Raw genomic sequence first — 72,089 nt, 5'->3', positions numbered from 1 at the left:
CAGTACAGTTTATGAGCAGTGATGCATGTGAAGTGGTGCTGGTGTCTAATATCTCGGTTGAGAGGTCGGTGATTATATGTACGCTTTATGACAGATTTTGCCGAGCTGCATTGGAATTTGAAGAGCCACCAATTGGCTTGTTGTCCGCAAGGTGATGAAGAAAGTATATTCGGTGCCGCAAAATTCAACTGACATAAAGGAAGCAGCTCCTTCAAGGCGGTTCTGCGCGCTAGGAGAGTGACTGTGCTTTGGCGTAATGTTGTTAATACTATACGCACTTTCCTGTTGGATATTTTCGATGACATCTTTGAACGATATATTTAGCAATACCAAACATGGGTATGTTTTGTATTGCACTGAAACATGACATCGGCAGCTCGGTATAAAAAGAGGTGAGCTCTAGCGCAAAAAAGACAGCGTTACGATCTGTAATAACTCAAGTCTAAAAAAAATTCGAGGACGCTTAAGGTTCGCCCTTAAGAGTGCAACGCTGCAGCGTATTGCAGCGCTGCCAAGAAGTACACGGGACGCCATCATCTTGCCTGTTGGACAAACCGCTCGGAGTCTTTAGGGGGCCTCTGGAAACAACATAGACTCTGCTCCACACTAGCACTCGTAGACGGCTGTGGTTCCATCACACCTGTTTACAAGCGAACGACGCTACTATACTAGCGGGTAGCTTTTTGTGGCTATGCAGTCGAAGCTACGAGGGAGAGGCGCAAGGCTTTCACAAGCATGTTCTTATCATGCTCTCACGAGGGAGGGAGGGGGCGTTTAAGCTGGCAGCGTGCGCCCGTAGCTTCAGCAGCATAGCCACAAAAAGCTGTCCGCGAGTATACGACGCAGAAGGTCGCCTACCTTCGCGCCATCTGCCGGGCCCGCATCGTGCATGGCGAAGGGAGGTTGCAGTGGCTGCAACACGGTGGCGCTATGAATGCACGCCATGCACGGGTGGAAATCTCTCTGATACACATGTTACTCGCTTAATTTCGACATCTGTAAATTACATGCTCATAATTACTCATGTACGCCTCAGCTCAGATCTCGAAGATACGTTTCTACGAAACCCGCGCATTCACTAGACACACCTGACATTCAAACGTCGAGCGACCGTGGCCCAGTGCTCGACGTTTGAACATGAATGAGCATTCGAAATGAGCCGTCGTGGTGGAGTGACGTTCAGTAGTGCCTGTGACAAAGTTCGGCATGATTTGTTGTTTGCGGTCTTAGATCATGCAAATATTGTAGATGGTTTGCTTAGAGGCATAAGACTGCTATAAAGGAGTCCTATGGAAAGCTAATTGTTAACGAAGAGCTAACAAAAACTATTCCATTGAAATTATCTGTTCACCAAGGCTGTCCATTATCGGAATTATCGCCTTGTTTGCCCTATATCTTGAAGCCTTTTGCCTCAGTATTATTAACTGCTCACCTATTCGTGGCTTTTCTCTGGCGCAATGTGATATTATGACTTTAGCCTTTGCAGATGATGCCGCCCTTTTTTGTTCTGACAAACTAGTGTGCTTGAGCCATTCAATTTGACTGAACAGTTTTGTGCGCTATCAGGTGCGGCTCTTAATCTTGATAAATCAAAGGATTTTCGGTTAGGCCATTGGGGTACAACGCCAAGTCATTATGATGGCATAAGCGGGGACTGTGGGACCCTTCAGTACCTAGGGGTTCCCCTTCACCAATTTCGCAACAGTGCAGCCTACTGGAATTCACAGATAGTCTCCATGAGGCGACAAAGCCAGGCTTGGATGGGTAGGGAACTGTCAGTGTTTGCTTGGGCTCAAGTCTGCAACATTTTTTATTTGCAAAACTTGCCTATGTGCTGCAGGTTCTCCACTGCGCGAGGACTAAAGTGCAGGTGATGTACAGAATATTTGCTACATTCATATGACGTTCCCAAAGGAAACTCACTCGTCGCGATAACCTATTTCTTTCTCTAGAGTCTGGTAGAATTGGCCCTCGTCACTAAATCGTGCATCAGCTTCTTTCACGTTTTTTTTCTCTTTCAAATCGTCAAACCACCATTTTTTAGTAGGTGCACTTATTAGGCATGTCAGTGCTCATTTGCCTTTCCTATTCGCACCGACTGGACACACTCGTGAGGGGCCTTTATGGAAATTCCTTAAGAAAGTTGCTGATACCTTCAATTTGCTCAATGTGCGCTTTTCTTTAGACTACCTGTATAGCCTCTCGAGAAGGCAGCTGACTCTGGCACTAAAGTAGCATTTGTTCCCTGTGCCATTGTATCGGCAACCTTTTGTGGAGTTCCTTGACATATGTGTTTTAAAACATGTTAGGCGAATGTGCATTTCTTCTGCTTCAAAAAACATTCTTCTTTAAACTGCACACATCTACGTTGCCTGTGAAGGCTGGCTAAGGAGATGCTTGCGCCATGGTCGGTGAACTGGCGCCTGTGCAGCACACCATAGACAATCAATAATTGTTATATTCTGTGCATTGATGCTGTGTTCTTCTGCGATATATTACAACGAACAACTAAGAAGGACTTATACATCACATCCTACAGTATCCGTTTTTTCCTGTGGAGGAAAGCCCTGTTGTGCCATATGATCTATTTATGCTGCTGGGACTATTTAGTTTCTGGAAGAGCCGCATGATGGACGGCCAGACCGAATCACCACGGACGTCTAAACCTTTGTTTCGTGAACAATGCTCTTTCGTGCGGGGAGTACATTCTGCCCTGCAAGAGCCGCCTAGCTGGCTCTCCTATCTGGATTCACGTGTGTGCCTCCCAGACTTTTGATGTTTTGGAAGGAGGGGTCATGCTGGGGTAAGGTGGCCTGGTGTTTTGTGGCGTAAGCATGTTTAGACTTCTTTTCGACACTATTTCCATGCAATAAAGAAAAAAAAAGGGCCGTCGTGGCGGAGTGGAAGAGCCCGCGTCTCAAATTCGAAAGGCCCTTGTTAGATTCCTGGCTCAAAGACCAGTTTTTTTTTCATTAATTACATGTGCGTGTCCTCTGATTTTTACGCTCCACCTGAATATTTCCGACACGCGGTGCCGACAACAATTACTACAACGCCTACGGTTTTTCGACTGAACGACCTGTGTACGCTGTCGCGTAGAACTTTTACACCAACCCCAAAGTAATTATAAACTGTTGCAGAATGTTCTGCGGCCAAACGTTTTGTTACATGTCTGCATAGTTTGAGCGTTCTTGCAAATATTTTAAAACAGGTTGTGCATATTTGACTGGCAATAGAGTGGAAGCTAACAGGAGGAGATAATTGGGGTGCGGCCGCTTATCGGATGGTGAGGTTGAAATATTCTTTATATTGAACCGAAGTGCAACCATACAATGTACCAAATACACCAAACCGTACGATCGAAAGTACGAAAGTTAGAGAGAAACCCTCGATTGTTTGGCTTCACCGCTGCCACTTCCAATCTAATCATCACCATAGTAGACACCATTCGGAGGGGAGAACAGGTCTGTACAGATGTTTAAAAAGTACACGGAACGATCATAAAACGTGATGCTAGGTTGATGTGTTACCAGTAGGATTTACTGTTGATGATTGTACCTCACCTAAGGTCAAAAGCGTATATGTAGCAAATTTCTTCATTTTTATATTTTGTGCGAATTAACTGGTTTTTAGGGGAATTGTTTTTAGCACTGCATCTCTAAAATAAAATATTACGTTGCAAGATATGTAATTTTGTAGATAGACATGAACTTTTTATTTTTGTATAATTGCAAGTGAACATGTCACTCCTCACATGTCACACCCCATCACTATAAGGGCCTCACGGCCAACAGTATTTGCACATGATAACAATAATAATAAAATCTTCAACTCCTTTACCTGAACGAATGCTTTAAATTGGTGGGTGAAGGTGGGATGCGGTGTTGCTTCAAGCAATTAAGCCTTGTTTACGGTTGAAATAGGTGGGCGGCTGTTGGTGGCGATGCTGGAAGGCGAATTTGGGTGCGTGGGTGGCACTTCTGCAGGATGGAAGCTTCACCCACTGCTGCTTCACAGGGACAGCGTCGGCATTGCCACCAAGTGATACTGTCACTAATATCTAACTAAAAGTGGCCGCAGGAGGTCCAGAAATTGACAGTAGAAGAAAGGTAAATCGACAGTACTTATGATGCATTTGAAAAACAAAGAATCGCTTGATATTAGTCACAAATCACGTGCAGTCCATCCGAATAGATTAGCAGCGTATAAGATTTAAAATCAAACTAATTATCATACCTTTGCCGAGGTGCAGCTATAAATCAAGTTGCTCGTTTGGACCAGGCTTATGGTGGCTGTTTTCTTTAATGTTCGCTGCTTTTTGCGGCCGTAATTTCTTTATGATTTTTCGTATAGCAGTCTAAAGATCCCTTTGCATCCATATAGTATAGTGGAACCTTCATAATTTGGAATCGAACAGTACCAAAGATTTCCATGAATTAGGCAGTTTTCGCAACAGGCCGAGACCTATCAGGCGCTTATAAGTGCTGGAGTCGTTGGCGGATTGAAATCTTCAGTTAAAATAAGCCGGAAGGTAGATTTAGGCGCAAGGTCATTGCATAACCTTTTTTGCAGACGACTTCAGTGTAACGGTTTTTCTAGTTGCTGCTGTATTTGCACAGCATTTCAGCATTGGTTTCAAAATTAGATCTCTGTAACATAAACGCGATTCCGAGTGTGCATCATTGTGGAAAGTTCTTCTAATGTATTAGATGACGCCCACAGGATTTGTCGTCATAAGTACGTGAAAGATGAAAAAGATGTGTAACCACGTAAACAGCACCCTGTTCTCTTACATACATTCGCGCTTGCACAAGGTGCGCAATTAGTAGCGATTCATTTCTTTTTCATTTCATTTGGTCATAGGCTATTGATTGCCGCTTCAAGTGTCTTAGGCTGTGGGCGTTAATGTAATGGTCGTCATGGAAGCAACATGACGGTAACGCCGTCAAAATGCGTAACTCGCCCCGCACCTGTGCTACATTGGAGGAGCGGCACCGGCTGACGAATGACTAAACACGGTAAAGCTTATGGCATGACCGACGCGTTTGCCGGTGCTAATTGCCTCTCGGCTAAGAATCTGCGCGCTGGCTGTGCGAACAAACGGTAGAACAAAGCGCCTGTGACATCCTAGCGAAACAACTTGCGATGAGGAAGCCCATGTTAGTAAGTCTGGATTAACGACCCGACCAGCTGATGTGAATGGAAAGTGAATCGCTTAGAAAATACGGACCCTAATGCCTCATTGAAATCTGTTTACCTGATCCTGTTTTCATGCCTATACTGTTGCGAATGAGATAGGGGTGCCGCAATAACACGTGAGGTCCAGCTATTGTGGCAGTTTGGTCGCTTTGCAATAACGGCGAAAAGCATGACTCTAGTCTCACATGAGAGTTGCGTACTCATAACTTGTTTGTAAGTGCTCGTGGTTAGAAACATTTGGAAAGGAGTGCACGTGAGGAGTATTTACCGAGAAAAAATAGCACACCGTTCGTATAACAGTGAATGCAATAATGACCTGTTTTTCACTCTTTCATCATTGCGAGTTCGTTGGCCCGTGCATATCGGCTGGTATTTTTAAGCCGACAAGGAATACTCTGGCATTGTGTTGATAAAGCCCCATGCACGCATACTACACTGACTATGTTGACGTGTTTGTGACTAAAGTAGAACTGGTCCCGCTGCATATGAGCGCAATGGATATATAATCGATTGCTAAAACTGCTCAAAGGGATGAGCTCACCCAGTCGTGCCAATTAAGCTGGCTCCAGTATAACAAACAAATAAGAGAACTAAACACTGCAGATAAAAGCACTTCCGTTTTGTTGTTTAATATCCGTATGTGAAAATAACATTCAGCGCACAAATATTTTTCACTGTGTTCGGTGACGTTGTGGGCACTCCGAGGAAGGAATGAGGAAATTACTTTCCTGATCTGAAAGCAACAACTTGCCTATGATTATTTTGAGACTGCCATCGCCCAATCGAGTCCTGGGTTGGACCTAGGACACTAGTGAAATCATTGCTCTCGATTGTTTCCTTCACATCTTTCCTACACACGTCAACATAACATTTTCGAACGTGCAGATATCTTTGAGCAGAAACGACACAATTTCTAAGCAAAGCTCTTGTGTAGAGCGAGTAGAAAAGTATGTTCTTGCAAGTGGGTTCAATCTGGGCCTGATCCATGTAGGCCATTGCGGCTGATTTTTCTGGCTTATCTCGGCCCGAATTGGGAGTTTCTAGATGGTTGCTTCATCGGCGCTATGCCGAGCTATGCAGGGACCCTATTCGGATGCGATCAACATATTTCCGCCTCGGGAGAATGTTGTGAGTTCAGAAGGGGCAAGCGAAATTTTGGTTTCCCTACACGCTACCAAAACGCATCGGGCGCTGGTAGTAGAGAGGCTGTCTGAGACGGGCGCCCTACATTATGCGTAACAATACGACTGAGCCAATGTAGAAAGCTCATCCTCTCTCGGGGCATCAATTTTCACGTTCTGCTCGCACTCATCATTGTGAGGTGATATAGGGGGGGGGGGGGGGGGGGGGGGCTATTTCTCCTTTCCATATGCTGTTGTGTTGGCGCCCTTTCTTCGGTTTAAGCGTGCAAATTTCTCGCAATAGCGCATGCAATCATGCACTAGAAACGCTCTGCACATCTGTGCCCTTTGAGGTCCGTCATTGCTAAGGTATGAAAATTTCACTCAACTCTGTATAGAACTCACTGCGATCCCCTGAAGCGAAAAATGCGTGGCACGTCCAACGCCATCGCACTGGCGATGTACGTTCTATTTTATTACGAGCCATCCCAAATAATTCTATCTCAAGTACATTCCGGAAACAATCCCACATCATGGGAGCATTTAAACATCGCAATCTTATCATTCGTTACTTTAATCACGTCTACTATACTCCGAAGAACGCGCACAGAAAAAAAAAAGTGCTTGATCTGTGCTTCCTGGTTAAGCGCATTATTCAGCGAAAGCTGATTGGCGCTAGCGACCTAGAGGTCTTTAGTGACAGGCCTATTTATACGTTTCACATATGAGTCCGCCCGGATGGTCTTCCGTTTCTTCGCGTTCCCGACGCATTTCACGGACTCCAGGGCCTGCATGCTCGATGCAAGTCGCCCAATTCTCAGTGTCGTCTTATTCGCAGTGCAAATTCTCAATTCATTTCGAGGAAAGGAAAGGCGAAAAACTGGCTTCCTGGGTTGATGGACACGTCAATCTCACTGCGAGGTAGGTGACGGCGTGTACACCTAAAAGAATGCCTTAGGCATAACGCTTAACATGCTACAGGGCGGCGAATCTACTTCAATCATTGCTTCTAAAAAAATGAAATGTGCAAAGCTATTCCAGCATTTGCAACAACAAAGATGTTACCTAAACTCTCGCCGTGGCGGCTACGTGTTCACAGCACTCGGCTAGTGAGGTGGATTAGCTGAGTTTGGAGCCCGACCACGGCGGCCCCGTTTAGATGAAGGCGAAAAGGAACAGGCGCCCGTGTTCTGTACGATATCAGTGTCCATAAGAGATCCCCAACTGTTTGAAATTATTACGAAGCCCTCCACTCAGACACCGCTCTCTCTTTCCTCTTTCGCTGCTGGCTTCCACCTTCCTTTACGGCGCGGTTGTGATGTCCAACGAGATACGTGAGACAGGTACTGCGCCTTTCCCTTTCTGATAACCGATCATAATTTTATGGTTCCGTAGATAATAAAGATTATTCAGTTTTTTTCGTAACTATTCGACTTCTTTTCAGTGGTTTTGAACGGTATACACTTTGTATTGAATTAATAAAATCAAGAGCCCTAAAAAGTAGGAGTGGCACAAGCATAAACAAAATTCAATTCGGAATGCGCAGACATTGAATTTTGCTCAAAAACAAACGTGTGATCCGCAAATAAATTTCCGCGAGCATTGGATACACACGTTAGACATGCTTTCAAATAGATTCTAGTGTAATATTGGACACTATTGTCGTGTGCCTTGGGGCGCTTCGTTCTACACAAGATACACGCCTCAGCTTTCAGGGACATTTTTCCATGGTGCAAGTAAGTTCCAACCCAGTACCACATAATATGGCACTTCACATCACACAACATAGAACCTCACATAACAAATCCAAATAGAGATCAGTGGGAGGCACTGCCGGCAAGCTCAAACCTAGATGACCAGATTCTCCTCGTCAGAAGAGCAAACAGGCTTGCAGAAGCTAGCGCAGACCTGAAATATGTCCCCGTTCTTCGAAAAGCCTCCGATGAGGCTAGCTCAATTACTAAAAATTAAATAAAGTTTATCCGCTCACTAACTCACTCGTTTTCTCAAATCTTTAACTGCACGTTGATAAATATCCAAAAGTCTACAGCTATCCTTTATCTTATATTACTCCCAATTAGAGCGGGAAAAACACTGGGGCGAGAATATCCCCTCTCATATGTGGCTTTGGCTATTGCAAGATAATGGAACACAGTTGCCACTGGAACGGAATTTATGTAATGAGTGCTCATAGGACAAAAATAGCACCATTTTCCTGACCGGTTATGTAGTATTTTTGCGAAGCAATGCGGATAATTATCTGTCAAAAAGTGCAAGCCCCCCCCCCTACCCCCGCCCCTCCCCCCTCCCTCCAAGAGAGAGCGGCCACGTCCGAACGAATAGGACTCAAAAGGGCACAAGAATTAGACTTGACAGGATGCACAGTTCAGGTATATACAAGGCAAAAGAGGGTCCTGGTGGATTCGGGAGAGCAAAAATGTCTGGGAAGTAGTCCGGGTCGAAGATCCGGGTGGGCCAGACGGCGGCACAATCATGTCTCTGGCGGGTGACCACGGCAGAAGTGCGGAAGTCGAGCAATTTCCACGAGGCAGTAGGGTTGAGATCTGAGAAGTCTGATGTGAGAAAATGCAGAGCCGAAAGGTACACTGCTCGCACAGAAAGCGTCACTTTCGGAGGTGGCCCTGGAAAAAAACTACTGCTTGATGGCGAAGGGTGTGGGTGGCAGAGGAGGTTGGCAGAATCGCTGTAGATCGTTGTCCTGTGTGAGAGGCCACGGCGAAATGGGCTAGACTGAGCGGGTCTGAGGGGTTTGAGAAGACGGGACACACTGTCGAAGTGTGTGGACTTGCAACCGACTGGAGTGCGGCAAACTGCGCGACTACGGCCTCTGGAGGCTCGCTGGCTTCTAAGAGGCGCGGATGAGTTGGCTCATATACTGGCGCAGGAGTGGTCGCGACAGGAAGCGGCACTGCGGAACAAGTGCCTGCAGGGGGACACAGGACCTCTGCTCGCAAGGTGCTGCGAGAGGTCAGGGCAGCAGGTGGGGTAGGGTCGATGGTTGCCGGAGGTCTGTCGATGGATGGTGTGCTGGTGGCCGTTGGGCCACTCAGGGAAGTCGAATAAAGTTCAGCTTTGTGAGTGGTGTAGGAAGAAGCCTCATAAGGGTCGAAAAGGGCTTTCGAGGGCGGCACATCGTAGTAACGGAGGACCGCTTCTCACAGCTGGTCGTACGGGCATTCGCCTGGTGTTGCACTGCGAAGCCGGTCCAGGCAGCCAGGTGGCGGCAGTATCGCTTTTAAGAGAGCGTAGCGTTGGCCCTGGGAGGAATGTTGTTGATGAAGAAACGAGCCTCGACTTGTGTGTCGCCTTAGGAGCTGTACGCTTTGTTATAGCCACGTTCCGCTTTATGTTCTTGGATGTTTTCTATATCTCTTTTAGCCTTCTATTAATTGCTTCATTTTTCACACCCTAGTTGTACGCATGTCTCTAAGTTCGCATTTAATTCAATTAACTCTCATGCGTCATCTACCGGCCGCCGTATCCAAGCCAATTTTATTGTCTTAAGCAGAAGCACAGGGGTTTGTGCCACTTGATCTGAATGCAGGTTAAATAGGGCAGAAGCTGTAAATAAACAGGGACGCAGAGAGGGTACACACGAGAGAAGACGAGCGCTGCATTTTCAATTAAAATTTTAGTGTAAAAACTAGATCTCAAGCAGTGTCTGATGAGTGCCACGTGGATATTAATCCCTGTTTTTCAGTGATGCCATTTCATTGCATTACAGAAGAAGTTACAGTGTGCTGAACCCATTTAGGGTGTACTTCGTGATATAAAACGCAGAGATAATCTTTCCTTAGATCTGTCTTTTCCGCGCCCCAAAAGATCGATTTCCAAATGATGGTTTGCATTTGCACTCTCGGTAATAAACGGCAAAACTTCTGCCTTCCGAAAATTAGCACTCTAGAAGCATATTTATGCTGCAAGACACAGAAGCCAAACTTACTTTTTAAAGTTATAACGCCAGAAAAGAGGAGCTGGCTGCATGTAGTAATACCCCTGTCACACGGCATTCCTCTAAAGCCTTTCCAGCAAAGGCACCTTTTTCCACCAAAGGAGTGAAAGCTTAAAGGAGCAGCGTCGCTGCTACACGGTGCAGCCCAAAGGTGAAACAGTCATTGAGGCTTAGCACCCGCTGCTGTGCTCGAGCCGACTGGAGTGAGTGTTTTAAAATTAAAGTGGGGAATTCTGTTCATTCATTGAGTTCATACAATTTTTTTTATCCTAATTGCTTCCATAAAAGAGCTGCGACAGCTGCTCTCATCAGCAGCAGCAGGTTTTGTGTATTGCCTTGGCCACCAGGGGCACTTGATGTTGCTGCAACACTCTACAGTCTTAAAATCTGGGCATAAAATATTGATTCGAGGAAGTGGCCTCCCGCGTGAGAGGACGAACGAAGAAGAAGAAGAGGCTCCTTGTTGGTGTTGGTGCTCCCTGCTGGGAACTCTTTATTCTAACCCCAAAACTTGTAAATAAATGCAAATAGCATTTCCCCGTAACATCCTTGGTGGAGGTGCGGGGTTAGTCGGAACTACGTAGCGGACGATAGCTACCACGGCCGACAATGACGGAAGTATTTCCCCAAGATTCGGCAGCATCGGTGTCCTCCGTCATTATCACTCACCGTCGTGATCCTAGACTCTTCTCTGGCGACGATGACGCCGACGTCTAGACTTGGCTACGCAGGAATGAACGGTGCAGCGCTAACAACCGCTGGGACAAAACTTTCATGCTGGCGAACATAGATTTCTATGGGCAAGGCGTTCAAGTGGTATAATGCCAACGAAGAGACACTGACCAGTTGGGCTGACTGCAAGCAGAAGCTTATCGACTTTTTCGGCAAGCCACTAGGCCGGCAGCTTTCCGCTAAAAGAGATCTTGCCAGTCGCGCCCAGTCATCTACGGAGTCCTACGTCTCATATATTCAAGATGTGTTGTCTCTGTGCTACACAGTGGATACAAAGATGAGCGAGGCGGACAAAGTCGGACATGTGCTCAAGGGCATCGCAGACGATGCCTTCAATCTGCTCATCTAGAAAAACTGCGACAAGGTTGCCGACATCATAAAAGAATGCCGCCGCTTCGAGGACGCCAAAAGCCGACGGATCACCCAGTATATTGCACGCCAGTCCAACACGGCTGCGTATGTTACGACGAAGTGGTAGTGGAAGAGGAAAAGGCCTCTCGCGTGAGAGGACGAACGAATCAGAAGAAGAAGAGGCTCCTTGTTCGTGTTGGTGTTCCCTGCTAGGAACTCTTTATTCTAACCCCCCAACTCTTGTAAATAAATGTAAATAGTTTTTTCCCCGTAACAATATAAATACCCGTACAAAAAGCAAAGCCAGACACACCTTTCGTATTTTAAAAGATGTTTTCAAACATTGTTGGCTGCATTTATTTTTTTTATTTCTCTTACTTTTTGACGTTGGTTGAGATTCTCGAAGGCCGCGCCATTGGGCTGCAAAGGTCTCTGACGGGCGCCTTCGCTACCAACGCCCTTAGTGGCAAAGGCGCAATATTTGCGCCGTGTAGCTGCACTCCTTACGCGTTTGAATATAGAGACCCGATTCTGAAAGGCCTTTGCGGTGCCCGTGTGACAGGGATATAAGAGGCAGTCCCAAAGCTGTCGCGAGCCTCTTCCTTCCTTTCTATCTTTCTTCCTTTCTTTCTTTGTTTCTTTCTTTCCATCTTTTTCTATTTCTTTCGTTCTTTCTTTCCTTCTTTCTTTCTCTCCCTCTTTCCTTCTTTCTTTCTATCTTTATTCCTTCCTTCCTTTCTTCCTTCTTTTATTTCCTTTCTTTTCTTCCTCTCTCGCCTCCTTTCCTTCTTTCTTTGTTTGTTTCTTTGTTTCTTCCTTCGTTCCTTCTTTCCTTTATTTCCTTCTTCCTTCCTTCCTTCCTCCCTTCCTTTCTTTCTTTCCTTCTTTTTCTCTTTCTTTTTCTCTTTCGGTCTTTCTTTCCTTCTTTCTTTTTTCCTTCTTTTCTGCCTTCCTTGCGTTCTTTCTTTCTTCCTTTCTTTCCTTCTTTTCTTTCTTTCTTACTTTCTTCATTGATTGTCATTACAAATAATGGAGTAGGCCGAGATAAAAGCTGCTAGTAGGCAGCTTGAGAGGGCCTCGACCCCCTTTACTCGTAGCAGCAGGGAAAACAGCATATGCAGAATACTATGACACTTTCACAAGCAAGTTCCTCGTCCAAATATTGATGAGTTGAATATGCAAACAATAAACATGACATCTAAACAGGCTGCCTTTCCAAATGCAAAATAAAAATGCAAACGTATACAAGCGATAATGACGAGAAAGAATGAATAAATTTATACAGTCATTCTTAAGCATAGAAACGTAGGAAAGCCTTAAATCCTGAAGGGTTCATATTGCAATTACCAATGCCTGTTTAAATTATGGACTATAATAACCTCGGCAAATTGTTCTGAAGCATTTGAAGACTTAAGACTCATTCCTCGTTCGAAGCTAGCTTCACATTGTAGATGAGCATAAAAAAGGACTCGGCACGAGTACCTCTGCCACTTTCACAACCTATATTGGCGTAGATATTAGTACTACTCCATAACCAAACAAAGAATAGTTTAAAGCTTTTACCCTTGGTCATTGAAAAGACGGAATAAGTGCATTTTCAACACTGTTCGAGCGAGAGCCACAACAGTTCTTTCGCCCTTTCAGAGTTTCATCTTCAATCAGCAGTCATCGACTTCAACACTATAACACAAAATTGTTGGAAATTTTCACAGGGCCTTTTGATACGCAAGTTCTTTCGCACATTTTAATTCTTGCGTTGACAACATTCCGCTGAGATGCTAAGGCCCTGAGCAGCCTATTTAGAGTTACCTTGATGACCACTTAGTGGTAACGGAGTGGTGGCATGTTTCGTTATCTGACGAGGCAGTTGCTAATATCGTTGCATCATGCAATGCAGTTGCGAAAGCCAGGAATTTTACCTATGAACTTCCTTGTTGAAACATCTAAAGATTGCATTATATAAAATTTATATTTTTTGCGAGTGCTAATCTGTTGGACGTTCAGTCTGAGATAGAGAAAAACCTTTCTACCTTATTGTAATGCCCACTCAAAGACAATCAAAAGACGAATTGTTATAGATTGATTAATGCCACCTTTTAAAATCGTCTCCACAACAGCTGTAATGAAGTATTAACAAGCGAACCGAGAAGTTACGCATGTCTGCTTGTAAGCGGTTATATCAGAGATTGCAGACAGCGGGCTGAAAAAGAAAAAGTGTAGAATAAATCCAGAAAGCATGATCAATGGAAGGCAATCAAATGAAACCAGCAACTCTCTAAGAGTTTTCCACTGCCTACAAGCCATCAGAAATTTGTCCGATGATGCTAGAAAAATAAAAAAAGTTATGTATACTATCAAAATTACCTCTACTTTGCACAGTGCTCTAATGTATACAGCATTTAGCTTCCTTTCTATAATATGTACCTTGGAGAAACAGGTAAGTAGGTAATTGAAATAGCTAAGGAGCACTTCATTGTCTTAAAAAAGAAGTGAAATACGGGAATCTTTACGTTCACTGTTCCGAATGCAAGTGCAAACCCATCAATCGTAAAGCATTTTTTTCTGGGCTCAAAAAAGACCCGATGGAGAGAAATTATCCATGTGTTTTACAAAAAAAACATATCAGGAAGACAATATGTCGGCGCACAGTCACCTTTATAGCATGCCAATGAAATGGCATTCATGAGAAACTGCAATCAATTTGCACGTGGCTATCACATGATTGTACTTAAGCATGGGGATTTCCAATGGAATTTCAGTTGGATGGGCAACACTGCCCCTGTCCCACTTGTACCCATTTTGCCTGACAGTTTATTACGCACTGCGAACTTTGGCATCCTGTTTCTAATCTTATCCGCTCACCTGACTCTCTTCTGCCCATTGTTACATTGCATTTTCTGGAAACCCGCTTCGTTATCTTCTTTAAACGATCATACCTTGTCAGTTGTATGCGACAGTGGGAATATCGCCTATTGACAAGTATCCTTTAAGATAATGAGCCTGTCCTCTTGAATGAATGAAGCCCAAGGCTCTCCTGATTCTCTCTGATCCTTACCGTTTCAGCTAACAGATAGTAACAAGTACGGCAAGTTTGTCAAGAAAATGTTATTACTGATGCAAAATATGTAGACAAATCAAATGTAAGTTTCTAGGGTTTACGAGAGTTTTACGTCCCAAAGCGACTCAGGTTACGAGGCACGCCATAGTGAAGGGCTCCAGAAATTTCGACCACCTGGGGTTCTTTAACGTGCACTGACATCGCACAGTACACGGGACTTTAGATTTCCCCTCCATCGAAATTCGACCGCCGCGGCCGGGGTCAACCCCGTGTCATTCGGGTCAGCAGCCGAGCGTCTTAACCACTGAGCCACGGCGAAGGCATTGACGCCTCCTCGCCCCTCTTTGTCCCTCTTTGCCTAAATTAATCAAGCTACATCATTGCCCATATTGAGTTTTCAAACTTGGTGCCACGCTTCGCTTTCAAATATGGCGCCACGCTTCGCTCCGTACACACTTCCAGTTTTCCAAATTTGGCGCCACGCTTTAGCTCCGGCCCCGCCAACTTTTTTGGACATTTTTGGTTCTACTTATTTATCTAATTATTCCACCTTAAATTTTGTCACTTGCACATCCTCTTTTGGTGCTCTATCCAACGATACTATTCTTGTTCCGGTATACCATCTAGTTCCTCCGTGATAGAACCGAGATTATCTAGTCCACGCCGAAACCGCCGACATAGCCATACAGTGTTTACGCACAAAAATAATAACCAGATTATCTAGTCCACGCCGAAACCGCCGACATAGCCATACAGTGCTTACGCACAAAAATAATATCCAGTAACGCCGCTGACACATGATCAGACTAACTGGCATAGCCCTATTGAATGCACTGCCCCCGACAAGTGACTGACACTTTGTGGCTGTTGCCCTGCTAGAGTGTGAGCAGGTGCCAAGGTGCGCTTATACAAACCAGAGGATTGCGGTGAGTTCAAGTTCTAAGGATGGCTAATTAGAGAAAGTGCCTTAGCTGGCGGCCTCCAACTCTTCCCACTCCTTGCAAAGGGCTGGGGAAGGCCAACGAGCGGGTACTCCTGCGCCTGCTCACTAACACGATGCTGTGCCCGGCAACTCTAAAGCATTTCAATCCTCAATTCGACGGGCGGTGCTCTCACTGTGGGGAGGTGTCGGACACCTACCACATGGTGTGGGCCTGCCAGCAGAAACCATCCCTACCCCCTATCCCAAACCCCACCCGACAGGACTGGGAGGCGACCCTGTCCGGCTGCTGCACCCTCCAGGCCCAATGGGCCTTAACGCAGCGTGCCCGGGCTGCGGCAACCGCCAATGGGGTGCCTGACTAGGCATCCCCAGCTAGTGGTTGTAAGGGCGTGACCCTTCAGGTCACGGACCCCAACACCTCTCTCTATAATTAATAAATGTTTTTACCACCACCACAAGTTTGGAGCTTCGTTTCTCAAAAACTTTACAGCCGTCGAAGAGAAACAGCACTCCAAACAAAGGCTCTACCGCTGTTGCGTTAGAAAACACGAAGGTGTTTCGCCCACCGGAGTGAAAGAAGCGAAAGTGACGGCCACGCTGCGTCTCATTCCCCCTCAATAATGGGAGCCAACCTAATGCCCATTTGTATTACACGACAACAGGTGGTACTATTGCGAAATAACCCATTCACTGGCGCAGTTTTCGCTTCGCTCACTCCCACTTGGCAGCATTGGCTTTAATGAAGAGACGAAGGCGGCACTCTCCGGGAACAACACATTGCGACGCTGACGGGAACCACGCTTCTTTGGCGAACGTCTGTATGCGGCTATCACTGTAAAAGCTGTAATACTTATGGCCAAAATCAAAGAAAATTTCAAGCCGTATGGTTTTCTCAAGTTCTACGTCAAGAAAGGATCCTCAGACAAGAGATGACAATCGCAATACAAGTGATTGCGTTACGATTCGCTAGCAAAAAATTGCTCTTTTCGTAACAGAAATTCAAGAAAAGCAGGTAATTGCCAAGTGCTAAAAATGTACCACAACCTAAAAACTAGGAATCGCTCGGCCCCGTATTGATGCCGTTTCGACGGCTCGCTGCTGGCTGTAATAATAATAATAATAATAATAATAATAATAATAATAATGATAATAATAATAATAATAATAATAATAATAATAATAATAATAATAATAATAATAATAATAATAATAATAATAATAATAATAATAATAATAATAGGTTTTTGGGGAAAGGAAATGGCGCAGTATCTGTCTCATATATCTTTGGACACCTGAACCGCGCCGTAAGGGAAGGGATAAAGGAGGGAGTTTATGGGTTTGGGTTTATGGGGGTTTAACGTCCCAAAGCGACTCAGGCTATGAGGGACGCCGTAGTGAAGGGCTCCGGAAATTTCGACCACATGGGGTTCTTTAACGTGCCCTGACATCGCACAGGACACGGGCCTCTAGAATTTCGCCTCCATCGAAATTCGACCGCCGCGGCCGGGATCGAACCCGCGTCTTTCGGGCCAGCAGTCGAGCGCCATAACCACTCAGCCACCGATAAAGAAGGGAGTGAAAGAAGAAAGGAAGAATAGGTGCCGTAGTGGAGGGCTCCGGAATAATTTTGACCACCTGGGCATCTTTAACGTGCACTGACATCGCACAGCACACGGGCGCCTTAGCGTTTTTCCTCCATAAAAACGCAGCCGCCGCGGTCGGGTTCGAACCCGGGAACTCCGGATCAGTAGTCGAGCGCCCTAACCACTGAGCCACCGCGGCGGGGCGCTGCTGGCTGTACAATCCGTATTGAGTGGGCGTGCGTGTACTGTGAGTGACACGAACGCGATTGCATGAATTTGCAGCACTGTGAAAGAACGTCCGCGTGCACTCCCAATTTTTAAGGGTGTACGCTCTTACTAGTTACGTTTGCCAAGAACGCGTCTGTCTGCAATGAAGGTCAAATTGACCCAAAACAGTAACCACGTGACCACACTATATCACATAGCAACGGTGGGCGTGTAGAGCCTCAAATGATGCATGCACTTTCTATCACTTTGGATCAGTTATATATGCGCCAGTATAGCCGCCAACGAACTGGGACCAGCCGGGACCGCCATTTGCATAAAATTTTGGGCCACGCGTTTGACGCAGAATGTTCGAAGTGGTGTCAAATGACTTGACATGTTCCTGAGGATAAAATTACTATTTAATATGAAGCCCAAAATATGTGTGGGATTCGCAACGACGACCTCTCCGTCCAAACAGTACATCCCGAGGACCTTCAGACGGCCATTATGGCCGAACTGTTAGTCGCATAGGGTTCCCGATGGTGTAAAACGTTTCATCGTGTTGTGATGCACACGTGTATAGATTTATTCGCTGATACAACGATTAAATATACCGGATATAGTGAAGGTTGCTGTAAATCGCAATAGTAGTACAAAATCAATAAGGTAGATGGCACTGCTTGTGTCTTAGAAGGGATGCTTCCGGAAAGGAAACATCCGCGGATATTTGGATTTGGTCTTCTTTACACTTGCTGAGCACACCGATGAAAACACTTGAAGCTCCCATGGCTAACGCTCCTAAGTCGAACACTGAGACAGTGTTGGCGAAAGATTTTTTGCCTTTTCCTCTGCTTTCGAACTGTGTCAGCTAAGACAGATGGCGCTGCTAGTTCAACGTTGCGAAAGCACTGGATTCTGGCCAAAATCTCCACAAATGATTCAGGCTTTCGATGCAATCAGATAGAACAAGGACAACACATAATACCGTACTCGCACAACTTATCTGTTTGTCGTATTTCGTAAACGCGTGCGACCTGCGCATTCCTGCTGTTTACAGATTCACAGCGTTTTGGCTTGGCAGTCGCACATGAATTTTGAAAAGACTTTAAAACAATGCGCAGCCGGCTACTGTCCAGCCGCATTTTAGCCTGCAGCCAACCGCTCCACATGGTCCATAATCCGTGGACTCCAAACAGTGCGGTTTGAGGGGATCCCAATCTACTTCGTATCGGTAATTCGCCTAACAGCGATGTGCCGTTGAGTGCATTTGGCTCCTGCTGCAAAGCTTACAAATTGTTCTATCAAAAGCGCTAGTTTTGTAACAAACGCGGAATTTTGTCACGAATAGTGTCATGAGAAAAAAGTATATAACGCGCTGTATATAACAGAAAATTTTTGTTAAGTTGGTCATTCTCCTGATCAAGTATTTACTGTATAGAATATAGCTCGTGTAATAGAACCCGAGACCCTTCGTTCCTTGCATCTGTTCGGCGAAAAGTTAACAATAATAGTTATGCGTTATGCCCTCTACCACAACACAGCTCTTAGGAGGATCAGGTGGATCACATCACCAAATGAGGCACAATACATCACCTACTCACAGCCGGCACAGTCCTTACGGGCAAGCTACTCACAATCTCACATTGCTAAACGGTGGGCTACATGGAACACGGGACCGCAGAATGGTCGCAAAGTTAGCGCGTACACTAATCGAAATTCAAGTGAAATTCTCTTCTATGTGATTCCAATGTCATGTTCTATCAAAGGACTATAAAGTATGCATTAAAAAACACAAAAAAGAAGTGTAGCTATTCTGCGGTCTACATTAATACATAGTGGTCGATATATCTTTGCTCGTTTTTGGGAGGTCATTACAGTTTGCGCGAATACAATCATATATAGGGTTTTCCTTCATGTTCTTCGTGCTGAAGCTTCAATTACATGTATTCATGGCATCAAGAAACCGCTACGAAGCAAGCTGATTGCATTTATCGCCTAACGACGAAAGCTAAAATACTGCATCTCGTTAAGAAAATTACCTTTAGTTCGGTGCACACTTCCTTTTGATCCCCGAAGTGGCAGTCCAGCAGCCATTAGCAAATTTTCCCTTGTTTCGATTTCTCTCTGTGGGAAGACCTGCCGCGTCGCAGAATCCCAACTGCTTACTGCAAAATGCATATACAAAACACCCCGCTAAGTATAATTTCATTGAGCGAAACAAATTTCACCGCTGAGGTAGACGGATGGATAAAAGGGCTCGCCCCCCCCCCCCCCCCCCCCTTGCCAAACACTTCCTTATGCTATTGAAAGGTATGCATTTTTCCCGTCGTATTTCTATAGGTGCGGAACTGCTGGCACAGCTCGAGACTTCCTAAATTTGCTCAGCTAGTATTTTTTTGTCAATCACCTGCTGATGGGCTGGGAAACTCGTAAAAACTTAAGTGCGCTCCGTCGGCAGGATGAAAATTTTGCGAGCCTACTTTAACTATATAATCTCTTCATACAGTGCACGCTCAATGGCTGTTGCTATTGGTCTAGCGAACACTATTTTTCGCGTGTGAAAGCAGTACGTCAATATATGGCGGCGTACGTTGGCTAATTGTGGCAACCAAAGCTCAGTATACAAGCGCTTGTTATTTATAGTTCATTCTCTCACGTGGGCGGCTCAAGAACGGATTGTTTTATGTAAATATAAGCTGATATACAACTTTCAGTCGGAGATGGCGTATAAAAGAATTGAAATTGCGGACGCTTGAAGAACTCCGACATATAGGCAACAGCCTTTTAATAAAACTGTACACGTTACATATTTAGCAACCATTCAATCAACGTTAGAAAGAGAGAGAAAGGAATTTTAATGAGAGGAAAGGAGGACAGGTTGGGCGGTTGTAACAACGTTTATTTCCGTGAAACGAATACAGGTGGCGAAAAAGGGGTGGCGGAGAAAAAGCTTTGGATTCACAGCTTTCACAAACCTAATGAGTGTTTAATAATGCAAGCGGGTACAACATAAAACCAGGTATATATTTTTGTTGTAACAATTCCTGACGACTAAATAAAATCAGATTTAATTCGGGCATGTGCGTATATTGTCGGGTAATTTTGCCAGGCAGGGTTTAAAGAACATGGCCATGGAGCTTTCGTCGTTGGGAGATGCTAGGAGTTGGATTCCGCCCGCCCCAATGTGATATCAGAAATAGGTGATATCAGAAATAGGTGATATCAGAAATACAGTGACCAAAGAGCGCACCCAACAGCCACGAGTACAGATTACTCGGTAGCGGATATATCACGCGCGCATTTCAGCCCCACTTACGCTAGATTGGGAAACAGCTGCGAGAAGGCTGTTTCCGCTCCGATACGCAATGAAGCAAGTGATAAAGCAAGCGGGACGGCAATAACACGTGCGGCGGGACGGCAACAGATAGCTGTTGGTTCCGGATGCAGTCTAGCCGCCAGCGGCTGGGTTCCACAAAAAAGAACGTGTGACAAGTACGGCGCAAACTGACGTGCATTCGTGGGTACGGGTGCGCTCTGGAATCATCAGCTTTAGGGGTGGCAGTTCCAACACGAGGAGAAAAGGAGGACTGGTCACGCTGCACTGCCAATATTCTCCGCTTGAGCAGAAGAATATTTATATGATACTCCGAAAGTGACGAGAAATTTCTCTTTGGCTTGGTACTCTGTTGTTTATACGCTATCAGAAATGCCTGCTGATGAATTCATTCATGAAAATAGTGCGAGCTGTAAAATTTGCAGCATCTGCAGATTGCTCAAATATGATCATTTCCGGGAAGGAGCCTGCGGCGACCATGACGAAATTACACTCGCTGCATAAATACGCACCTCAAGGTGGGAGAAACGCGTACTGAGATGGCGCCGGCACTGTGGAAACCACTGTGTTGCTAGAGATGGTGGCAGTGGTTCAATAGGGGTGCATAGTAGATGCAAAGAATGTTTTATAAGAGTCTTTTCCGTGGGGACCGAAGAAGGTTAGATGAATGGCCTCGTCATTGCCAGGTTTTACAGCATTGAGAACTAACGTCTGGCACATCAGGTATCCTTCAAAACAAAATTGGTAGTTTATGGCACAAATGCTCAAGTCAATGGGGCCATATATGTCAGCTATCTGCGAGGGGCTGAACATACCACGAGAATCGCGAAAGGTTATGATCTCTCTCGAATTTATATGCTTTAGCACGTATCCGAGTGGCTCTTCAGTTGCACCGAAGTATTTGTTAGATATGACGTTGGCACTCTATACTGGCGACATCACGATTTGTTGCTGGGCACAGGTATTAAACAGAGTGTTTTCAAAATTGCTAGGCGCATATACCATGCCGAACATCTTAAAGTATCATAGATACCTTTGAATGAGATGAAAAAGGCTTTGTTTGAGGCTTAGCTTGAACGTGTAGTTATGACTTTTTTTACTAATTCCGGGAAGAATAAGCCGTGAAATTTCAGGTCCAGCCGAATTCACAAATATGGGTTTCAAATTTTTGTTCCAGATGCACCTCAGTATCAGAGATAAATATGCAACACAGTAATATATTATCTCTGTACGCTGTTTCTAAACACACGCGCAAACATAAGCTCACTCAAGTTTCTTACCACAAAGTGCGGAAGTAGTGTTGAAATTGTACCTTGGAACAAAATATGGGAGAGCTGTTTACCTGCACAGCATATGGCTCTATGTTAAGAATAGATGTTTTTTTATCTACGGCCGAAGGGCTTTCTTTCTTTTCTGTGCAGATTAAAACGTCAATCATGCTTATTATTTTGATCGCCCAAGGTACCGATGTAAATTCTGAAAATCATAGGCCCCTTGCATGTAGCCAATAGACATGTAACGGCGGTTTTTCTTTTCAAAAGCCAGCCGAATATTTAATTCTCCGGAGAACCAGTTTGATGCAGGCTGGTAAATTCGTATTTTAACGCTAACATAACGAATGACAAAGCAGATACACTTAAGTATGTGTGATTATAAGTCCACGATAAACACTAACTAGCTCTGTTACAGGTGTCATATAACCAACGTCAAAAATTTTCTCCCGTGCCTCAGTAACAGTTTTAAGACACATGAAGGGAATAATTCTTTCGTTTCTCGGCAGTCCAAAAAAATGCAGCAGGATGCATCTATGCGGGCCTCGTCGAAAATGTTTTGTCTCCAACTGATATCTGTGCTGTAAGCCGTGGGAAGTACTAATTTTCACCGCATTTGCTGTGGGAATAAAAGGCGGGAATGCAGCATGGCTACTGCTACTGCATTTTTACAGTTTTGCACAACTTCAATAAACACAGGGTAAGTTAGTGTATTGGGAGGCGTGAGCTAGGTGTACCCTGCAGAGGTAAAGCCGCACGGATTTATTGAGCTGTCCGCAATGATTTAGGGGGATTCTCGGGACACAGGATTTGAGTCCTTTATTATGTTTTCGACTGATGCAATTATGAGGAACATCACTTCTCTGCTGGTCCCCAGCTTTTCAGAACATTTCAGGAACCGCTGCCTTTTCTTAAAGCAATTGTGAGGTGAAAATACGAATAAAATTTATGTTATTTGTTGGCATCAAGAGTGGGTAATATAAAACGCTGCAGAAAAGAGCAAAGTACACATTTTTTACAAGGTAGCGATTTCTCTGACAATATTCTCGCATCAGTTAAAAACCATCAGCCCAGAGCGAGCTGATGCAAATGAGCAACATGCACAGGACTGTGCTTACAGCTGACGTGTGGGGCCTTATACTTTCTTTCATTCACTTCATTTATTTATACTGCACTTTGTAATCAAACCTGTAGTCATATGCGAAGGATGATTATCGCATATTATCTCTAATGAATTATAGGAAAAGTCAGGAGCAGGAGTAAGCACCGCAGAACTTTCGCTTTGAGGAAGCTACTGAGAATCATTTTGATAAATGACATGAGAAGCCATAAAATAAGGAAACTAGATAAAGTAATACAGTTATTCGCGATCGTCTCTCTAGTAATTAAACTGCAGTCAACTTTAGATACTTAAATCTGGTCCCCTAAGGTTTGCATAAGCAGTGACGCATGCATTACATCCGGACGACCAGGCGAAACAGATAAAATAGTAGATTCCTCAAAAGCGCGTGTCATCCACGTATAAGGCCTGTGAGGGACAAATCGCACAACAGGAGCAACTGAGACATTAAGTAGAAATTGTGCCGCGCTTCAAAGCGTAATGCATAGCACCTGACATCACTCTAAGAGCCCAGTACTCTCTGCTCACAATGTTTTGTCATTCATAAGCAAAAAAAAGCAACATAGTTAGGAATAGTCACGCATAAGGTTATGTAAGGTTCAGATAGTTTATAAATGTTTTCAGTTCAATAGAAGCAAAAGCAGTCCAGTTTTGAAGCGCTTAGTGGAGTAGACTACCGGTCTCACCATGCTTGATACAAAATTATTTTCACTTTTGCATTCAGAAGTAAACTGTGATCTCACTCTAGATAAATCGGTCAAACTGCATATCATGTTGAGGTCTTGGGCGCTATTGAATACCCCACATAATAAGGCGGGTGTATAGATGAGCTGTCAGCGACACCAAGTGCATCTCACCCATTGCTTTCATTTCCTCGCAAAAGGGCAGGGTTGTATATTCATACCATTGATATAATTATTTTTCTCCTGGAGCGCTCAGGAGGAGAAACATTGAGCGAAGACAAATTGAAGCTGTAACTAACTAGGTGTGTCGTTCTAATCCTACAGAGACTATATTCACTACAGAGATATCACTAATGAACTAGATCAGTTACAATAACGAAATGAACCCACCTCACGCAACGGGCATTTCGAAATCGATCTATGTTTAAGTCAGAATGAATTATTTAACTGTTATCTCTTGCGCCTGGCTATACTGTCGTTCACATCAAGTCCAGGACTAGCCGCCGCGGTGGCTGAGTGGTTATGCGTTCGGCTGCTGGCTCGAAAGACGCGGGTTCGATCCCGGCCGCGGCGGTCGAATTTCGATGGAGGCGAAATGCTGGTGGCCCGTGTACTGTGCGATGTCAGTGCACGTTAAAGAACCCCAGGTGGTCGAAATTTACGGAGCTCTTCAGTATGGCGTCTCTCATAGCCTGAGCCGCTTTGGGACGTTAAAACCCATAAGCCGAACCTAAACGAAACCAAGTCCAGGACTCTTGGACACCAATTTGAATTTTGAGGCAACAGTGGTATATTGTAAGGTATCATAAGGAAAATATTGAAAGTAATGGTGCATCTTCCGATACGTAGTACAATCTTTTTCTTAGGTTTATCATGGCTGCCATCGAGTAGTCTATTAATATCAATATGGAACGTTTTTAACAATATAGAAAGCGTTTATAGCAAAAAATGGCTAGCCTGCGGAGCGGATAACTGCTGTTATAGTCATTGTTACATTGGAGTTCTGCAGTATATGAAGAAAATGTGTTCACAAACAAATTGACGTTGAAAAATGCGCCTGTCCTGAATTTCTATGTATAATTAAACGGGGATCTAAGAGTCTCTTTTCAGTTGGTGCCACGAGTTTAACCGTGGAGCCGGAAAAAAAAAAGTTCAGCATTTATTTACTATTTTTTAGCAACAATTGCGTCTCTTGCTACTAAAGAAAAACGTACACACAAAGAGCCATACACTTAATTTCTACAAAGAAAAAATCGTAGCCGCTTCAGTCCTTAGTCGATGGGTCAAATGTATTATAAACGCACTGCAATCATGTTCGCGCCTTGTTTCACTGAAGTCAGAAATTTTCGCTTAGATGTTTTCCTTCAGCTGTCAATGAAAAGGCCGGTGTATTGCATATGCAGCCGAAAGCAGCCAGAGTCCACGTGTTTATCCTAGACTCCAGAGGAAATACTAGCTATAACAAATATTTGCTCCATATGGCTTGTGCTCCGCCGGTTATCCCTCCCGTAAAATACTATCAGCGACAAACCATCGCATATCCCGCCGGAGGTCTGCATCGCACGAGCATAGAATAGAGCAAAACGCTGAAGCCTGGCTATCTCAACTGATATGCCGCGCTTGCTCTTGCAGGAGGACCGAGAGGCGTTGCCCACGCAACGCGACACTCTGGGGTCCTATATAACCGAGAAAGCGGTATTAGCTCGTTACTATCACTCACTGCCCGACAAAGACACCGTGAGAAATGAGGTCCCACGTAGCGCTCTGTCTCCTCGCTGCGGCCTTCGTCGGCTGCGCCATCGTTTCTGCAGGTACTGTTCGTGATTCTCGCTCTTACATTTGTAATTTTGACGTTATCGCCAGTAGCTCTGAAGACGCGAAGACAGGAGTTGATAGATATTGAGTTTTGGTATTCCACAAGTGCCTAAATCTTATTTAAGGTCGGTGCCAAGATTCCTTTTTCAAAGATTGCTTTCTCTTCACTAACTATGGTGGTGGAATAACACGAAGGCATTTCGAAGTCGAGGTAATCTATATGCCAAAATACGAAGTAAGGAAACATGGGTTTTAAGAGGTCTCTTTCACGTTGTATTTGTCGCTGAAAATAATAATAATAATAATAATAATAATAATAATAATTGGTTTTTGGGAAAAGGAAATGGCGCAGTATCTGTCTCATATATCGTTGGACACCTGAACGGCGCCGTAAGAGAAGGGATAAAGAAGACAGTGAAAGAAGAAAGGAAGGAAGAGGTGTCGTAGTGGAGGGCTCCGGAATAATTTCGACCACCTGGGGATCTTTAACGTGCGCTGACATCGCACTGCACACGGGTGCCTTACTGTGCTGAAGTTTTACATTATACTAATCTGATAAATGTGAACTCGTAGAGCTTCAGATCAAACAGGACGATTTTGCGAAATAAATAAAACTTTGTATTCACATATGCATATACGAGGAGGCACCACTCAGAAAAAATAACTTACCCGTCAGTGTGTCATGATTGAAATATATATATATATACCTCGAACGCACGTATCACCCTCCTCTGAATGCCGATAACTAAGTATGCTTCAATCCCAGCTTAGACAATGATAGAAGGACAAATAGCGTGATAAAGCATAGTTGCTATCTATATTTGAAAAATATTGCCAGATAGCTGTCCTATATGGCTTTGGAGCATATGGGTTTAAATCACAAAACAAGAGGCGCTCACACGTTAAGCAGCACGGCTGTTACGTTATTGGCTCTTGTCCTTGTTTTGTTGCGCTGAAAGGTTTATGGGAGTTGAGTTTAACGCCCCAAAGCGACTCAGCCTATAAGGGGCTGCCGTAGTGAAGGGCTTCGGAAATTTCGACCAACTTGGGTTCTTTCGCGTGCACTGACGTCGCACAGTACACGGGAGTCGAGAATTTTGCCTCTATTGAAATTCGACTTCCACGGCCGGGATCGAACCCGTGTCCTTCAGGTCAGCAGCCAAGCGCCATATCCACTGAGCCGTCTTTCTTTTTGTGACAAAGTAATGTACGTCAACTCGTCGCACTTGTGCGATTTGATAGTTGGCTTGAAGACAAAGTTATTCTATCAATTGTTTGTTACCCTGCTTTTCTCGTCCGAGTGAAAAATATAATTTACAGTTCTTTTCGTGCTACATGCAGACGCAGGTGAATGTTTCTAAGTTGTGCCAGAAAACAAGAAACTTGCATGTACGCGTGATACAATAAGGTGGCTGAACGAGTCTCCTCATAAGAAATTATTGTTTCAAATATATGCTAACAGAAGAGCTTATAATAGTATTTTTAGACACAATAAGAGATTATAAGTCGTTTTCCAGAATCGCTTATTTCCGTAAAAGCTGTAAAATATTTTATATATATTTAACAAGCATTCCGTGCCTTCTTCACTGTACTGAGCGTATTTCAATGCTAAATTTGTATGTCTACAATTTTTCCTTCTTACGCCTCTTCAGCTTGCATATTCTAAACGGCAGGGTGTACATAAAATAACTCAGTTGGTTAAAACAGTAGCTTGAATAAAATAAACCTCCTCACCTAAAATCCTGCAAAGATTATTTTTTTTATTTGCAACATTTTGCTCGCGTAAATAAAGGTTCTGCGCCTCAGAAGCTGCTTGCTTAGTGAGAACTTTTATCAGCCTACAAATTTGTAAGGAAGTACGTGTGTATATATTTGAGTATACATAATCGAATCTATCGAATCTACAATCAGAAACACTCAAGAACATGATCTGCGCTGCAACACTTCTGTGACTTCAATTCGTAAGATTCTGTAACGTTTAACGTGCTTCATACATTTTTAAAGATTTCATCACCATTTATTACTATCCGGCTAGGTGGACTGTTACTGCTACAATCTTTTTTTGTAGCAGCTAGTATTTACACCATTCAAGCCAAAGCATGTAGCATACAAAAGTATGTATGTTCTGTCTGATGTTTTACCGTGAGACACTTTCGCAGTAGAATCCTTCATGAAATCTATAACGTTCCAGTAGAAATTCTGAGCAAGAAAAAAAAGTCAGCATCTATTTAAGCCCTTGAAACGCGGATTTATTTCACTCCATTACGTTCAAGCTGCCTTCGGGCGATTTGTCGAAAAGGCGTAGCGGCGCAGCGGAACATGACTACGTCTCTTTTTTCATTCAGAGTTTACAATGACGGCTTTTTACAGCAGGTGCTTTGAAACTATGCACCAGGCGAAATAATGAATTATCCGGGATTCAAAGACAGTGAAGTGGCGATACGACATTACAATATACGCAGTAATGGCCCTTTTCTTTCCAGATGAAGACCCATCCCAGCTTGGTCCTGACGAGTGTGACAGACTCTTTCCTTTGCCGCCGGTAAGAAAAAAACATGTGATCACAGTAAAGTGTCCTCCAATATATCATTTCGGCATTGGTCATGCCATGCCATTTGATGAATATTTATTTCTGTATACAACTGTACTCAGTGTGTTAGAAAACCAGTCTAGAAAGAACGGATGCAGGTTTTACAGAGTTTATTTTAAAAAAACTGAGTCATTTCCGCCCAAATCTTAGCCAAATGTTCATGCAGACAATTTTGATACTTTTTCTATATTGCGCACCCACGATAAGAAGTAAAGTAATGGAAATTAACAACTTCATCACCTTATAGGTTGGTTGCAAAATCCTCATGAACAACATGAGTGCCTGTATTTCACACCCGCTTGAGTGGTACTAAATTTCTTTTACTCTTTCGGCAGGACGCAGGAGCATCGGCAATTTTTGCGTGCCCTGCTATATCTTGACAGTACTGAAACTAGGAGCAGCTATTCTGTGTTAAACAACGAGCCATTTTGAACACAATTACGGAGTAAGAGTTTTGCAAAATGCAAACAATGAAGCATTTGTTATAATAAAATGTACTCGCAAAATGTGTTCTTGACATTAGCGTTGTTCAAACCAACGCCTATTGGTCATTCCAGAATTTCTAAGTGTTCTTCACCTGGACAGTAACGACGGCAGATTGGTTCCAAGAGCACATGACGCTAAGACGAGAATTCGGGATAGTCACTTAGAACTGCTTACGTGTACGAAGCCGTAAGCGCGCCTGGTCATTCTGTGAACGTAGTAGCCGCGCGCTGCGGCGTGTTGTAACCCGAAGCCGCGTAGCTGGCGGTTCTACCTCTGCATGTCTCTGTGTAGCCGCCGCCGCCGCGATGCCGCCGCACCACAAACGGCCTGCGCGCTAACTTCGTGAAGGCAGTCGCCACCGTCTTATGGGTAAGACGCGGTAGATAATTGGTTAAGGCCCACCTATGCAGAATTGGCCTTCTTCTACATGACATTTCTAGGTCCCATGGAGTCCTCACACCAATCCTGTAATAGTCATGCAACAGTTTAACGGTGTGCCACTGCCCCTGGATAACAAGTGCTGCTATGGGTGGACTTTGTGTGATTCAGTTTGCTCATCGCGAGCAACCTCCAGCGCCAGCTGCCAGGTTGAATGAGGACACCATATTTTATGGGCACCATCGAGTGGTAGCACACACACGCAGACACGGATTTTCACTCAATGGGGCGAGCCAATCCCTTAATAGGCCCTTATGACAGGTAAGGCCCTTAATAACAACTGCTGTTTTCTTTAGGGGCAACCATTGAATTAATTCAGCACAACCTGAGCACAGCGTTTCGTGGTAGTTGACGGCGATCAAACCTAAGAAGCGTCGAAATGGCCGTCACAAAAGAAAACTCGCACATGGATGCTAACTACCAGGCTCCGCTCCCGCCGGCAAAGAAAACTAGTAAAAAAAAACATAGACAACCTTCCTGCACTTTTAGGAAGCAGCTGTTGATGAAATTCGATACTTTTTCGGGGAGAGAGGGGCGAGAAGGATAATATTTTGGAGTAAAATTAAAAAAATAGTAGCCTATATTTGATGTACATTTTATTGGCGTTAGACAACAAAACTGCACAAATGGGTGTTAAAGCATAACCACAGCGGTGGCTTAGTGGTCTGAGCATCCGGCTCCCATGCGGGAGATGCGATTTTCGATCCCCAGTGCCACCGCAAACCGAACGGCGATACAACTGATATAAGTTCTCCTCTGGTCTGGCACACAGCTTCTCTAGAGTGAAGTGCTTGGAAACGTGTGTTTGACTATACCGGGATAAGAAAAAAAAACACCTTTTGTCATGGCGCTCTTTGACGCCTCATGCCCTTGAATCATAACAATTCACAATAATCATGAGCTGAACCTAAAATATGTCCGTTTCCTTGAAACATCACTTTATGGTTTGTAACGTTCCTGGCTTCATTTTAAACACAGACAGAAACATTTAAGCTGTGCGTTTTGACATCAGAAGTGTAGGGCTTTTGAAGCTTGCATCAATATTTTCATTGGATATTCTAGACTGTTTACAAAAACTTCACATTTTGTTCTGATAGAAATTTGCACCCACCACTCGGGGTTCAAATTCTAAGATTTTTCTAAAGTTATCCTGTTTCATTGATTTTTTTACGCAGTGGCGCATGAACTACAGAGTAAGCTGCAAGTATCTGTGCAAAGGATGGCCCATGCGTTGGGGAAATGAGCCGGACGGAATTCCTTGCGGGGTAAGTGCTACCAAAACTGAGGGGTAGTACACATGCAATTGTTAATTATGTAATAACCAAATTGAGCATCGTGAAAACTACGTTATGAAAAGTTTGTTAATGAAATTGATTTTGATAAATAGACACATTTCAATCATTCATTACACAAATGAAACAAGCAGGTCATAGACGACAGTGTGAACCCCAGAGCTGTTTCAGAACCACAGAGCTTCTAAGCCCTGTTGTGGGGCTACTCTACAATCAATGAAAGGGCTGAAAAAAAAACATTGGGCTCTCCTTGGACGAGGCTTCTATTAACCTTCAAGGGATTCGCATCGGGAAATATTAGGGGTGTATAGCATTCAGCACAGCTTGGCTCAGCAGGAAAACACTTTGGCAGTTCTTTGCCGACATACGATGTACATCCACTGGATAAATCTACAAAGAGCCTGTGAGAAAAATATATAAAAAACAGCGATGATAGAAAATATATAGGCACAGAAGATGGTAAATTCTATCGAGCCACAAATGTAAGTGTACTGATTTCAAAACCGCCCAGATGAAACAACGCTTTTTACTTGTACTAACTGGCAAAAAACAAGCATAAAGCAACGTGGAACTTATGTGAATCACTGTTTAAAAAGTACGAAAGACGCCTTTAAACTTCTCTACTAAAAGCTTTAAATAAAGATATCGCGCTTTTTTGTAGCCCAAATGAATAACTATGCAGATTAACATGAATGGAAAAATAAATGCTGCATAGCCATATTTTAAATGTATATATTAGGTGTTTTATTTTGTGCATACCCAGGAATTCTGAACAAAAGCATTTTTATGCGGGAAACCAGTTATGAACACAATTTTTCAGATCATGTAAGATTTCACTATTACAATAAACATATCTGCAGATCAACCGACGGCAATTCTAAATTTTTGTTTCTATTAACGTTTTTGATATCCTGAAAACCATTCTCCATTGGTTTTCTATGCGAGTCTAACTGTTCGATGCGACTGACGGAAACACTTAAAATTAATATTTTGCTACATATCAGAAGAATGGACCATTACCTTCGATATTATCATAAAAGTATCTTATAGTTTTCCAGTTTTCAAAATTTTGTCCTAAATTGCTGGACATGTACGATCCAACGTTGTCATTTCTTAAACGCAGGTAACCGCAGCTACAAGCACAGGGAACGTCTGCAAGGAAGGTCAGTGTGTAAAAGCCTCTTCTGTATAACGCCTGCGATTCAAAAACAAATACCACGCCATCGTGGATTTGGCCACCACAGAGGAGCAGGATATCCGTAAGACCGAACTGCATGCAAACAACAGACCTACCATGTAACCCTCCCCCCCCCCCCCCCTCCGACTTCTTTTGGTGCCCTGACCAGCCTTGATCAACCATCCAGTGCTGAATTTTCGAATATTTAATAAACATCACCAAGAACGCCGCTGATCGGAGCCTCGATCTCTGAATCGGGGCTGAATGAGACAGCCATACTAAAATATTTGTTATATTCTTGTGTACCTTTTGCGAAATAAAGCAACATTTTAAGAAACAACCTGGTTCAACAATGCTCACAGAATTATAATTCTTTCTGTAGTGAACCATTGCGGTATACTTTGAGTATCCGCACTCTGCCGAGCATGGCTGCTGTGCGCGGTTGGTCTGCAAGTGGAGGACGATGGTTGTTCTCGATTATTAAAAAAAGTCGCGAGAGGGAAAGAGGTTGCATTTTGGTCAATACCCGTCTGTCGCCTCGCGACAGAGAAAAGCAATTTTTGAAACTTACGCAACAAAAATGTCGGCAGAACATTTAAATGCCCCGAAAGAGACAGTGGCGAAAAAGTATTTCTTTCAGCGACAATCCTTTCTGCGGAAGCTTGAACTCCGTTTTTCAGCACAATCCTGCTTAGCAAAACGAGCCCTTTGCTCTTAATTCGCCAGTCTCCTATCGTCTTGCGTCTGATGGGAAACACCAAGGAAGACGATAAAAACAAAAAAAACAACTAGGGGGCACTTTATGGATCTAAGGTGTGCATGGTGAAACCCTTCCTGATTACTGTGTCACCTCGACTCCCTGTTGCTATACTGTTGCTACATGCAACTGTGTGTGCGCCGCGCGCCACAGCTACCAGTGGAGCGAGCGGCGCGAGTGACGTCACTGTTGCTATGAGCCCATTCGCATGTGCCGCCTGCTGCTGGGGGTGCGAGGAGGATGCGTGCCGGTGAGGGGGAGGGTAGCAGCTGGCCCTGCGCCAAGATGAGCCGAACGGACACCGTAACCGCGAGTATGAGCGCTTAAAGGCTTTCGGCTTAAAAACACATAGCTGCTGTTGTGCCTGGGCAGGACGCGTCAAGCTTCCACGAAAGGAGATGTCTTCTTCATGTCTACTGCAGCCAGCCAGTTCTTCGGCTGCGGCTCGAGAAGCAGGATTTTTGTAAGCTAACTATAGAAAGCATTAGTTCTTTCCAAAGCATTGGGCCTTTCCAGGAAGGGGTGCCGTGAAATGCGTCCACCGGGTCATGTAATTGTACATTAACCACGCATTCCACTGCCACAGTTCTTTGCTTGCCTGGCCACACGTCGGGGGGATCGTCTATGCCAAGGTGCCGTCAGGTTGCTTCCAATTCTATGGGCTAAATAACCGTCGAGAGATGATGAATGGTCACCGTGTGCCTTCTGTTAATCGCTTCCGAATAGTCTTAACAGGGACAACAGTATAATCATCCGTACAAGCTGCTGCGCGAAGAAATGCGTGGAGTGCAGAAATAATACAGGAGCGGTTGCTGTTCAGTTAAAAATTGAAAAGCCTGCGCATCTTCTTAAGCACGTCATGGGTGCTAGTGTGGTAGGAAGCTTTGTTATTAGTGCATTCCTCTAAAACCATTGCGTAATCCATTACGGGCTCTGCAATACTGTTCAGTGAACCATTGCCCAGACTTCGTACGTGCAGCATGCATTCGGCGTTTCTTGCTTTCATGTATTGTCATGTACGCGCACAGGAGCACGAGAGATTCAGCTGGCGAAAAACCCACCAAAAGCGCTTTAAAGTAGCGCCTCGAACGACCGTACTGTCAGTGCTTCACCAGGCCATATGGCAGCTGGTCCTCCCCGCGCCCCTCTGTAATTCGGTTTAAATCCTTCGCTCATCGATTGAGTGAGCAGGTGCTGGCAATCACTCGTTACTGGTTCTTGCCTGTTTTGTTTTTTGAGTTTGAATGTATTTCTACAAATTATTAACTCCTATTATTGTTCTCTGGTGATGAGCGCTACAAAATTGCCTGCAGCTTTTGTTCAGTAGGTTGCAGTTTCCTGTACGCTTTTATGTTTTAGCTCTCAAGACCGGCTGCATACGTCATGGGACTTTATAACAATATAGACAATAACGGATGACATTGGTCGAGCCTTATATTTGTTTACTTTCAAAGCTACAAACAAGGTAGGCTGTGCATCGGTTTCAGTTACTCTTTTGAACGCTAAAAGAGCGGAAGAGGCGCTCTAAAAAGTGGGTTTTTGACTGTTCAGGCGATTATCGAATTGGGCAAGCTAACGTGAAAATTGCAGCATATATATAGGATATCAGAAGTGGTGATGTTCCTGGGGAATGATCTGTTTGTTGCTGCAGTTCAGACATAGGTCGTGATGAGGATGTTGAATATATATCCTAGACTGAGTGTAGTTAATGGTTGAGACACAAATGGACTCCGGTGAATAAAAAAAAAAGCTACGACGATTCTAATGCTCCAGCTGGAGCTCACCCCTGTCAACATTGTTTGCGATTTTACGTCTACACGTCTGATATTTTTTACCGTGCGTCTTTTCAAAGAAACACTGCGTTATTTTTTCAGAGGCATTGATCACGTAAGTGCTGCATGTATTCAGGAAAAGTTCTGAATTAACAGCTTTTTAAATTTATTTTTCTTTAGTCAGGAACTAATCAAACAATATCTTATCATACTGCACATTAAACAGCCCGCCGGCGCAAAGAAAAGACAATCTAACTCCATTTTGCTAAGCTTTTCAAAGATTGTTTTAGGAATTCCAATCTAGGTCGTGCCTGATGACGTCACGCTATCAGAACACGGGAGGCATACTCCATAATTGTCAAGTGCCCAGTTGTCCATGTGTTTCCTCTGTAGTTGATCACTGAGATATATCGGCGGCTTTTAAGCGTCAGTGGTAAAAGACCCGACCAGTGGGTGGTTGGTGACCGGACGTCATAATTGGCTTTATATCGCAGCCAATAGCAACCAGTGGTGAGGTCACCTATTGAAAGAGCGCTGCGATGCACCTTACCATTGGCTCCAGCGAACCGAAGATTAGGTTGGTTGGCAGCCGGACCTCACTATCGGCTGCCAATGGCTGCATATTGCAGGCAATGGCAGCCAGCATCGAGGTCCGGTTGCAAACCAACCCAATCATCGGGTCGCTTACGTGACCAATGACAGATTACTAAATGGATGAATGGGAAGTTAAAGAATACGGGCCCTGGGCTCAATTTCTAACACCAGATTACAATGCCAATAGAGGAAGAATTTTCCAGCTATGTGGTTGATGGCTCAGAAACTAACGTGAGAAAAGCGTCTCGTACAGAACCAAATCACTAAAAAACATGATATGCAGCGAGACATGGAACGAAAACCATCCACAAAGAAATGCAACCAAGAAACGACCCTTGAGTACAAAAAGGAAAGTGCAGAGAGGAAAAGTGCCCTGATGGGACGCTGTAAAACCAATCACCCACAAATGTACGTGCGCCAAGTAAATGTATCAATGCTGCTCTGCAGAAGTGATGGCAGAATTAAGAAAAACAAAACATAAAGACTACAGAATGCAGAAGCAAAGTAAAAGCTATGCGTCAGAAAGGCACCTTACATGCCATAAATAAGGACTGCTCACAATAGAATGCCATGAAATTCAGTTATAAACCAAGATAGCGAGTTTGGGAAAATATCAAGATGAAGGTATAATTTAACAACTTTGGCGGTCTGTGTCTGGGAGTACAGATGGGTGCGGGAGTACATAAGCGCGGAAACATGAAATAATTTTCACAGCCTGATTCTTTCTCGCCGGACACGGAAATAAATAACCCGCAGGAGATCACGGCAGAGAATCTGACCATGAACACGTTCGTGAAGGAAAGTATATTTCTTCGTAGATGATGGCAGTTATACGTTAACACGCAGATGCATGGGACAATTCAAGAGCGCATCAACGTCTACAGGCGGTGGGAGTTAAGGAGAAATGCAGAAAGCTTCCAGTAAGAGTATTTCTTGTAGCGTTAAAGTAAGTTCAAGCCAGAAAGAAAAAACAATTTCGTTATAATCTTGGCTTGACAGCACTGATAGTGACCACAGTCTGAACAGAGCTGCAGAGTTTGGTTTGTAATAAATAAGAAGTTCAAGAAAAAGACACGGCCGCAGTGAGGGTTGGTTGACATAGTGCACGCTGAAAAAAGGAATATGTCATCTCCCTGTAGCTGGGTCGAAGTGATATCCTATCCAGTTACAAAGATCACACAGAAGAGTGAATGGCTCGGTGAGTTGATAGAGTTGGTAGTTGGTAGTTTGAGTTGGTAGTCGGTAGGTAGGTAAACTCTTTTATTGCGCCCAAAAACAGGGGACCAGTCAAAGGACCGGTTGCGCTGACTTAGAGGAGGTCGGCGGGGATCCTTTGGGATGCCGCGGCCTCCACCGCGCGCTGGATAAGCCAGCGTTGGTCTGCTGGCTTGGGTAGAACATGAACATTTGTTAGGACAAAACAGACATGGAAAGAAGATTTAGTTGTCTGAATGTGCGTTGACTGCCAGCTCTCAGTCCTGCTGAAGGTGTAGTTTTTTTAATCAAACCTGCTGCATACTTTTTCGAAAACAAAGGCCGCCGGAAAAAGTCCTGAAGAACAGCATCGAACATTGCGGCGAACGGCCAGCCACGAAATAGAAAAGGTCGAGCGAACTTCTAAAATTACTTTGTGATATGAGTAGTTGAATGTCTCGCCAGCACTTTTCTTGCTGCAAAATGTAACACGCTTCGAAAAGACACTTCTAGTTCTGTGCATTCCGACACGTGCTGAAAGCCGCAAATCGTTTGAGATTTTATAAAATAAACCAAAATATCTCCTGCCAAGAATGTCGAAAAACATTTGTGATAATGCTTCTTCCAAGAAAGAGTTCTACCCGTCGAAATTATGTTATTCTTGTGGACACGCGGATTATATGAACGTTCAGTCTGGGTTCAAGCAGTGATGGATGCCGCAGGCTGTAACACCCTCCTCTAAGCGTTGGCTTTCATGAAGAAAATTGGAGGGGACATTTGAGCTCCTCTTTAAGGGTTATGATACGATAGCTAATGGGTTAGTACCCATATACGCGGACTTGGTCACTTTCTACTTAACGTTCATAGATCCGTGGGAGTCATCATACTACTCATGGTGCAGTGGTGCAGCCATTCAGCGATACGCCACTGCTCGGCGATGGCAGGTGCGGCCACCGGTAAGACTTTCACGATACAGCGTCGTGCTCTTCCTAAGCAACATCTCGCGACGAATCATTCATTTAGAGACGACCTGCCAGAGTTTGATCACAATTCGGTGGGCAGGCTGCGATGAGGCCACAAGGTAACGTAACCTAGGTAGCCCACCTGCCTCTTAGGTTGTTTCTTTTGTATTTTTAGTAGATTTTTTGCTCACAATCAAAGATTGTCGCCGATGCCAGATTTTCTGCGACAAGAGCTCCTTAAGGTATCGCGTTTAAGATTGTGCTTCGTTCTAGGCGGAGCAGGTAATCAAATTGTTTTATTGTTATATTTAGGGGAGAGAGATTGTCTGAAGCTTACATCGTTGCTCGGTCGAGGAGCCGGACTTGGTCCTCAAGCTTCTAATTGTTCATAGCCGCCTCCCACCCATCGGACATTGGCTTTCAAGTGCGCATTAATTCTGGATTGGCCCAAATGTCCCGACCGTATGATATAGACAGGAAATCTCACCACAGAAGCGACATTCTTGATTAAAGGAGTACGAGTAGATTGCGTACGTGTAACTTGAATAGATGTGAGAATGTCTGCTTGTAGGCGTCGGAAGTGAACTTGTGTTTTTTCGATGCCCTAGGCAGAACAGGATATTTCTGGCGTGCTATTTTAAATTGTGACAGCATACACTCGTTCACCACGAACCTTTCATGGCCAGGTGCCTAAATGAAGATGTATAACATTTGGTTCTCAGTTTGTGTCGCGGAGGTAGCGTGCCGCAATTGCGGATATCCTACCTATGGTGTAATTTTTGTAGGCAGCCTGAGTCAGCAAGGATGTATTGGAAAGCAGCGTGTGTAACCGCCATAGCCATAGCAGTTCCTTACGCCTCCGTAGAGGAGTGGCAACGCGCGACGGGACAGCTCACCGCAGATATGTTCTTTAACAACTCGAGTTGTTAATGCCTTTACGGCCTTGTTACGGCCCTTGTTAATGTCCTACGTCCTAGCGGTGGACGTAGCCCTGCTGGATGGCATCTGCTCTGGCCGAGACGCGGCTGGTGTAGCAGACAGGCTGCATAATTCTGGGTAGCGGAGCGTTCCTGAGTTTATCGCGTCTAGGTGTGCGATGGTCCACTCTGTCTGTGGTAATGTGCGCGCAGATCAGATGGGGTGGAGAGGCGAACGCTTGGAGCTGTGAGGTGGGCTTCCACAAGTTCATCGATCATACTGTGTACTCCTAGTTGAAGCAGCTGTTCCGTAAATGTGTAGACTCGGAGACGTAGAGCTTGCTTGATGGCTTTGCGAATGATAATGCCTGCGATTTTCGTATTGAGTTTCATGAGCCTACTATAAGGAGTAACATTAATCACCCGTAGAAAGTTGATGGCTTGGGCTAGTGGGTATTTCACGTGAGGCTCCATAGCGCAGTACGAATGGGCAAGAGACAAGCACTTCACTTCCACTAAACGCTTTTCTGGTGATCACAGGGTTCAAAAGGTACAAAACCAAGTGCGAGGGGTACGAAATAAAGGGTTATCAGGTTTTGAAACATAAATACGAGGTTATAGGTTGTTTTTGCGGCAATTGGTTTAGTTCTGTGTTTGATTTCGCTCTTACACTGTGATCCTGATAACTCTTCCTGTGGTTCCCCATCGCACTTGGTTTGTACCTTTATAAACCCTGTTAGTAACAATAAAGTATCTAGTGGAAGTCGCTTGTCTCATTTCCCTTCGTTTTGTGCTATGGAACCTCATGTAAATCAAACAACTCATCAGGAAGGCTTGCACAAGGCACGCGGCGTCGGCTTCGGGCATGCCAGATCGATTATGTTTGATGCACCGAAACATAGGCCGTGCTAGGTCCCCGTGAGTTTTAAGTTTCGCTATCGTGATGGCAATATTGGTACTGTTGCTTGACATGGGGGCAAAGTATCCAAATGTTTTCTACTTCTTGGACCTGCAATCTTTGGACGAAAATATAAGCAGCGGATGTTTACCTCTTCTTGAAGTCGCCCCTGAAAAAAAGTAGGTCAGGAAGGACACATTACATTCAATGATTTCTCTACCCTTCAACCGTCAACCCTTAAGTCATGTTTCACTTGCATCTACTGGAATGGTCGTGTGTGTTTGTGTAGCTTTCAAACACCAAAGCTTCACAAAGCTTCACAATCCAGTTGACCTTTGCTCTGATAATACGATGTTATATTATGATATGACACATCCCAAACACTTAATTAATTAGAATAATTTTAAAAGATGTGCGCCGAATTCTGTGACACCAGTGCCGCTTAAACGAAAGGCCAACCCGTCTCAATCTCAAGGCATTTCAGGAGACTTGGTTTTGCAAGAAAGTACTTCACCGATTTATTGCTGTAAGTTGGTACTTGGTGGAATGGCGCCTAAACAGCTCTAAATATCTGTGCGCTACAGACGACAAACTCCTGTTGGATTGACCCTAGTAGATCCAACAGTGCGAACACGGCTTACTACACAACGCACAAACTGCAACAGTTACTCTCTCATTTGCGCTGATTTTGACATCGGCATATTACTTGCACCTCCAGAAAAGTGTGAATTATGGATTGCGTGCTGAACTACCACAGGTCGAGAATGCTTTAAGATTTTAGAATATATATTTTCAAAACTATAAACACATCTTTTTTTTCCAATAATTTTTGTCAACTTAGGCAAATTAGATGTGCGAATAAACGATAAATCGCGGCTGCAGCGAACACGGTTCTAGGTTCGTCGGCGGGAAAACCCTCCAATCCAATTTCTCGAAATGGACACCACTGGAAAACATGAGCAGGTTGCCCAAAGTGGTAGCTAAGGCGCCTGTTGGCGGAGGCCCGCCAGACGCCCGTTTTTCGTAGGAATGGTCACCGTGGCCGCACGCACTGAGTTGGCTGCTGGAGAGGAATTTACTGCGTTGGCTGCTAGACGTGTATGTACTTTGTTGGGGGTACTTGGGGTAAGGAACAAAATGTAGCTCGAAATGAACCTGGGTGTCGGAGGGCGTCGGCGTAAGCCTAAGGAGGTTAGTGAGGCGCAGCAACACTTTGCGCTTGAGCAGCGTGTAGTGTTGGCCGCACGACTTGCAGAACATCTACGCGGATGACAGTTGCAAGATAAACACTAGCTGTTTGGGATGTAACGTTCCTCTCATAAAATAGGGCGAATAAGATCACGGAGGAAGGCGGTGCTGCCTGCGGCGGCTGCAAGAGGTTCGGATACGGTCAAGCTGGGACTGGTCTGTCGCGGACAGCCGAGCGCTAGTGGAGGACCTATTTTTTGTGACCTCCTCTGTTAAAAACACGGCAACAGTAGTTAGTGGGCTGCTGAAAAGACCAGCAAAAAGCTTTTCTTAAACCCCCGCATCCAGTGGCGCAGCTTTTTAGCTTCAGACATGGCCGGATCAGCTCGTCGATATAATTTCGTCATGCCCTTCCCATACATCATCACTGACTGATTTGGCATCTGTATTCGGGACTGCAGAGCCCGGTCTGCTCTTTCATGCCGATCCAGGCTGATATATGCCTCGAAAATACGACGGCGCAATGCAGGCCAAGATGTCAAAACTCCTTCTCGGTTCTCATACTAGTGAAAGCACTGCCCTCTAGAGTGGATAGCATTTCGCAGCTTTAAGCTGTCCCTCTGATTATAAGTCGCAACTCGTTCAGTGAACCAGCCCCGACACCTTCGTTCTGAGTGCCATACAACGATTTCAGTGTTCGAGTGTTCTGAAGACAGTAAAACCAAGGTACTGTGCATTGCATAAGTTGTGTTTTGCGTGGCTGATCGGAGGTTCGCTGTCGAGGTGGACTCTCGAGAGGCCAAATACCAGGCCGCCTGTACCAGAAATATGTCACGAAAACACGTGAGTGCATAAAAGCTAAAGCGCAGACACACAGTCAAGAGCTCTCTCCTGCAATCCCCAGACCAAAGAGCACGACAGCTTGTCTAGCTGCGCCGTATGTCGTAATCCAGGTGGCGGTATATATAGAAATATACACATAGATGCATGCCTCGCAGGCTGCGCACAACCAGGAGAGCACGTGAGTAGCCTGCGACAGAAAAAAAAAGAAAAAGAAATAGAGAGAGACGAAGGCACACAAACGCACAACAGCTGTATGCAGAGAATGCCACTTCAAGTGCTATCGCACTAAAAAACCTAACCGTCCTAACCGTAGTCACATGAGCTGCTGGCCTTTTACAGCGAAATCAGTACAAGTGTGCCACCCTGTTCACCTTCCTGAAAACCTGGTGCCTCTTGAAGCGAAGCCTTATCCGGAACGAAGAACATCATACGACACCGCCGCCCTTGAGAAGCACCATCCATTAGCCGCCTCCCCACCACACCCGTCTAGCTAAGGGCCTGCCGCCAACTGACAACCACTCCCTCCACCATTACCCTTCGAAAGCATCATTCACTGCTTATCATCAGACCCCAAGTTACACCGCCCACATGTCCTCCATCACTGGAACACCATAAGGCAGCGGAAGGAAACAGTCACGGCTAAATAAAATTTAAAGATGAAGTTGGAAGGTTAGCGGCCCTATAGAGATAGCCCACAACAGCCAACTTTCTACTTACATTACTAGGGGTGTGCCCACCGAACCTCCGTCTCGCTCGACGCATCTGCGCCCACCTTTCACCGCCAGAAAAATACTTTTGCGTGAGTGACGCCTCTGCTTAAAATAGAAGGATTCAATGACAGTAACACTCCAAAGTAATCATGAACGGTAAATCCACCTACTTTCTTACAGTTGTCGCATCGGATTGCTGATCAACCCTTAATATTAATTAAAAGGTCTCCCTGCCTTTCCTCCTCCTCCTCCTCCTCCTCCTCATTACGGGTGCCATGCAGGCGAAAACAATCTGGGCGACTGTTTTTGTGAAGCGTCCACCGGTCAACTAACGCCAGGTGGAGAAAAATAATTCCCAACCTGCATTTTAAGGAAAAATGAGGGACACGCCGCACAGAGCATGGCTCAACCAAATTCAAGAAGATTAAGAATGCCTCAGCAAAATAGAGAGGACTAAGAAGGGCTAAACAAAATTTAAGATGACTAGCAATGACTTGCAAAATTCAGCGGCGAGGAATAATGCAATTGCAGAAGACGGACTCGCCGAAGTGAAGCTTGTGTGTGCGTAAAGTGTTCATGTTTAAACCACGTTGCATGCATAAAAATTACGAATGTGCCAATAGAGGTTCGAACGTTTACCAGGAATCCAGAAGCAGCCCGTCAAGCTGAAAGAGCGGAACAACAATGCTTCCAATGAGAACGTCAACTACAATCATGGCCTATGAATTTTCCTGCGCATCAATTCACTTGACAACTCTTGAATTTTTTAATGAGGTTTCGTAGTCTGAATCCACCGGAAGCAAAGCTCCACAGAATAAAAAATGCGCACCTATCAAACGTGGCAAACTGAAAAACAAAAAAGCGAACAGATTCATAACACCACAAAATAGTGTCTTTCTGTGACCATGAAAAGCCGCAGAATATCAACTTATATTTTCAGTTTACTTATGATTGAAAATTCATTCAAACTACTGCAGCTGTTGCTGTGGGGCCTTTGAGGTGTTGAATTAACACATGGGAATATCAGCAAGTGATCCGGCTTCCGCAGCATCCATAATACTTACGTTCCTGTGATTACGTTTTACTGGGGCAACCCAGAAAGCTGCTCAAATTAGCACAACTGGAGAATCGCATTATGGCTTCTTTGACATATTTCTCAAGTGTCTGCGATTGTAGGCTATTGTTGTAGCTACATTCAAGCGGTATCTTTCGCAGGGGGCCACAGGAGCTGCCGTATCGCGAGGGCGTCAGCAGCAAGGCTCGTGCCATCCGTTTCCCGTGCACAATGGCAGCTTCCCATGTGTACGTAACCGATAAGCTGGCCACTTGGGATCCATTGTTGGGTGTTCGTTTTTATCCATTCGTCCTTACACCGCTCAGCTTTTAGTTTCACTGCCTTGCGAAGTGCGGAAAAATTCCCAAGCGCCCGGTTTCCGTCAGGCAATGTCTGATGACTGCCCACTGAGAATATTCTAGGGAGTAGGGCACCATACCTGAATATACCACTGTCCGGTGACAAAATGTTGAGCTGTTTACTGTAATTTCTTCGTCTTGGTGATTTTTTTTTCTGAATTGAAAGCTGTGAGTTTTTCTTGAGTTCGTGGATTTGAAGCGCTGTTTCCTACTTAACATCTAGATCTTTACAATTTACACTTCTGTAATTACAGTCGGCTGAACGTAAATGTTAAGAAATAATCATCAAACGCGCGCTGCAGCTCCTGGGGTCACCTCGTGAACGCGACCCCGCCGAAGAACTAAAACTGTGAAGGCTTCTGTTTTCATCGCACTGGCATAATCATGTTAAACTTTAAAGCCTCTAAGGTAAAAAAATGTGATGCGAGCATTTTTTTGTGGAAAAAGATTAAGGCGCGCGAATGCTCGACAGAATAATTAAGAGCACGAAATCAGAACATATGTTGAATTGGCCAACATGGTTCCCATGTGCTTGCACAGTATTTAATTGTTTTCCTATTTATATTTTCTGTACACACTGCAGCGCCGAAATACTGTAGTAGAGGAGTGGGTACGACAATTAGGTGGCAAGCAGTAAAATATAATATATTCGCAGTAATGCAAATAATTAATGTAATTATCAAAGAATAATATAGTTTACACAGTAGATCTATACCTATATAGGTCTTTTCACTCAGTGTGCGTGTGTGCCTGTAGTAAGCAGAATAACGCTGACGAATTTCCACACCACGACACAACGCTTTGACTGCGCAATCAGCTTACGGTATGGTTCACGGCGAAGCGTTCAGGCGTTGAAGCATTGCTTGCTTTCTTTACCGAAGACCCATCAATGCCATTCACACTTCATCGTGATAGCGGGAGAAAAAGGGCAAGGTATTGAGATCGCTTTGAAGAAATGTCTCGCGAAGATGGCATGTATTCTCGGGCTTGGACCAGTGGAGTAATAATAATAATAATAATAATAATTGCGATTTTTGGGGAAAGGAAATGGCGCAGTGTCTGTTTCATATATCGTTGGACACCTGAACCGCGCCGTAGGGGATACTGCGGGCTTTGCGCATTTACAGGAAAGAGTCGCTGTGTCTTCCAATGTATACTCACAGAAATGTAAGGGGATTTTGAACCAGTGCACAGAGCAACAATAAAACCTTGTTTGTTATTCATGAAAAAACACTCACATAAAAAGAGAACAAATTTCGGAGCATAACAAAGAATCTGATTTTCCTCACCGAGCAAGGCCTACTATATAACTACTCATTAGCTTAAGAAAAAAACCACAATCGTTAAATTAAAGATATTTAAGTGCTTATAGCTACCAAACTTTCCCCAACATACAGTAATTGTAGCAAACTGAAGTGTACGCCACATTTTTTTTTTTTTGCTGCTGACTTGCTTTCTTGCAACTCGTAGCAGAGTGAAAAAAAGCCCATATAACCACTCGGTGCACATGTGATTTATTTGTTTAGGTAATGCGTCTTATGACGCCGAGTCCACGGACAGCTGACTTACGAACGATTGTTGCACTGACGCACAGAGAATTTACTACTAATCTTTAAGTGTCGGTTGTGACACCCTTCTCCTAGACGTGGTCTTTCATGGCAAAACAACCATTAAAACTAGCTTGCTAAAAGGTCACATGGCGCCATCATCTTCACTGTGAATTTGAGTGCATTATCAGCGGGGATAGGCTTGCGCTCATCATTTCTTGTTACCGTTGTTCGGCGTTACTATCTCGACGTAACATTTTGAGGCACTCGATAATACCCAGTTTGAAAGGACCATTTTTTTAACTCAAGTTAAACCGTATGACTTCTTGCATAGCTTCCTTGAGCATTGTGGCACCATTGTGCTCGAGCAGGAAGGCTACACTAAATGACACCTTCCAAGATCTCCGAGAATCTTGCGGCAAGCCTTGAATAATGCACAGAAATAAACACATGGGCTAACACTCAAGTACGACATTCAATATAAGCCTTTCAAAGGGTCGAACTTCAGAACTATCTATGAAATAATTGATTACAATCAATGTGCTTTTAATAGTTTTTTGTCTAGTGCAATTTCGAGCTGCAGGAATGTGCGAAATACGTAGTATGCTTTCTTTCTTGTTCACTTTCTATTCGACGCTTATTTATGCTTAATTCTTGCTCTCGTCGACGTGACCGCCTTCACAGAATCTCCTGGAAAATCAAAAATGTATTAGTCAACACTGAAGTTAAGGGGGGATGCGGGGCTAAAATACTGATTTTCGGGAAAAAAAAACGGTTTTAAATTTGTGTGGTTCCGGATTGCTGGTTTAATGAAGAATATTCTCACCAAGTTTGGTTGTTATATGAGGAGTAGAAAAAAAAGAAAAGAAAATAATTATTTTCACGAGGTGGTGGTAGGCCGTCGAAAGCGTCTATGAACGCTCATCTCAAGAAGCGGCCGCAGTGCGGGCAAAAAACCAAACGAGAAATGACTGCCCACGTTAGAATGTGTGTTTTTAATGCTTTTTATTCGCGGAAAACCTTGTATCCAGAATAAGCAAGGCCACTAACGGAAAACTAAAAAAGTAAGGCATATTTCTGGCCGCTTGAACAGCAGAGTGGGTGGAAAACCAAAGCAGGAGCTCGGATTGGCGGAAATATACCACGTGAGCATCCAACGCTTCTTTTGCGCCATTCGGAGTCGCCCCGCTCTCGTTTTGTTCGACGCTTGCTATGTGTTACGGTTTCTTCCTTCTGTGAGTTTATTGCGAAAAGCGGGTGGCTGGTGGTGTGACCGGGAAGATGCTGGAACGAAGGCTTCGCCACGGAGAAGCTTCGGGAAGCGAAAACGCACCACGAAGGCAAGAGGCCTACACAGCACTGTGCGACCGCCAGCAAGTGAACGTCTGCTTGTGCGTTCGCCAGGCACAAGCCTGCCGCCGGCGAACGAAGCGAAGCCTTCAAGGTCCGATAATGGTTCATCCCCCGAAGACCGAATTTGCATCACTAAGAACCGTGGAGACTACAGCAGCCTTGACTCTACTAGGATTTAATGAGGGTACACATGGCGTCAAGAGAGTGCTTGACAAGCTGGAACTAGAACACGTAGTCCAGACGATGAATCACGTACAGCGATCAACCCATCAAAGTATTTCACGAGCGAAGGCAAGAGCGATGGAGACCTCTAAAGCGTAAAAAAAGAAGAAAAGAAGGCTTGAAGCTTTTGCCACAAAGCAGCGTCGTAATGAAAAGGAAGGCACGGACATTGGAGCAGGACACCTTGATTAATTTCTTTGCGCCAAAATAAACTAGCATGTTCTGGAATCTTTGAACTGATTTTTCTTAGTTTTCACTTTTTTTGGGAAAACAAAACAGTTAGAAAACTATCATTTCGAAACGGCATCTCCGAAAGTGGCTTTCAAGGTTGTTTCTCGACTGAAATTTTCTCAGTAACAAGATAAGGTACTTTTTAGGTCGAGAAATATTTTTAATACAAAATATTTTTTGACGTCCGCCATAAAATGACAACAAAAAAATGAAACATTGTTTTCCGAGTGATGGTATTTTCACAGATGTGGTATATAAAACATGCAAAATGACCTTACTTCACACTATAAACCATTTAGAAAATATCTAAACCCAAACTACTAATATATCTCTACTATTTTTGAAATGATAGCTTTCTTAAGCTGACACATATGATTGCTCATTATGACAGCCATAACTTTTTCCCTGTTCCAGCTAGAAAGCTGAAATTTTGATTATAGTCTAATTAAAAGAGGATACATCATCTCTGAAAAATTCATTTAATTGCTGCAATAGTTCAAAAGTTGACTCATCAGCCTAGCATCCCCCATTAAGTCGACCATGATTAAGCGTAAACGATATCTTTCTGTTTTTTTTTAATTTCTTGTGCTGGCATGTGATATATGTTTCAAACATAGAAAAATTTAAAAGGAAGGTTTTTTCAGCAACGCGCTTTTATCAGAAGTTCAATAATAGTTCTTTAGGGCCTACTTGCTGAAACACCGAAAAATCCAGGTTTCTGCGCACCAGTGCTACTTTCGCACTAAAACGACTGAATAAAAATTTTATTACTTTATTCCTTGAACCATGGTTTGTACAATTAATTCTTTAGCGCATGCAAATATTTAGATGTTTTAGTGTTATAAGTTGAATAAGTGCAAAGGTGTGGCAGGGGCACGCACCTAGAAAAAAAAGTCGCACTAAACACTCGCGAAGCTGCGGTACAGGGGAACTTTTCTATAAGTTGCATTTACTGTCGAGTGAAAGTGGCTATAGAGAGCTGAACGCAATATGAGTAATTGCTCCAAAACTCACTGGGCGTAATCATTTCCAAAAGTTCTGTGACTGAAATACCAGGAGCCGTCTGGCTTTATGCCAAGGGTGCTGAGTCGAACCTGTCTGATATGAAAGCGAATGATCATCACAGCGTCGAACAGTACGCTCCGACTCGGCATCACGTGAGCCCAACGAGGAACAGTAAGAAACCTCAGGCCACATATCTCTCCTGATAGGCAGCACATCCGCTGGAAAGACAATTGAACGATGTTCCCGCAACAGCGCAATACACTGGGTGCTTATATATAGCAGAAACATTACCTTGTTGCTCGTTCCCCTCTGTGTGGATTTAGGCATAACAACGTGCCAAAATGAAGTTTCAACTAGGACTCTGCTTCCTGGCTGCGATCTGCGTCTCCAATGTAGCCGCTTTCACAGGTACAGTTCGTGCCTTTGGATCTTGTATTTGTAAACGTTTCAGAGCAAGTGAATGTCGCCCCTCGTTTTGCGTTTAGCCTAACGAGAGAGTTCTAAGTTTTTATGCCATAGCATTAAGGGTCCCTTTCAGCGGATCGCGCGTTGCCGTCGTCGGCGGCGTTGGTGGCCTGAGAAAGAAAATCCTCTGAAAATCTCTATGAGTGGCCATGTGACGTCATCACAACGTGCGCCCTATGGCTGGTGGCAGCACCGCCAGTGGATTGTGAACAAACTGCCCACAATAGGAGGTTTTAAGTTAATGGTTTGTCGCTAGAGGCTGCTCGAGAAGAGCAATCTACGCCTTATAAGCCGCACTTGCAGGAGCGATTGAAACAGCTGCCTGCCGGGGCAGTACCTATTCCCTTAAATGCAGCACCACTCTGTCAGGGGTGTTAGTAAGGCTGCCAGTGGTCTATGAGCCTAAAGTAGAGAATGATAAATTACGAATATACGGGCCTTAACCCGATAACGCTATCAAGTGATAGCCTTCAAGAAGAGCTTAAGTGCCCCTAAATGTTTCTACCTAAACAACATTCGGCACAGTGCCAACCACTGTTGCGTGCCACGGTACTATGTTCTCGTTTCTCGAAATGCAACACTTAAAATCGGTGTAATACGGAAGTTATTCTGACCGATTCTTGCGAGTGATTATGCCATTGTAATACAGGTCGTAGGAAATCAATTTAGGTGTTATGCTTGATGTAAGGCGGTTTGCACATTTACTGACGGGTCCTCACGTGAGGTAACTATTCAATTTAGGCGAAATAAACTAAATATATCATCCCCTTTAACATGATAGTATTATGTACTGAAGAAATCAACGTGTCTGGGTTCACTGTTGAAATGCCTGTATATTTAGGGGAGCCACAAACCGCTGAAAGCGGAACACCGACAAATAAACCCATTGAAGGAAAGCACATCACACGGAATGGCTTGATTTGACTCATGCAAGAAGTTCCCACGAGAATAAAGTGTATCAACGAGCCCAGGTGGAAGAAATGTGCAGCAGTTTTTGCGTCATTAATTTGCCTATTGCATCTATTCCCATACAAAATATTTCAGGCAGTCCATCACTTATTTATAAAAATAGGATTTTTAGTGGAAATGGACCCGTTTTTCTGCTTTGTAATACCAGTGTTGGCGGAAATCAGTAAAAAATAATATCATGTTATCTAGTAAAGTGTTAACTGCGGCGCTCACTAGTCCTCGCTGCTAGCGCCGAGCCAAGCCAAGGAAGGTTGCGTGCACATGAGCGGCGGATTCACGCTATTTCACGTAGTGCGCACCGCAGGGGTGGTATTTTCAAACTCCACGAGAATTGGGAACATTTCTTGAGCGAAAGCGGCGAGGGTAATGGCGTTGTAGCATTTATTAAAACTTATATGGCTTTTACTAATGGCCAGCTACAAATCAGCTTTCGACAAGGCGCCTGCCTGTAATGGTTAAAGACTTACCTGTCAGAATTTAGGTAGCAATTTTATTAGTTGACAGGATTCGCTTAATTTTGTGGTACCCGCCAGCACTAGCAAAACTGTGTTGCAAAATACACCTCTTTACACCAAAAATATATTTGTAAAAATTGGTGCCTGGCTTCGCTGAAACATCTGCTGTAGCAGGTAAGCTAGCGGGTGCTGTTCATCAAAACCGTACGACATATAATTGCACCTTCCAAACAAAAATTCAAATTTTCGAACTTCTGATGCACTTAGCGTTCCTACTTCACAGGACGAAAAAAACTCCATTTGTTATGGGCTTACACTGTTATTAGTAAGATTTTGTTCATGCACTAAAAGGCATTTGCCCACTCATGTACAAATGACAGAGTTCACAAAAAAAAACGCGGACAGGAAAATTAAGAAAGGAATCTGTTTAGTTCTATTGACCCTGCAGTGGAAATATGACAGTTGTTGCGTTACAGTGAATTTTCATGTTTCTTACAGATAATGAAGCAAGCGGAGAGGGCAATCCGCAGTGCGAGAGAATGCTTCCTTTGCCATTTGTAAGTACGGGCCATGCAGCAAAAGTTGAATGAATATTTTCATGTTGCACTGGATATGAAGGGCTCTGTTGTGACCTTAATTTAAGCATATAATCAATTAAATGACAACATAACACCATATTTCATTTTGCCACACAACTAAGGTATAGTGAAATAAGGGTTTTATACTTGATTTGACTGTTTTTAGCATGTTATCTCTTGATGCAATGCCGTTCCCGTTGTCAGCTTCACCAACAGGAAAGTGACAGAAAGGCTTGTCGTTCCATTGGAGTCGAGTCCGAAAGAAAGCCCTGAAACCAATTTCTACGAGTAAAAAGTTTTTGAAATTTTCCTCCTTAAAGAGTGTGGTCAAAGTAGACTCACTGATTCTTCACTCAGTGAAGACGTTTTAGAAGCCTAATTTTGTCTTTGTCACTGGGAGCAGTGTTTCTGCCAGGAATTTACTTCCTGCAGTTCTGAGTGTGTTTCCTGTGCCCCTTTCAGGCTATAATGTTGCCTAAATATGTCATTGAAGAACAACATATTGAAGAAACGAAGCAGAGCTCAGCTATTTACCGGCTACTGGAGACCACATTTGTGGAGATGAAAGTCAAATTTTTTCATTTCATATCCACAAGTGTGGTCTCCAGCCGCCGGCTATTAATAGAGCTATCGGCTTCGTTTGAGGAACACGTGGTCCACAAGCTTTTGTCCTCGACTGTACCTCTTCTGTCTGGCAAAAAATTTCAAGTAGTATCATATACTTGGCGCGCAAGAGACAAGGCCAGCGTTGAAGCGAAACTTTCGTATATGGCTGGTCATCCACCAATCTCCAGTAGTTGCAATGCCCCAAGCTAGTCGCATAATCCACGTTTCTGGCCCGACCTTTTTTTTCGGCTTCCATGCCCTCTTACCTTCTGCGATGCTAATAAATAATTGCCGCACACATAAGCAAACGGTGCCGTTCATTTTCGTCAGATCTTTCGATACATCCCTGAAACGTTTTTCTTTTCATGACCGGAAGCTACAAGATACCTTTATCTTTCCAGTCCTTGGTTGGCTACATGTACTGTCGACTGCACAACTGTTTACTCGGATCGCAAAACGAAAATATGCCAATGTCGCAACGTAGATATCTGCTCTCAATATTCTTGCTGAAAGTGCGAAACACAACCAGGTGGTAAACAATACGCCTGTTAAATGCACAATTTTTGGAATCACCAATGGCCAAAGCAAGATTTTCTGTTCAAGCCTATACGATGACTTATCAACAAGAACGGTGACAGTTCGGGATAGTGCACAAATAATATGAGGTTCCATAGCACAAAATGAAGGGTCAAGACTGGACACAATCCCTAAACTACCACTAAACGCTGTTTTGGCGCATGCAGGGTTTGTGAAGTTAGAAACCATGAACAGGAAGGGGGGGGGGGGGGGGTAGGGCACATGAAGCGTTATCAGGCTGACATAGGTAAAGCAGATATCTCAAAATCAAATAAAAATCAGAGCTCAACCAATTGCCACCCAAAAAAACCCTCGAAAACTGGTAAGCACGTTTCACAAGTTCGCACAGTGCCGCGCATTCAAGAAGGCAATATTTTTATTTGATATTGATATAGATGAACTAGTTACACATTTTTCGATCATAACCTTTCCTATAGGAAGCTTCAGTTATCTCTCTTGTTCTCTTATCTTATTTATTCCCTGTCACCAGGCATTTTTAGAAGCTAGGTTTGCAGTTATGAAACGGCAGTGATGTGCCAAATGACTGGACCCACATCCCTAACGCGCCTGATGTGCTCGCTTACGCGTTAAATTAAGCAACGGCCCATTTCACCAATGCACGACTTACCGCACGAATGTAGTCTCTTGTGCACGACACGATGTTGCCAGTGAATGAAACAGGGTCTGGTGCCCAACTGAACAATGATTCTGAGGGTGCTATCAGGGTTGGTGGCCTTGCGCATGCGGGAAAATTTTTTCAGGTACAGACATGCAAACCTGCACTCCCAGTTTTGTGCAATCTTTTTGAGAGCGTTTGACATCTTGTGGATATACCACACCACCACTCTTTTGTTCAAAAACAAGTTCAGCTGTACTTTTTGCGTCCTTGCTTCGTCTGTGCTGGTCGTGTGTAACAGCGATTGCTAATGCCTCGGACAACCAGCTGGCAGAGGGCGATCGATCTGCGTTTTAATTTGTTTTCAATAAGCAAGTGCATTCACTGGATTCGAATGACATGTCTTCCCCACACCTCTCGACGAGCTTCGTATACGCAGAAGAAAAGGGCGGGAGAGGCCTCTCACCCTTGGCTCATAAATCCTGCAAACGCGTTTCATGGACATACTGCTTAAGAAACTAAATGGTGAACCAGGTTATCTATATATCTGAATGTTTGTATGATCTCTTTACTGACAGCACCATTCAGGAGCACTCTGTCAAGGCTTGCAAGGTACGGATCACGCAGGGCTGGAGGAATTCAAGAACCAATACATACTCCATTTTTTTGCAGCTATACCTCGCCATTCTGTTGAAAAATGTTGATGTAAGACGTAAGATGTAAGGGCGGCTGATTTAAAATCAGTAATTCACACATCGGATCGGATTCATTTTGAAAAGGAACTGTCCCATAGGTATGAATGCAGCCTTCGATGCATTCTAAAAGCTTTCGATGCGGCAAAGAGTAATACAGGTCCTTTATATCTTTGGGAAAGAATTCAGCGATCTTTCACCGAAGGCGTTTCGAGAACGCTCATTCTTTCCAGTTTTTAATGAAAAACTCGTAAACATTGCCAAGCTTCAAAGTTCTCTGCAACATGATTTATTGATTAGAATGGGGAGGTATTTCTGCAAAAAAAATGAAGTGCGTATTGATTCTTTTATTGCTATGGCGCTAAGTGATGTGTACCTTGCAAGGCTGAGCAGGGAGCTCCTGAATGGTCTTGACATTATAGAGGCCATAAGAACATTCAGTAATGTAGGTTACTACTTGGTAGTACTTCGGATGAGCAACAAAGAGGCTCGTGGTGTAAGAGAGGGCGCTATACCAACTTTCGCCCAATGTATTAAACCACTGAAGATCACACATGAGCTTCCTGTTCAGGGGCACCATTTGATTTTTGATTTCCTTGAAACGCGTTTGCTGGATGCATGAGCCTAAGAAGGATAAGCCCTTCTGCCCTTTCTTAATTCAATTCAATTTATTTTGCCAGCAGTTTTGAAGGATATCTGGACTAAAAACTGTAAATCACAGGTTGACAAGGCCCAGTAAACCTGACAAAGCCTGTCCCAATGAAGTTACTAACAATAGTTAACAGAAATAATGGAGATATCGAGAATAGCAGATACTGTACAATAATAACTTCGCGTAGTTTTCAAAAGACAAACAAGCTTAGTTTCCAAATATTATCAGAAATAATAAAACTGCAGATTTATACAATCATAACTGAAACCAAGATAGCATACAGGTACGAGAAATAGTAGATCAGTGAAGCAAACATATACCAAAAACACCACTAATTATAGTTCGGAAAAAGATTCTTGAAGTTTTTTAAATGAAATTATTTGGGCATATTGATGTTGACTGAATATTTGTGGGAGGTTTTGCTGCAATGACTGAAATTTGTAGATTGTGCGGGAATGGAGAGTATGCCATTAGTCAGTACTACGAGTAGGTATAATTGTTTTTTTTGGGTGTAAGACCCAGCAGCTTGTACTAAAAAATTCTGCTCAGTAGCTGAGAAGAAGAAAGAACGGAAAATATGGAAATTGTATATGTTATTAGCTCTGACAATTTTGTATGAGGGAAAGAGCATTTGTGTCGTGTCTAGGATCGAAACAATGGCAATACAGCGAATGGCCTTTTTTTAGGACAAGTATATTTTGAATGTTTGTTTTTGTTTTGGGTAAGCCAAATATGGCTACAGTAACTTAAATGAGATGAGAATAAAGCGTAATATATTTGCAGTTTTACATTCATAGGGAGAAGTGTTAGGTAACGGGAGAGTGCTCCAGTGGTTGCAGAGAGTTTGTCCTTCGTTTGCAGAGAGCAGAGAGCGCTGGTTGCGTGGTTGCCGAGAGCGCTTGGTGTCGCCCGTAGCAGCGCTTTCGAAAGTTTTAAAAGAGAGTTTTCTACAGAGGCTATGGACTTGGGAATCCCAGCTAAGATGAGATGAAAAAATAACTACAAAGATCTTGTGTTCATCCAAATATCAATTCGTTCTCCAGCATATTTACAACGAGATAAAATCCGAGTGGCTTATTTCTTCCCGTAAAAATAACTGCTTTAGTTGGTTTTTTTTGCCTTAACATTTAGTTTATTCAACTGTGACCAAGTAATGACTTGTTCAAGTATTACATTGGTATTTTTAATGAATTCTACTTCAACGTGACTAGAGATTAAAATGCTGCAGTCATACGCATATATTTCGCTGTTTGATTATTGTATTATTATTGTTTATGTAAGCACTAAAAAGAAGAGGTCCCAAAACAGTGTCTTGTGGGATACCGCATGTTATAGGCAGAAAGGACGACCGCGCAGTGCCTATGCATATACATTCGCTTCTTCCAGTTAAATATGATTTTAATAATTGTAACGGCTTCCCGCGTATACCATACGACGATACTTTGGATAACAATATCTTGCGGTCTAAGTAATCAAAAGACTTCGTGAAATCAATAAAGAGTGCTAACTTGTAAATATTATTTTCAACGTTTTCGAAAATTGTCTCTTTTAGTTTTAAAAATGCTGTTTGAAAAAAAAAAATGAATATTGGTTTTATGGGGAAAGGAAATAGCGCCGTATATGCCTCAAATATCGGCTGACACCTGATCCACGCCGTAAGAGAAGGGATAGAGGAGGGAGTGAAAGAATAAAGAAAGAAAGAGATGGGTTGTAGAGGGCTTCGGAATAATTTCGACCACCTGCGGATCTTTAATGTGCACTGCAATCGCACAGCTCACGGGCGCCTTAGCGTTGCGCATCCATCAAAACGCAGCCGCCGCGGTCGGGCTCGAACCCGGGAACTCCGTATCAGTAGCCGAGCACCCAAACCACTGAGCCACCGGGGCATGTATGCTGCTTCGGATGATTTGCTTTTCCTGAATCCAAACTTGGCTTCAGTCGAAATATTGTGTTTGTATAAAAACCACGTGATGCGACAGCAGATAAGCTTTTCAAGTCCCTTGTAAAATATTGGTATAATCAAGATCGGCCTACAGTTTGATGATAAGTTAATATCACCACTTTTTATATTGCTTTCACTCTGGACTGCTTCATACCTCCTGGGTACACATCGGTTTCGAGCACAACGTGAGAGATGTGGACAAGTACCGAGACAATAAATTCCAAAACTTCACTCGCCCCACTTGCATATTGTTAACGTCTAACGCAATGCTATTACCTATGTTCACAATGGTCATAAAAGATTTTGTTTCGCTTGTTGGCTCCAAAAATAGGCTTTCCGCTGTGCTATTTATTTGCGAGCGCAGACTCGAAGTGGCACTGTCTTGTGGTACTAGGTTAACAAAGTGTTCGTTAAAATTTTCTGCTAAGGCTTTGCTAGTTATTTCACGATCTTGGTGGCTTATTTTTTCGGGTAAAGAGAGGTATTTCTGCCTCTGAAGACGGTATTGATAAGCTTCCAAGCGGTATTTGATTTACAGCGAAAAATATCAGAGAACACTGGAGTAAGTCTAATTCACTCGCCTCAGTTCGGCATTTAACCTGTTTCTTGCCATGTTAATGCATTTTTGTGCAGTAGACAAGCGTGTGCAAAGAAAAACGTGGTAACGATAGTTTTTATTTTTATCACAACCAGATGGCCCCGTGTTATCCATGGTTTCATTGCTTTTCTCGAAGGTTTAATGGTTGGAAGAGGAAAGTGCTCCTATTATATTAGCACATATATTGTCATCAACTGTGAATACGCATTGTGTGCATTTGTGGTCCGTCGGCCTATACGAAAAAGTTCAAAAGATGTGTGGAGAAGACATGGCTTTCCCAGTTTTAACATGCTGGTTTGAACAAACAGGTCGATCGCCATCTGGCTGATGGTTATCCGAGACAATTAGTAATTGCAGTCACAGAAGACCTGTGTAAGCGGGACAAGTACACAAGAACTACAGACGAAAGGTAGGGTAGTAACAAAGCGGTGGTGATGTCGTGTATGCACAAGGTACCACACGCTCTCAAAAAGATTGACCAAAAATTAAGAGCGAATATTCGCATGTCTGCAGAAATTGTCCCGCATGTGCAAGTTCACAAGCCCTGACTGCACCCACTAGAATCATTTTCCATTTAGGCACCGGAACCCGTCTGTACCGTGCGCTTGCAACATCATGTACAAGGTACTGCTTTAGTGTGACAAGTCTTTTATTAGCCAGGCTGGACGTTGGCTAAAGTATCGCTTAAGCAAGCACAACAATAATATTAGGGATGAGCAAGTGCAGACGTTTGGCTCATCATTGCTGTTTTCAAAACAAACCTAGCTTGGAGGAGGTTTTGGTGACAGGAGAAATGGACATAGAGGGGGAGATAATTGAAGCCTTTGCAATGGAAAAGGTTGGGAATATTGTGTAAACAGTCCATCCCTACCAGCACAAAGAAAAGACACTGCCTTCTTGGAGGCAGGGCAGTGTGCGAACTTGTGCAATGTGCGTACCAGTTTTAGGTTTAGTTTGGGTGGAAATTCTTAGCTTATCTTTTGATTTTGAGATGTCTGCTTTCACTCTGCCAAACTGATAAACCTTCACGTGGTGCCCCCCCCCCCCCCCTTCCGCCTCCGCCCTTGGTTTGCACTTTCATAAACGCTGTAAAAGTCAATGAAGCGTTTAGTTGAAGTTTAGTGCTTGTTTCCCGTGTTGTGCCTTTTTTTCGCGCTATGAAACCTAATAACAGCCAGAAAGCGGAGGCAGGATGCTCGCCACGCTAACCAAGAAAGTTCGCTGTTTGTTCACCGACGCCTGAACTAAGAATATCAGGGGACGAAGAAACCCCACGGGGTAGCATTGAACGTGGAATTGATAAAACGTGTGTAGACTTCTGGTACCCTGTCCCTGTTGCACAACGTACCTGACATGGTGACGGATAAGATAACGTTGCTGGCACGAGTTGTCATGCCGGCACCGCAGAGCCATGCACCGACGATGCCAATGCATGCCAAGTGCGAGCACTATCCGACGGCCAGGTATCTGAAGAATGCAAAGAGAGGAACACGAACTAAAACGAGCTACTCTGGAACCTTCAAGTATAATTGTTTACAACTTGATCCTAAAGCTTCTTGACGGCATAAATAGAAAAGTCAATACGCATAGCTTGGAAAGTGCTCGGACAGTACACGTGTTCAGCAAACGTTTTCCAATCCGAGTGCTTCTTGATCTCTTTGCCCACCTTCTTTTGCATCGTAGTGAATTTGTTTTGATATGTTTCATGTTATCGCTCTTATGTCTGGTGTGCAGATACTGTGCATTAGATACAAAGAAATACGCTGCAGTGTAAGAGAAGTCAGTAGACAGGACAGATGGAAAACTCTTACAAGGAATGTCATTGAATGCAAGAACAAATAGAGAGTAGGGGAACAACGGGAAAATTACCTCAAGCAGCACACCAATGAGGTCTCACTGAAATTGGCAGTAAACAATTCCAAAAGTAAATATCGATATTCATCGTTACCACTGGAAGATCAATGGAATGTCTTCTAGAACAAGGAAGACGTCGTGGATATTTGTTTAAAGAATTCTCTTCACTCCAAAGGAGATAAGCGCTGGAGAATAAAAGCAAATAGAAGGAGACGAAAATTTAAAAAGAAAACACGCTTCTTTCACTAAATTCCTCTAAGGCAATAGAGGTCCCCTAGCTGGGGTCAGGGGGAATACAGGCCTATAGTTCTTTTTCTTTATTATCTTTCCTCCTTAAATTCACGAACCCATTTCATGTTATCTTTTACAAGACCACACTTAGTTCTTTTTACATTTTGTACTATACCTATTTACTTGAATCAATATTGGCGTCTAGACACGATAAAAGAGTGTTCAAAGGAAGGAACACTTGGTTTCAATTTGTTTTTTTATGTGCCCTCTCAATAAAACTACCATTCTTGTTTTTCTGTGCTGGCAATACCCTGGCGCGCGCGCGCGCGCGCGTGTTTGTGTGTTTGGTTTGCTGTATGTGCGCTTAACGTCCCAAAGCGACTCAGGCTATGAGACGCCATAGTGAAGGGCTCCGGATTTTTTAACGGATTCTTTAACCCCACCTGGGGTTCTTTAACGTGCACTGACATCGCACAGTACAAGGGCCTCTAGAATTTCGCCTCCATCGAAATTCGACCGCCGCGGCCGTGTGCGTACGCGCGCGCGCGCGCGCGCGCGCGCGTGTGTGTGTGTGTGTGTGTGTGTGTGTGTGTGTGCGTGTGTGTGTGCGTGTGTGTGTGTGTGTGTGTGTGTGTGTGTGTGTGTGTGTGTGTGTGTGTGTGTGTGTGTGTGTGTGTGTGTGTGTGTGTGTGTGTGTGTGTGTGTGTGTGTGTGTGTGTGTGTGTGTGTGTGTGTGTGTGTGTGTGTGTGTGTGTGTGTGTGTGTGTGTGTGTGAGTGTGTGTCTGTGTTTGCGCGTGCGTGTGTGTCTGTGTCCTGGTCCGGGGTTCGAACCCGTGACCACTGCACTGCTTCACCGGAGCAGTCGCGCTAGCAACTGAGCTAACCGGGACGGCAAGCTTATGGTAGAGCGATGGCGAATTGACGAATAACTCGAAGTGGGAACGGTGCTGGTCAAATGTTTTAGAGGAATTTCGCAAGTTGGAGTAGACTTGTAATAAGGGAGTAATTACTGATTGACATATTTTACGCTACGATCCAGTAAACCCAACCGCTCCACTTTTCACAGTACGCTAAATCTTCCTGTATGCACGAAAGCGCTCGCTATTCCACGCTGCGAACTTTATAGATTTTTGTACGTCTTTCCGAAAGAATCCACTTTATGGGCTCAGGGAAGTCTTAGAGGTTGCTGCGCATGTCGCTAGCGATCCTTAGGAGTAGGTGATGTGTCTATTATTTCTCAGGGGCTGTCCACAGAGGTAAACGGAGAAGAAGGATACAGTGATTGGACTGGGACTGCCATTCTGAATGACGTATCGCGTTTAAAATTGTTGCGTATTTATACACCGTGCTCAAAAAAGAGTGGTTTCGATAAAACAGAGGTATTTACTTCGATGACTGTCAGCCCATTGAAAGTTAATTGGAAGTACAACAGAATAGTCACTATGGCCAGCAACTGTTACAGCGTTGAGTGAATATGATTTATAAAGCCGTGGTCGTGAGCAGCGCACGAGAAATTAAACGTTTCTGAGCCAAAACATTTTTCAGTTTGAACACTGCATGGGAGGTGTCCATCTTTCGTATCACACTGTGAACCACTATAAGGTCTGCATCAGGGGCGAAACGCGGTGACGGCCATTTTTCCCACATATCTTTAAAACTGCAACGATGAACTCCGGGAATATCCCTAAAATCTATAGATACGAGTACACTAATCTGTCTGCCTTGATAAGAACCGCTACTAGTTAATACCTGCGCGTTGGCACGCAGCAACCAGCTTTTCGCATATGGCCCGCATAAATCATGCCTGGTGTCCCTGGAAGAGGATGACACTTTCCGCACAAATTATAGAACCTACTGCGGTGCCACTATTGCCACGAAATCCCCATGTGAGCTTGCCAGAAGTGCAATTTCAGTCGCTCCACAAAGCACAGATGCTTTAAAAAGTTTCACCTCGCAAAGAAGGGGTGGGTTGAAAATAGCCACTGGTGCTATGGGCAGGACCAAGTGTTCTAAATAATATGCACTTTTGTAACTTTTGAGCCAATAAATGAAATTACAAAGTTTCAGGCATGTGATTTCATTACAAAGCAAGACCAAGCTAGCGCCAAAAATGAATAACATCCTGCCTATAGATTATTCCTCTTTACTAATGGGTTAAAATCACAGTTCATACTTAGTGAACGCTCTGAATTCTTAGCCACGTGGCCCGTATATTTGATAATGTTTCTTTCAGCTTCAACCGGTAGCGTACTATCTTAAAGCGAACGCTTTACTACTCCCCTCCGTAGATTCTTCGCCGTGTGCACCGTGTACGCCGTATCCCCCGTGTGCGCGTGTTTGGCCTTGTACTGACCTTGAACCACGTGACAGCTATGACGTCATTTAGCCGCCGCCACCGCCGACACCTAGCACTCGCCTCTGTTTCTATAGGCCGTCGGCGTTCATTGTGTTTATTGGCGTTGGCGTTGACAACGTTCTAGATCCCGATGATTTTGAGGAAATGAAGGGAGCATAACTGACTCCCTGGGTCAGTGGACGCCTCATTTGCGCTTAGAGGTACGTGGTGGTGGGGAGAGAGAGAGAGATGTGGGCTGCTTGCATTAGCGCTGGCAACGTGGTGCCGGACACGCGTCACTACAGCAATAGGCCGCAGCGTTCATTCTGTGACCAACCTATTGCGATCAACGAGGAATTTAACCCATACATGAAAGGGTGCAGGGAGGGCGCGTTGTCTATCCAGTGTGCGGAACGCACTCAACGATATAGGCGCAAAGCCGCGTCTACTTGCCCGATGCACCCCAGCTTTGGCTCTCTAACCAGGATCAGCACTAGTTGGGCCACAGCTAATTTTAATTCTAACAATTTGTACGAAAGATGAGATGAATTACAATAAATTCAATGAAGCTTTTTTACTGAGTACCAGAAATTATTTTTAAGGAGCAGGAAATCGCCGTAAGAATGGAACATTCGAGCTGGCTTGTGTGGCGAAGTGCCTTCGAAATTTATTGGGCTGTTTCAAGCACACTTCACATCTTCTCTTAGGTCGGATGCGACCCGAACTGCAGCAGTTTTAATGACTACAAATATTGTACGTTTATTTATTATTTTTACAGTGGAGGAGCTCGTACAGACTAACATGCCAGTACCTGTGCAAAGGATGGCCCTTCCGATATGGATTCGAACCAGACGGAATTCCATGCGGGGTAGGTGTTGTCAACCTTTTCCTAAACGAGATCCTGTAAAAATGATCAGAGAATTGCACCTACTTACCAGCCGCATCGTAGAACGTATGCCAGCTACGATCCACGTATAAGCAATTCTCCGTCGAACTTTATGGAAACCGGTTTTCATGAACAAAGAAGCTACAAGTGCTACGTTTCTATTACCGTGAGCTGCACTCCCCATGCACTCAAGTTGGCGGTTTCTAAAAAAAAACTTATGAAAATAGCTTATAAAAAGCGAATGATAATTTTGAAAGTTGTGTAATTGTAGGACATCGTTTCTTTCGAGTATTGTGGGTTAGAAAAAAACCAGAGGTAGTTCGTGTATCTGGCGGGATGAACGCCTGAAAACTTTCAATACTGTGACAAACTACATATGAAAACATGCTGTTCAAATAAAAAGGTATGTCTTGCCACTGAATAATTTCCGAAAAGGTTCTGTATCATGCGAACTTCTTGCATGCTTCACTGTGGTTGTTTTGACATTATCTTTCGTCTTGCTGTTTCCTGCACGCAGCGCCTACCATCCTATCGCGCGGAACATGTCTGCATGGCGGGCGAATGTGTGTTAAAGTCTTACCTAGACGACCGGAGGAATCTACGCAAGTACACCCCTAATTGGGAAGTGAGAACATCAAAGGAAGTAGACAGAAGTTATAAATCTACAACTCCCAATGAGCATCTCATCGCCTACTTTGGTACGGCCTCTAAAGGACCAGAAGTCCCAACGTATGCGCCTACAACTCCCAAAGAGCACCACACCTCCTACCTTACTTCGGCCCCTGAAGTCACTAGGACATCCGAAGGACTACAAAGAGTTACAACGCATGAATCCACCACTCCTAAGCAGCATCTCACCACATACTTTCCAAGGACTTCTGAAGACACCGGGACCGACCACAAGTACTACTCAACCAGCAAAATGACATTCGTAACGCAAGGCAACAGAGATTTTGAGCATTCTACGAAGAGTGCGCATTCAGTGGCCTTTGAAAGCACCACAGCTTCAACACGGCCACATAGCGAAACGACGTTGAAAACCCGAAGCCACAAACCAAGCCAAGCTTCTACTAGTGGTATTCGTTCAACTACCACAAACAGCGTCACAACTGGAGGTAAATCTGTGAGTGAAGCGATAACAACCACACAAGTAGCCTACAAAGCAAGCGAAGTTTATACTACACCTATCCGTCCCACCATCACACAAAGCACTTTACCTTCGACTGCCAAAGTCAGTCGAAAGATTTTAACAACTCAGCAGAGCCACAAACATAGCGAAATGTCCACTGCAAGGGTCAGCCATGAGACCCAGACGAGAGCTACAGCTGCAGCTTCAGCTTTTTCTACTGAAGGGAATAAGATTTGGGTATCTGTTGCGTAAAGCGTACTGACGGATATTTTTATTCTCTTGGATGCGTCTTTAGAACAATAAAAAATGAAAATCACCATCATTGCTCGTCTCATCAAAACGATTCCTCCAATTTTCAAACTGGAGGCGCCGAAGTAATGTATTCAATTGACTACAGGCTCGGTCTTGGTGCGTAGACGTCGCTTTTTATCGCATTATGAGCAGCAGAGTGTTGAAAGATCAGACAGATTAGGTGCCGCAGCTGAGATTTGTTTCTAAGTCAGTTCCGAAGTGCCGCACACAAAAAAGTCCCAAATGAAAAGAGACATTAACCATTGCTGCTTAAAAACATTGTGCAAACAATATTGCTGCTTAAAGGTAAAGATGAAAATTCAGATTTACTAAATAATGGTTACAGTCCGCACTTTTACATTTCTTTACACTACTTCTATGCAAGACGTGACTAAGAAATGGGAAGACATACGAAGGGAAGAACTACAAAACTACCGCAGCATAGAAACCCGCTCATTAACAACTGCAAAGGCACGGAGAACTGCCTAGCGGGCAATTTCAACCAGGTCGTGAAGGAAGAGTTTCAACACCAAAAAGATGACGTGAAGAGCCTTAGCAATTAAGTACACAATCCTGGACTCCCGCCTCAGGTTTTCGTCTAAATGTTTGAAGAGATTTTCGACGGTGGATGAAAACTCATTCTATATAATTATCACTCTTCACGTTGCTATCACATCTTCTACTAATAGCAAACAGGTGACCGTTGTTGTATAGATGGATGGGTTGGGCATTAAAGGATGGTTTGTGTAAATGAGTCTCCTTTGTAACGGGTTCCGGCCAGAGTTTACCAAGCCGCAATTTTACTTCGTTTTTAAACGGTACCTTCAGTGTTAACAATTATAGCTTTCGGGAAGCCAGCTACCGGGTTTTGCGTCCCTTCCGTTTCCAGTAGGCTCAAAGACGGATTTCCTCTACCGTACCTGACGTCGACAAATGCTTGATGGCGAGGGGCTGTTTTTACAAAAATGAGGCATCTGCATAGATTAGTTATCAGCCGCAGTGCTTACCAAAATTTCTCTTAGCACCGTTAGATCAAGCTACCAAGGGCAGCTTTGAGCGATAACATTAAAAAATGTCCGCTACGTCTGCGGGCACACTGTTGGTGTATAAAAGGTCGACTGAACGCCTTTTTGCTTAAAATCATTGCAAAAATTGGAGAAGGATTGAACTTAAGCTTCGAGAAATTAAACCACTTTGAAATAGAGTTCTTAAAAATTTTATTGTGGTGGCAAAGAGAGCGCATCTGTTGGCTCATTTCTCCACGATCAGAAAGACATGTGGTATGTTCCACTTCGTGAGAATGAAAAAAATATAAAAACACGAATCACGATCCCGTGCCTCCGCTCCCTCCTCGCTAAATCATGTCTGCGCTACGCGCTGAGAACGCTGGGACACAGGTGTCAGGGTTGATGGTGGTGGACTATGATCTAATCCCACTTTCAGTCTTGTACTTTCAATATGGCGAGTACTCTAAGCATTCCGGCAAATCGAATCACCAAGCGACACCCGATGGCCAAGGTGCATGGTTACAAGCTGGTAGCAATCTCAAGAATGTCGGTCAAAGGGCGGTATACAGTTAGCGTTTTAAGTTGCCTAGAATTTAAGCCGTGGGTGTTGCGCTCCAAAGTACAACTGAAAATGTATGTCGACGCATACATTGATCCTCCGACCTAGATTTATTTCGTGTGCACGTAGCGTTGCTTACGAGCTGCCTATTTCCATGCGGCATGGAATAAATCAACCAGACAGGGAGGTGCACCAAATATGGCTCAGAGAGCGTAGGTACGTGCTCTCAGGGAACGGTATTCCGAAACTGGCTCTGACGCTTCTGGACGACAAAAAGTTGGGCCAGTTGGTAAAATATCGCCATACTGGAACAGTTTGTAAAACGGCAAACCAAGAACGAAGCAAGGCAACACTGTGATGTGTTGCGTTTCCTCGTTCTTGGCCGGTCGTCTTTCGACCTTTTACAGTAAAGCATTGATGCTAATTCGGGCCGGGAGTGTGACCAGTCTTTTCAGACGAAATTTCCAGTTTCTTCAAAGGAAGTATGGTATGAGGATGCAGGCGTTTTCAAGCGCAAAAAAAAAAACTAGGCATAATATGACCATCCATTTCTGTTTGTCACTACCACATAAATTGTTTGGGCTACATGTGAGAGACTGCGCACGCTTCTTTTTTCTGTGACCATCTTCGATTGAGACTTATAAGAAAGTATATTTTCGCGGATGCACGATTTTTTTATATATTACTTTCACGCAGTGAATAAAGCTTACCTGCGATTGCCTGCATTGTGTTTGTCTACGTTTATGAAGAGCCACTTCATTATTGAGGTTGCCCCTGCATTGTGTTTGTCTACGTTTATGAAGAGCCACTCCATTATTGAGGTTGCCCCTGCATCTAAGATTTGGGCTTAAATTCCACTTATTCTTCTCTGTGATATTATATATTTGCTCGCTGATTTCCGAGAATTTAAGCGTAGAGATAAGCGGTTGGCGCCCACTAATCTTAAATACACTTTAGAGGACAACCACTTTCTTACATGTTTTCTACAAAGCTTCGCAATGACGTCTAGCCTGGCCTGTCTCGTTCCGTTCCCGTAAGTAAGAGTTTGTGGACGACTACGTAAATACACGATGTTTTAGCTTACGGGTGCTTACAAGGTTTCTCCTCATGAACTTTTTTGCATTTCAACATCTGAAGAAAAGCTCTTCCTCCGAAGGAAGTTGTGAATCTCATCGCAGCCAGGGATTAGTGACATATCAATATACTTTCGTCGCATGCCGGCAGGCGCTTCTGTCACACAATAACTGCCTCTGTTAGAGATTGAAGAAGAGAGCGTGACCGTTTACGACTTATCCACCCGACATCCACGGTGGCACAAGAACGCAGATAAAAGGAGCACCTGAATGAAGAGCACTGCATGTCGAACAGACACTGATAAGTGCATAAAATAAGGTCTTGCTGGGTAAGTTGGTAACTGTACATCTTTGATTACAGGCACGAAAACAGATGCAACACAAGGCAGAAAGATGGGAGGGAGCGCCTTCCCGTCTTTCGGCCTATTTTCGCGCCTGTTACCAAATATGTGATAACTGCAGGGTGGTGGTCGTGTCATCAATAGCTTCCTCAAGTATTCTAGAACGCAAATTAGAGTTCACATCGCACATGTACTTCCAGGGTCAGATTAAACTCCTAAATAATTACTGAGAGACGTACAAAGGAACACAGAAATATTGATTTTGTTCTCGTTTGGCTTTATAGGGTTTACCGTCCTAAAGCAACCAAGGCTACGAGGGTCTTCGCAGTGATAGGGTTCTGGATAATTTCGCCCACTCAGTGTTAACGGGCACTAACATGGCACAGTACACAGACTTCTAGCAATTTGCCTACATCAGAAAGCGACCGCAGCGGCCGGGTCCAACCCCCGTCTTTCGAGACAGCAGCCAATCACTGCAACTAGTTAGGACCCGCGGCGGCTCAGAGGAATACTAGCTTCTGAAGAATGAGCACCCCCCAGCTAATTTGCTATTAGGGGCATTGGACTTCACACCACTAAACTGGAAAGAACGTAAGCTAGAGTTCTGTCACCCGTAATGACAACCTTGCAGTTTTACTTCTCTCATTTGGGCCCGAATCCACGATACAGTTCGCTTTGGAACGCGTTCGCTTTCTCTCTCGCTACCTCGCCCCATTGGCCGTGTGTCGTCACCGCTGGCGGTGACATCACTTCACGGAGGCGGGACCACAGATTTTGTTTACGTCACGAGACATGTCAATCAAGTGAAAGCGAACGCGTTCGGTCACTCTGTGTGGAACTCTGAAAGTGGCGTTCGCTTCGGCGCGAGAAGAAACATGCCGGTACCTCCTGTCGCCCCGCTGTTCTTAGCGGTGCTCAGCGAATGTTATCGGCGGCATCGGCGGTCGCGCGTGCATGAAAATCCTTTCGACATGCGTGACAATGCCTTCCGAAGGCATTTCAGGCTGTCGAAGGGACTTGTACGCCGGCTATGCGAAGAGCTAACCCCCCCCCCCCCTCCCCCCCCCCCCCCCCCCCCTGGACCAACGAGGAAAAGTGCGCTCACAACAGAGCGCAAAAAACTCTGCGCGCTACGGTTCATCGCTACCGCGAGGCAACTATACGGCTCCCGTAGTCGTCTGTGAGCCGGACGATTTTGGCCGTCGCTCAGGCAACTGTGCGCGTCGACACGAGAGGTTAAAAACACGCCGAAGTTAGCATATAGCTCATAAACATACAAGCAGCCGAGATGGGGCCGCCCAACAAAGCCGATTGGCTGTTCTCTGCCCCCTCGTCCTCCCGCAGTGTTTGTCCCATCCTTCTCCTTTCGATGCCTACGTCAAATTGACGTCACGGCAAAGCGAACGCGTTCCAAAGCGAACTCTTTCGTGGATTCGGCCCCTGATATCACTTGCTATCGTTTATTTTGAAGCTGGCTGTTCGTTAGAGTGCACGCATGGGAGATAATAGTAATAAATAGATGCGCTCAATGTAAAGCAGATGGTACACACTAATATGTACTACTTTTCTTTGTTAAAATTATTCTTAAACAACGCCTGTTAAAATACGACGATGGCATGAGAAGAACCTCTGATGTAACCCACCAATTTTAAGCCTGTGCTGTGGCAGCTACAGCAACCTTGCCCCCGCAGACTTCCTATTGTGATCAAGCTATCTGACTTTCTGCCACCTAACGTATCTCAAAACATATCCAATTGAAAAAAAAAAACTAGTTAAAGGAACACACATTTTTATAATCAGGTCCATAATAAGATCATCTGAACGTATACCACGTTGTCCTACAGCAATGCGCTTACGAGTGCATTAAGATAAAGTACACCTACTTTTGGTACAATATGTGCGTGAAATTCAGGATTAAATTTTCGGACTAATCAAATGCGCCTGGAAAGAGAAGTTCGTAACTTTAAAGTGTCACAAAAATGCTGTCTTAGACGGGGGTTGGGCTCTTGTCATGGCTCTAGTGATAGAGGTTATGGCCGCCGTATGCCGGATAAGTTCCGTCGGGACTTCGAGCGATTAGCCGGTCAGCTGTTCCTCACACAACTAAATGGTAGGATTTACTTTCGAGCCACGCCTGGTCTGGATTGGCATGTCGAGCTCATGCACGGGCAGAAGGGTGTACCGAAAAAGATGCTCTAGTCTGGATGGTTACTTTTAGGCATATGCCTGTGAAGGAGGAAAAGCTTCGGAGTGGAGCAAGTCTTGAGCTTCCGTACGATAAAAGAGTATAGAAATTATTCGTGCAAGGTGCTTTTTGGTATGGGGAAAAACGCTTTTTGGCAAAAACGCCACCATCGACTCGTCTACCTACACCCTCCGCAGTGACTCCTACACCCTGGAATAGAAGCCAATGCATCACTACAACAAGGAAGTAGAGGCTTAATAGAATTCGAAGATGCACGGGGAAAGCCAGCTGCCTTCCAGAAGCACCAGCCCCATCCACCGTCACTGTCGACCCACTTTTAGCGTCCTGGAAATTTCTGGCGTGTTATTAAAGCGTCCGTTTTAGAGCAAAATTATTCAGTGGAGGGAAGAAAAAAGAAAACATTGAAGTGTATTCCAACTTATTTCTTTCTTTCGGACACTTGTCGAATCAGATGCGCGATCCTCGTGGTATATATTTTTTTATTATGATGCCAGAGACTACAAGCCACTCGATGGCAGGAAAACTATTAACACCCATTGTACTAAAGCGTACAATCTAGCCTGGTGCCAGAAGCACACCTCACCACCTATTCAACGTGGTTGGCGGACGGCGCTTTCAAAGGTCAGTCAATTTCTTGAATTAAAGAATGGTTTATACTAGGCCATTCATAAGTCGGCAATAAAAGACTTGATTTAATTAGATTTTCTACAACATCTAATCCAGTAATTCATGCCAATCTTTGTTTGAAAATTGTGAGAGGCTTAAAGCGGAAAAAGAAGGCAACGGAGAAATGACGTGACCTAACAGGCTGATGAATTGTGTTAACACGGCAGCGGTGACGTAATACTTTGAAGGTCCACATTGTATGCGTGAGGTGAAGGCCTTTGTCGCTAATCTCTGCAATGTAGCTAGAAATACGAGTCGTAAAAAACGCAGACATCGTCGCTACGAACGGCATCCTAACCAACAGTAAGAACATCATGTCTGGCAAAAGCAAGACTACCAGCAACAAGGGCGTTCACCCTACAAATTTTTTTTCAATTCACTTTGCTTTGTCTCACTGGTGGTGCGCTTTTGTTTTGCTGAGCCAAGTTCTCACTTTCCATTCTTCTCTTTAGGCGTTCTCTTATTGCGCCATTCTGCTACCGACATTCTTGCTACAAATTACTACTTAGACATTATACTTACCTTTCTACACAATTCTCTGGCGGCACTGACCATGCCACTGTGATTCGCATCATTACTTTCGATTGGCACAAGTGATGGCGTTAATCAATCACCCAGTTTATATATTTTTCTGTGAAAACTTAACAGAGCTTAAGTGGAGAGTCGTTACTTCACTCAAGGGCATCGGAGTGTGAGGAGTGTGCTATGGGGCCACTGCATGGAGAAAATAAGATTATATGATTGTCTGGAAAACTTATAAAATGATGGCACGTTCATACTGCCTCTAATAATGGTAATACTGGCATCGTTCACTTGAGAGAAAAAAGACTGTATTCACAAAAGCTGCTGGCCTTTTACAGCAAAGGCAGTGCTAGTTTGCCACCCCGTTCATCTTCCTAAACCCTGGTGTTTCTTGAAGCGAAACCTGCAACCCCACCGAAGGGTATCACACTCCACCGCCGCCCTCCAAAAGCACCTCTAATTACCCACATCCCGATCGCACGCCTCTGGCTGAGGAGTCGCCGATCACCGCGTGCCACACTTTACACACCCTTCCACCCCACCGCCGTCAACCTTTGGTCAACGGAAGCGCCAGCCGCCTTTCATATACCCAACGAAACTCTCCAGAACCGCCAACACCTAACTTCCTCCGTCCACATGGCGTCCAGCACTAGAAACCCATGCATCAGCGGATCCAAAAAACAGCATCTAAATCGAATTCAAAGCCACAGTAGTAAAGTCAGCTTCCCTCCAGAAGCAGCACACAACAGTCAACTTCATACTTGCTTTACTAGAGGTCTGTGCACCTATCCTCCGGCTTGTTCTGCCCACCTGTGCCCCCTTTATCCCTCGAGCAAAATTCTGTCGTATCTGTGCGGCCACGGCTTAGGGTAGAACGATTCATTAGCGCTAACACATCAAAGTAATCGTGAAGGCTAAATCCAACCATTTTCGTAGAGTTGTCGCGTCTGATGTTTGATCACCCCGTTTGATCACGACAAAGCATTAGGAGTGTACTGAAGACGAAAACTGTCTGGCGTCACCGCCTTTGCGAAGCCTCCACATTCCAAGGGTCGCTGGTGAAAAGATGAAAAATCCTCCGCTCCACTCTAAGGAGCAAGGAGAGAGACCACACTAAGAGATACTGATCAAAATGTACTATGACTATGAATTACAGCAAAGTTAAAGACCACGAAGAATGCATCAGCACAAGGTGAAGTTGTCGAAGCACATGTTATGTGTGCTTGAAACTTTCATGTTTTATCCACGTTGCATGTCTAACCACTTGGAACAATGACGATGGAGGTTCGACCGTTTACCAGTGATCCATAAGGAGCCTTTCGAGCAGGAAGAGCGGTAAAGAATCTCTCAGATGAGAGCGTTAACAAAATATATGGACTCTAAAATGCCTTGCCTAACAGCCAACTTAATTGCCGTTTAATTTTTTTAATGAGGTTTCCTCGTCTGAAACCTCCTATACAACGCTGCACCATACATATGGAATCATCTCAGGTAAAGAATAAGCGCGTATAAACGTGGTAAAGTTGAACTCAGAAAAAGATACAGATGCGTAGGACCACAAAATATTGTCTTAAGGTTCACATAGATTGCCGAAAAGAGCAGAGCATCAACTTACATTGTCCAGTTTGCTTATGACTCCATAATCATTGAAACCACTGAAGCTATTTTGTTCGGTATTTGGAGTGTTGAGGTAACACGGGGAAATAGCAGCAACTAATTCCGTCTACGCAGCATTCACGATATTTGAAATTAATTGAAAAGAACGATTTTTCAAAAAAGAACGTTATGCCGCGGCAAGCGTGGCTGAAATAATCAGCTGCTTCGGCACAGAACGTAATCTGAGCACGTGAGACACGCAGGAAGGTTAGCGAAATCTCAATACCAGCTCGTACTGTGTTGCACTATATATATCTTGCGCAATTCGGACTGTCTGCGTTATTGTTGCGTGGCATACACCTTCTTTTACTTCATAACTCTCTAATATGTTTTTCATGCAATTCGTAATGATAATCCCTTTTTTGCAGCCACAGACAAAGAAAAGCATCATGCCGCTCTATTGTATCGGATGTAGTCGGAACAGGGCGCCTTAGTCGTTGCAGTATTTATCCGGTGCGCGCTGCGTTCGCACTTTTCTTGCTGCGCCGCTCGCGCGCTCAGTTTAGTTAAAGAATTTATGAAGTTGCTTTTTATGTACGCGGCAAAGCACGTAATGAGAGAAATCCATCGCTGCCTTTCACGCAGTGGTACTGAAAACAGATTCATGGTGAAAGTATCGGGAAAGACGGAGACTAAAAGAAGCAGCAAGACGCAGCAGGAGCGCTGGTGTCGTGTATTGCTGCTTCCTTTTTATTTATTTATTTATTTGCTTACTCAATTATTTATTACACAGACCTTAAGTGCCAGAAGGTGTTATTTAATGGGGGAAATACAAGAACTTCTGCTCGTTCGGCCGAAAGTACCACAGGATAACAAAAGTGCAATGACGCATATAATAACAGAACAGTGAGAAAAAGCATGCACTGAAGGAGTACAACCGCGCTCCATAAATACAATGAGACTAATGAAATGAAAGACACGCGCAAGAGAACTGCGCACCACGTCACACATCAGATAAGAAAGCGCGGAATAAATCTTCCATGCAGCACGCCGGCTGGCAGCCTGTTCCACTCTATGATCGGGCTACCTCCAACGTGAATTCGATTTAACTCGCCCAACTTTCCTCCTTACTACTGAAATAAGAACGTGCCGTGAGGTTGGTAATCTATGCCGTGGTTGCTTAGGTGGCCCTTTATCACAGGTGAAAGTGAGTAGATTAATCTCCCCAGACTTATCCTGTTTTTCTCTCATTTTGCTTGCGCCATCAGTCGAGGATATATGGAACGGCTCATTACCGTGTTATCTACCAGACTTCTGGGCACATTGTGGCTGCCTGCTGCAGTAGAGCTGTTATCGGGATAAGCCTTAAAGTATATATATCAGTGCTCAGCCAAGGATACTGTTGTCGGTTACAAGTAGGCCAAAGCAGACCTGAGTTATCATAGCAGATACGAGATTTAGCGGTGGTAACGCATTTCTGTGGAGTAGCAATGCATGGAAGCTATTCTCATTATCTTTTACCATGGGAAATTATAGGCGGGCTATGTACAGCTCAGAGTGTTCGAAAAAACCATTCCCCTAAAAGATGGCAGTGCTATCAAAACAAACTTCATTCACGTCTCAAGAGATTATTGAGCTTTACTGTCAGGGAAGGCAAAATCCCTACAGAGAGTTTTGTGCGGCGCCTGCAGTCATATACACGGAAGGTAGAGTGCATCAAGTGGAGCATTTTCCTGGTGTCGTAAATGTCATAATTTGTGGGGGGTTGGCTGATTGCCGTCATACATCGTGGTGCTGGCAGGGACACTTTGCGTATGTTTCCCTGTTTTTTTTTCTGTTTACATACCCAAAGGCTGCGAAGGGAATTACATGGGGAGAAATAATAATAATAATTGGTTTTTTGGGGGAAAGGAAATGACGCAGTATCTGTCTCATATATCGTTGGACACCTGAACCGCGCCGTAAGGGAAGGGTAAAGGAGGGAGTGAAAGAAGAATGGAAGAGAGAGGTGCCGTAGTGGAGGGCTCCGGAATAATTTCGACCGCCTGGGGATCTTTAACGTGCACTGACATAGCACAGCACACGGGCGCCTTAGCGTTTTGCCTCCATAAAGAAAATAACTTTGAAAACGCAAATGAGGATTATGAGAATTGTGTAATTGTAGGACATCGGGTCTTTCGAGTATTGTGGGTTAGAAAAACTCAAGTTAGTTCATGTATGTGGCCCCATGTGTGCCTTTTAACTTTCTGTAATGTAACAAACTA

At 44.2% G+C, this 72,089-nt stretch overlaps 1 protein-coding gene across 2 annotated transcripts; it reads left to right on the top strand.

Moving 5' to 3' along the window:
* The first annotated feature begins 25,230 nt into the window (after window positions 1-25,230).
* LOC144121536 (uncharacterized) lies at window positions 25,231-61,883 on the top strand. 2 transcript variants are annotated; one of them, XM_077654798.1, is made up of 8 exons: window positions 25,231-25,386; window positions 27,874-27,932; window positions 30,080-30,169; window positions 31,320-33,595; window positions 42,424-47,387; window positions 49,367-49,425; window positions 60,328-60,417; window positions 60,953-61,883. In XM_077654798.1, exons 1-4 carry the CDS (start codon window positions 25,320-25,322, stop codon window positions 31,386-31,388), a joined length of 285 nt encoding a protein of 94 aa, XP_077510924.1. In that variant the 5' UTR covers window positions 25,231-25,319; the 3' UTR covers window positions 31,389-33,595; window positions 42,424-47,387; window positions 49,367-49,425; window positions 60,328-60,417; window positions 60,953-61,883. The 2 variants fall into 2 exon arrangements, with proteins under 2 accessions (XP_077510924.1, XP_077510923.1); XM_077654797.1 differs by lacking the exons at window positions 25,231-25,386; window positions 27,874-27,932; window positions 30,080-30,169; window positions 31,320-33,595 and having other exon boundaries at window positions 47,212-47,387.
* The last annotated feature ends 10,206 nt before the right edge of the window (window positions 61,884-72,089 follow it).

This window comes from Amblyomma americanum, chromosome 2, assembly GCF_052857255.1.
Source record: "Amblyomma americanum isolate KBUSLIRL-KWMA chromosome 2, ASM5285725v1, whole genome shotgun sequence".
Lineage (NCBI taxonomy): Eukaryota > Metazoa > Arthropoda > Arachnida > Ixodida > Ixodidae > Amblyomma > Amblyomma americanum.
This window is presented reverse-complemented; position numbering and strand designations above follow the sequence as displayed.

Bases quoted from the DNA above. Each gene is read 5' to 3' on its own strand.
- LOC144121536 (XM_077654797.1), top strand. From the start codon at position 47,321: ATGAAGTTTCAACTAGGACTCTGCTTCCTGGCTGCGATCTGCGTCTCC. The intron at 47,388-49,366 runs GTACAGTTCGTG...TGTTTCTTACAG, and splicing joins CAATGTAGCCGCTTTCACAG to ATAATGAAGCAAGCGGAGAG. The intron at 49,426-60,327 runs GTAAGTACGGGC...TTATTTTTACAG, and splicing joins GAATGCTTCCTTTGCCATTT to TGGAGGAGCTCGTACAGACT.